Below are 72,089 nucleotides of genomic sequence, written 5' to 3'. Positions count from 1 at the left end.
TGTGTTGTTAATTAGTCGCAATAACCTTACAGCTGTATTTCTAGTAACAGAAAATTTTTGTACTACGCTATACTGCGTTAGACTGATTATTTGTGTTGTTGATTTTCCGTCGACTATGTCCATCCCTAGCATAGCATTGATTAAAAGAGAAAAAAATAAGGAAGTTAATTACCGATACTTATGGTTTACTTGTTCCTAATATAAAGCACTGCGAATTCAATCTGTTCACCTAGTATCGAAAACATAACATACATAGAGGTGGCATATTAGATTCATTTTTCAGCAAAACATTGGATTAATGGTTGAGATACATTCATCTGGTGATTTTAACTCTCGGTTTGGCCACGTCATAGGAAAACAATATTCAATATCGCATAGAAATACAGTTGGGACAAAACTAAGAGGGAAAATATGGCAACACCCGCAATAAGGACAAACGAATTATAAAAACAATCTTAATGTTTGAATATCAGTCGTATAATGACCGACACCTTTTTAAGAATGGATAAAAACTTTTGTTGTAGCAAACAAAATATCAGTATTACATCCAGAGGTGGAGACAGACGCGAGGACGAAAATGCCATCAAAAACTACGTAGTAACATAAATACGCAAATATATTTATATGAATAATGAGTGTAAATAATGCAAATTTCTGGTTTGAATAATTAACGAATGCGAAAAGCTGTGATGAGAAAAGTAGCATTATCGGTGTCAGCTAATAAATAAGTTAGCCGACAAAATACATTGAAATGCAGAGGTTGTTTGCTTTGGCGTGCGTCCACAGTTACTATGCATAAGTGATTGCGGTCTGACTGAAATCCTATAGGAAAACGTTTCGAGTAAGACGTAGAGCACTTGAAAGTATTAGTGGCAAAAGAAAAATTTATCATTGCGGGTACATATTATCTGTGAAAATTTCGCTAACGGACGTCTACGTTTCATTTGAAATAGTATGTGTATGAAATTGTATTAAATTTCAGCTTACAATGCGTGAAACAATTGCGAACCGAAACTTTTCCCTTTATCGGAATCTGATCTGGCCATACTGATTCATTTCAATAAGCAGTGTGTTGCAGCTTCAAAGCATCACTTCGAGATGTACCCTCAGTGTTCCACTATGTTATTGTTTTGCCATGACGGATCTCCCAGTGATGGTTGCCCCTCGATCTATGTATATGATCATCTGAAGAGTTAGGAACTAAAGAGTAGGAAATAATGACCCGAAAAATTAAAGCAGGCGCAGAGATATGCTAGGAAGAATATTTGAGTGAAAGTATGTATTCGGTTTTAATTTCCTTTAAGGCACTCAGTTTTGTCTTTCTGAATACTGTTGTGAATATATGCAAATTTCTCTTCTACTTCAGTTACGATTTATAATATTCCGTTTTTAGGAACTGAATGATTTACTTGGGTATCAAACATGTTTCAACTGCTAGGCTAGGGGTCTAAAATGATCTGCAATATGAAGAAAATTATTTATTTTTACACTTTTTAATAGGATACCCATAGCAACTCTTGGCAGCCCATTTCAAACAGTTTTACTTACAACTGTGTGACTGTAGTTTTTACTTACATTCACTTCATGTACTTTCCTTTAATCCATGCGGTATTCCGTAAGCACCTGATGCACAGAGCGCAAATTTCTCCCTATTTATGAGTATCACTTAAGCATTTCTCTCCATGTAACCTATATCTTAGCACCTGCACATTTCTTGCTCTCTTGCTTTAGGGCTGACTAAGGGATCCTGGGCGCTGTAAGAGAGAGTGATGTTGAAGTGGTGAATTGGGCGGGGACGGAGTTGATGGTCGAGCAAGGAGGGCGTATGTGTCATTTTTATGGTAAGCCTGTAACCTCCTCTTCACATATAGACCTTAGTGAAAAATTAAACGGCGTGTACCTAATGGAAAGTTGGGAAAATCAATCGTCACCGAAGTTAAATTGTCGCTAAAGAGGGAGGAAAGGGTTACATCTAAATGAAAGGAAAAATGCAAATGAAGTCAGTAGAAATTAATTTTGAGAAAAGGGTAAAACTAATAAAGAAAGAAAATGCGCAGTCGTTATGATAACAATTAATTGGCGTTAATTGGATATTTGAGATTTGGGAAAATTATGGTCGCCAGTCCTATGGACAATTACTTTTTTTTGGTCATCAGTCTACTGACTGGTTTGATGCGGCCCGCCACGAATTCCTTTCCTGTGCTAACCTCTTCATCTCAGAGTAGCACTTGCAACCTACGTCCTCAATTATTTGCTTGACGTATTCCAATCTCTGTCTTGCTCTACAGTTTTTGCCCTCTACAGCTCCCTCTAGTAACATGGAAGTCATTCCCTCATGTCTTAGCAGATGTCCTATCATCCTGTCGCTTCTCCTTATCAGTGTTTCCACATATTCCTTTCCTCTCCCATTCTGCGTAGAACCTCCTCATTCCTTACCTTATCAGTCCACCTAATTTTCAACATTCGTCTATAGCACCACATCTCAAATGCTTCGATTCTCTTCTGTTCCGGTTTTCCCACAGTCCATGTTTCACTACCATACAATGCTGTACTCCAGACATACATCCTCAGAAATTTCTTCCTCAAATTAAGGCCGGTATTTGATATTAGTAGACTTCTCTTGGCCAGAAATGCCTTTTTTGCCATAGCGAGTCTGCTTTTGATGTCCTCCTTGCTCCGTCCGTCATTGGTTATTTTACTGCCTAGGTAGCAGAATCCCTTAACTTCATTGACTTCGTGACCATCAATCCTGATGTTAAGTTTCTCGCTGTTCTCATTTCTACTACTTCTCATTACCTTCGTTTTTCTCCGATTTACTCTCAAACCATACTGTATACTCATTAGACTGTTCATTCCATTCAGCAGATCATTTAATTCTTCTTCACTTTCACTCAGAATAGCAATGTCATCAACGAATCGTATCATTGATATCCTCACACCTTGTATTTTAATTCCACTCCTGAACCTTTCTTTTATTTCCATCATTGCTTCCTCGATGTAGGGGCGAAAGGCTACAGCTTTGTCTTACACCCTTCTTAATGCGATCACTTTGTTCTTGATCGTCCACTCTTATTATTCCCTCTTGGTTGTTGTAAATATTGTATATGACCCGTCTCTCCCTATAGCTTACCCCTACTTTTTTCAGAATCTCGAACAGCTTGCACTATTTTATATTGTCGAACGCTTTTTCCAGGACGACAAATCCTATGAATGTGTCTTGATTTTTCTTTAGCCTTGCTTCCATTATTAGACATAACGTCAGAATTGCCTCTCTCGTCCCTTTACTTTCCCTAAAGCCAAACTGATCGTCACCTAGAGCATTCTCAATTTTCTTTTCCATTCTTCTGTATATTATTCTTGTAAGCAGCTTCGATGCATGAGCTGTTAAGCTGAATGTGCGTTAATTCTCGCACTTGACAGCTATTGCCGTCCTCGGAATTGTGTGGATGATGCTTTTCCAAAAGCCAGATTGTATGTCGCCAGACTAGTCTTTTGTGGCCACTTCCCCCAATCATTTTAGAAATTCTGATGGTATATTATCTATTCCTTCTGCCTTATTTGACTGAAAGTCCTCCAAAGCTCTTTTAAATTCCGATTCTAATACTGTATCCCCTATCTCTTCTAAATAGACTCCTGTTTCTCCTTCTATCACATCAGACAAATCTGCATCCTCATAGAGGCTTTCAATGTATTCTTTCCACCTATCTGCTCTCTTCTCTGCATTTAACAGTGGAATTCCCGTTTCACTCTTAATGTTACCACCGTTGCATTAAATGTCACCAAAGGTTGTTTTGACATTCCTGTATGCTGAGTCAGTCCTTCCGGCAATCATATCTTTTTCGATGTCTTCACATTTTTCCTGCAGACATTTCGTCTTAGCTTCCCTGCACTTCCTATTTATTTCATTCCTCAGCGACTAATATTTCTGTATTACTGATTTTCCCAGAACATGTTTGTACTTCCTCCTTTCATCAACCAACTGAAGTATTTCTTCAGTTACCCATGGTTTCTTCGCAGCTACCTTCTTTGTACCTATGTTTCAAAAATGGTTCAAATGGCTCTGAGCACTATTGGACTCAACATCTGAGGTCATCAGTCCCCTAGAACTTAGAACTACTTAAGCCTAGCTAACCTAAGGACATCACAAACATCCATGCCCAAGGCAGGATTCGAACCTGCGACCGTAGCGGTCACGCGATTCCAAACTGAAGCGCTTAGAACCGCACGGCCACAACGGCCGGCCACCTATATTTTCCTTCCCAACTTCTGTGATGGCCCTTTTTAGAGATGTCCATTCCTCTTCAACTGTACTGCCTACTGCGCTATTCCTTATTGCTGTATCTATAGCGTTAGAGAACTTCAAACGTATCTCGTCATTCCTTAGTACTTCCGTATCCCACTTCTTTGTGTATTGATTCTTCCTGAGTAATGTCTTGAACTTCAGCCTATTCTTCATCACTACTATATTGTGATCTGAGTCTATATCTGCTCCTGGGTACGCCTTACAATCCAGTATCTGATTTCGGAATCTCTGTCTGACCATGATGTAATCTAATTGAAATCTTTCCGTACCTCCCGGCCTTTTCCAAGTATACCACCTCCTCTTGTGATTCTGGAACAGGGTATTCGCTATTACTAGCTGAAACTTGTTACATAACTCAATTAAACTTTCTCCTCTTTCATTCCTCGTCCCAAGCCCATATTCTCCTGTAACCTTTTCTTCTACTCCTTCCCTTACAACTGCATTCCAGTCGCCCATGACTATTAGATTTTCGTCCCCCTTTACATACTGCATTACCCTTTCAATAACCTCATACACTTTCTCTATCTGTTCATCTTCAGCTTGCGACATCGGCATGTATACCTGAAGTATCGTTGTCGGTGTTGGTCTGCTGTCGATTCTGATTAGAACAACCCAGTCACTGAAACACACCCTCAGCCCTACCTTCCTATTCACAACGAATCGTATACCTGTTATACCATTTTCTGCTGCTGTTGATATTACCCGATACTCATCTGACCAGAAATCCTTGTCTTCCTTCCACTTCACTTCACTGACCCCTACTATATCTAGATTGAGCCTTTGCTTTTCCCTTTTCAGATTTTCTAGTTTCCCTACCGCCTTCAAGCTTCTGACATTCCACGCCCCGACTCGTAGAACGTTATCCTTTCGTTGATTATTAAATCATTTTCTCAAGGTAACCTCCCCCTTGCCAGTCCCCTCCCGGAGATCCGAATGGGGGACTATTCTGGAATCATTTGCCAATGGAGAGATCATCATGACACTTCTTCAATTACAGGCCACATGTCGTGTGGATACACGTTACGTGTCTTTAATGCAGTGGTTTCCATTGCCTTCTGCATCCTCATGTCGTTGATCATTGCTGATTCTTCGCCTTTAGGGGCAATTTCCCACCCCTAGGACAAGAGAGTGCCCTGAACCTCTATCCGCTCCTCCACCCTCTTTGAAAGGGCCGTTGGCAGAATGAGACTAACTTCTTATGCCGGAAGTCTTGGGCCGCCAATACTGATTATTTATCAAAATTTAGGAAGTGGCGGGGGATCGAACCCGGGACCGATGACGTTTAGATTATGAATCTAATACGCTTCCCCTAGACCACGGGTCTGACTGACTGAAAGTGAAAGATTCCTGCACATAAAATTAGCACTAAAAGTGTGGCAACTGAAGGTTTACACGTGTTGTGTGAAAACTGAAAGTTTGTCAGAAGTAATAAATTTCGCTACACTCTGACTTAATTTAGCGAAGGAATTAATAAAACTGGAAAATTTAAAATTAATTTAGTGACTGAAATTAATAGTGAACTTTGTTTCTGAAGCACTACGAAATTCAGTAAAATAAGGTTATTCTTGGGCTACCTCAACAATCATTTCAAAAGCTACTTGAATCTACGCAATTTAGAGATAAGAGATTTAACTTTGAACCTGAATTAAATGATTCTGAACAATTAACAATAGTAAAATTTAGTACATACGAAGGTGAGCTGCAGTCACAGGTAAGCTAAAATATCGTAAAAAAACTCTCACTTTTAATTTGTGCTTGAGTAATCTAAATATTGTTGCCAGCTATGAATACTTTAACTGAACTTTGAAATTAAAGCAGTGAAATGGGATGATATTACTTTAATGCTGGCGTTTGAATTTCAACGACACTCGGGATCATTTCGGAAAAGGAAGGGACCCTGCTTGGTAATTCAATTGGGACAATGAGCAACAAAGGTTCATACTAAGTTCCTGTAATTTTGTGATGCAACTGTTTTAAAAGCTGAGGTCTGCCATACAGTTCTAAAACTTTACGTGCTTCCAGTCTTCCTTGTTGGTTGATTGAAGGTTTGAAGTCGTCGGCCGAGGAGGTGGCGACAGTCACTCATTGTCGGCCGACGCTGTTGCAGAAGCTGGATGTTGGCGCGCCTTCTTCTCGACACTTTCACCAGGCGAAATGGGCTCGTGATGTGCACCAGATAATGCTTCCCCTGCGCGAAACCATGTCAGAAACTATCATAGCAAGTCGAGCACAATTACATGCTCCCAGAACCCTGAAAGCGCGGCAACTCACGGGAGCTTCACACAACACACCTGCTCCACTGCCCTATCCAGCCAGACTCTCTATCTGCTCTGCCTGCGCCCCACGCGGCAGAGTTAACACTACCAAAGATCTTAAACAATTTGGTTCTCCACACGACCTATCGATGTATTAGTTCGATAGCATAGTTTTCCCTAGGCAAAACCCAGCGTAAATATAGAAATAATATTTACAAAACAAACCAATTTTACATCGACATAAATGCATAAATAATTATATATATATATATATATATATATATATATATATATATATATATATATATATATATATATATATAGAGAGAGAGAGAGAGAGAGAGAGAGAGAGAGAGAGAGAGAGAAATAGTAAAACAATTACAATATATAAAGACAGAAATGTCATATCTTGAGGTAACAAAACAAGGGAAAAAAAATATAGAACAATAGATGGAAATAGGAGGATATGCTTTTCCGGCGTTACACGTGCCCCACAGTGTCTGCAAATGTTCGTGTAACCTAAACAGACTCAGAAAATGTCCCAAAAAGGTAAAAAGGCAACGGAAATGCATATGCTCAAAATATCAAGAAACTTTAGCATTAGGCTAATTAACCATAAACCAAATTTTAGACCTTAGGAATGGATTGGAGATGCTCATAACCTTATTCCACTCTGTCATCTTACACAAAAGAAAACAGGTTGACAACATAATAAAATTCACAGAAAACATAGAAAATGGTTTAGCTATTCTAAAATCATCAAAATTCCTAACAGTATCAAGAAATGGAATGCTTTTTACAAAATTAATCAGAGTGCATGATCATAAAAACAGGTAGACCAAAATACGCAAATTAATAATTAATTACATAGAATACACATTTTTATACAACCTTTTCATAATTAATACTCTCGCCAGGAGAGTCCACTTAACGCTAAACAAGAAAATAATATACAACAGATCGACAAAAACATAAATATTGACATCAGAATTCTTTCACATCAGCTGTCCTGGAAGGAAAACAACTCCGCATTCCATACCCGCAAGTACAAAGAATGCCAACAGCGGCACAAGAGTTAACAGCGGCACAAGAGCCGACAGCGGCTCCGCCTCGCCAGTGCTGTTGGTCCTGCCTGTGCGGCACTCTTGAACTCACTCACCCTTGTAACGGCAATTCCAGAAATCCGTTACACTGAATTCTTTCGGAAAAACTCACTCCCGAGTAATCCCAAAGAGTCCATTAACACTATAACAGTGGATAACTCAACACTGTCCATCATCACACACATGTACTAGCCTGAAACTTAAAACAGCTTCTAAGTACATAGGCAATGACTAGCAAATCAGGTATTAATGAAATCTTACAGCTAGTTACAAAATCATATTTACATTCCTTAATCTACTGTGACTTAGCTGAAAACTTAAACTACCAGCTTGGATTTTTCAATTGGTTACTTATCAGTTACTCTTAAATCATTTAAACAAAATTAATTACTTATTAATGATAACGTCTTTAACGACCTCTAGGTTAGGCAAAAGCATCGCAACATGGTACATCCTTAAATCTTACACTCTATATTTACATACTCCACAAATAACCCTTTCTGGGATATTAATAAATCCTTTGTTGGTACAATTTCAGGTCTACAATATTCCGTATACCTAATAGCTTTCCAGAGCTTGGATACTCTAAGCAATAAGCATTTGTGTGAGGTATACCAATGACTTTATATGGTCAATTATAAACAAACTTAAATTTAGAGATTTCATGGTCTATCTCGCTCGATTTCTCATGAGCTTTTACAAGTACTAAGTCTCCGACTGCAAACGTAGCAAAACGCGCTTTAGCGTCATGACGACGTATGCGAGCATCGGCTTTTAGCTTCATTATTTCTCGCAAACGATCTTTTTTCATACCAATACTAATGTCAAACCGTGGAGGGAATTTGATTATCTCTTCCACTAAACTTTTATTTCTGTCATCTAACAGGATTTCCTCTGGAGAAAATCCTGTAGACTCATGTCTCAAGGTGTTCATAATTCTCTCAAATTCTGCTACATATTGGCCCCATGCCCTATGGTTGTGATGGCAATAGGTACGGGGAAGTCGGCATCGTCTTTGTTCGTGTGTTACATTTGACACCTCGTCCTCAATGCTTTCCAATTCACTTTCTATACTATTGTCAATGCCGGGATTCCTCACGTCACAGTAGTTCAAATTCATACCTATGTCAATGGCATCTGGTCAGTTAACAATATGTATAGGCTGGTATTGCCTATTCACATGGTCTCCTGCCTCGTCAAAACTAACTACTATTGTTTTATGTTGTGACGTACATGTCAAAGTTTTGCTTTCGCAATTAATCACTGCACGGTACTTTAATAGCCAATCTAACCCGATTATTACTTTTGTAGTAAAGTCTGGCACGACGACAAACTCTTGTTCAAATTGTGCCCCACATTTCTCGAAGTTGGCAAAAGTCTGTTTTGTGACCGGTTTACTGGCCTTCCCAGTCGCACCGATAATTTTCACTCCTGTTACTGGCATAACTACGATACCAGGTCTGTCTTTCAGTAACTCAAATATTTTCGCAGATACAATGAAACGTCCCCTTTGAAAAATTATACACGACTGTCCTTATATTGACACACAATATTTTTATGCGCAACGCAATCTAACTTTCAATAATTCCTACAAAAGAATGGCCCTGACTAACATTAACCTATACCTTTCACAAATCACTTACCTCACAAAAATCTTCGTTACTCGAACTACTGCAATACAGCGAGCGCCACTACTGCCAGCTAAATAAAAGATTCAAACTACGGAAGGCACTCCCTACTGATAGGCATAGTTAGCAAATGAAAGATTTTAATAGAGAACAAACAATGTATTTACCTTAACAGTCATTATATATATATAGCATTTCATGACATCCGGTCTTACAAATTTCTAAAATCCGCCATCTCTCTCCCCACATCCACCACTGCTGGTGGCTCACCTCCAACTGCGCAACGCTACGCGCTGTTCACAGCCAACTGCCCAACACTACAATGGCAGACAACAATGCAAACTACCCACAGACTGCGCACAGCACAGCCAGTGATTTTCATACAGAGCGCTAAGAAAACCTAAACAGCCTACTTACATAGCCCCCATGCTCCCCACAAAATATTTTACAAATTGTTTTGGGCAGTGGCCAATAATGATTTGATAAACATTTTCATAATTACAATAACAAAGATATCAAATGCACACTGTTATTGATACAATGTTGGTCAAAAGGTAAAATTTTCTCACAATCCATAAAGACAGTCCTGATCATTCATCACAGTACAATAGCAGTGTTTTTCAAAGCCTGAGCAGTAAAAGAAAATGCACACGGAAGTAGTGGATTTCCCTGCAGTCTTGAAGAAGTAGTGTTGTCTTTCTAACGGAAAGAGAGTGCTGACTCTTGACATGCAGGCAAGTAATGGACCACAACAGAGCAAACCCACAGCAGAGTCAGTCGAAATTTTGAAGAGTAATGGTAGGTAGGTCATCACAGAGCTGACCCACTGTAGTCCTGGTAGAGATTACGGTATTGGTGGGCCACCAGAGGTGCAGACCCACTGCAGTCCTTGTAGAAATAATGGTACTGGTGAGTCAGCAAAGGTGTAGACCCACCGTAGTCCTTGTAGAAATGGCCAGCAGCCATCTGTTGTGACTGTGCAGGTGCAGAATCACCATTGAAGAGTCTTGTGGATAACATAGTAAGTCCAAAACCACCACTTGTGCTCTCACAAAGTTTTTGGAATTGTCCTTAGAACCAGCAATGCTGTTATCCAGTCCATTGCTGAATTATTAACACACATGCAAACACTAACAGTCCCTACTTCTCACATATTGTCCATATACTATGACCAACAGAAACGTGTGCAGTGAAATGTAACTTACAAGTTAATAATATGATGAACTGGTATCAGTTACAATTTTATAACATAAGAATACAATAACAACGGTACAAAATACATCATTAAAAACATAATAATACAGATAACATTTGTAGTAATAGGGGCTTTACAATAGAATAGAAATAAACATATACATCAGTGTTACAGCAATAATGACATAAGTAAATACATAAAAGATCAGAATAATTATTGAAACATCAACTTCACACATGAGCATTAAAACAGAACAGAATTAATAATTGTCTAACATCTTTACAAAGCAATTAACATATTATTAATGCAAATTATATGTGAGGATAACAGTATTCCTCGTCATAGTTCATGTAGCTGAGTATTAGAAAAATTCTACAACATAAGTTTCATCAGATAAACATATAAAGACAGGAAGAACATAAATACACAAGGGTACACAAACACATAGTGGGATAACACAAGGAAAGGACAGGGTTTGTTTTACTGCAGTTTTTTGCAAACAAAACTTTCTTTACTTCTCGGAGATCTCCCTTCGTTCTTCATTATTTCCAAAAAGTCCTATCTATACCTGCTTTCTGTACTTTTTTCGTATAGCCTCTCAGTGCATTTCTTCAAATTCATCGCAACTCAATCTCTTATAGGCTAGCCCCCTCTTAAGCTAACTTAAATCTACTGAGCTCAGATGCTAAACTAAGGGACGAGGCAGTGCAGCAGCACAAAACAATTAACACAAACAGCAATGACAAAAAAAATGAAGAATTGCAAAGCAAGCTACAGTAAATCTAAATTACCAAGCAATGCAACATTACAACTAATATGAGCCAATGTGCAGCAACAAGAAAAATAAATCAGTAGTAAAACTAGCTTAACAGAGTAATACAAAGTGAAATTTAGTGGCACTACGCTTGGCAAACAGCAGCAGGAAATGCAATAACTTATATCTGAACATGACATAGCTCAAGCAGAAAAAATATTACATTAAAGACAACAGTGTAGACGAGGGAAATGTATATTCACATCTTAATGTCTATGTAATTAATGTGGTGCAACACAAGAAGTTATTCTACCAAAAAAATTACCAAGTAGTTGAAAAGAAAATTCCGTATGCAATTCCTGTGAAGGGAAATGTCTTTTTATGCTCCTTCGTTTTTTTTGAATAGATCATAAAATTATTTACTGGATCTGTAGGCATAAAATATTTATATTAGTACATCTATTAAATTTTATTTTAACCAATCCTGCAGTGCAGCTAGAAACTAATATTTAAGAAAATGAGTAAATAAATACATAAAGCAAGCCATATGGCATTTCTCTCAACTAGCAAGACAATAGCCGTGAAATGTTTCTCATCGTTTCATTAGGCATTTTAGTAAATATCATAAATTAAGAGCTCCACAGAATAATCATATGTTTTCAAGTTTGAGCGTGTCGTATTTGCGATGCTTTCTACAAAGGAATGTCAATAGCGAGGATAGTGGCCTCTCTTTTTTTTTCTACCTGTGCCTCTGAAAAGGCACACACTAATGGCTTTTTTCCAGGTGATTGTCGTGCAGCTGGGTGCCCAAAACGCATTACTTGAAGGTGGTCACTTAACTTCTTACCGAAATATTTACGACACCAGTTTGCACTACAGTGACAGTCTCATATAAAAATTTCACAGGTCGAAAATTTACGTTACAAATGTGTAGAAACAAAATCCTATTGATATAACAGTGTCCAAAAAATTTTCGTCGGCATTGTAATACATTCACACATTTACATACATCTCATAACTCTTAAAGTACGATTCTTCATTTCCAACAACCTTTTTCACAAACCAGAGTCCCTAACCACTACTCATTATTCCTTACCTTATTACACATATCCATATTCGTCGACACTACTTCAATATTTCATCATAATAAATACGTAGCATAATCAAATTCCTCATATAACATTAGCTTATTGATCATAAACATACATCAACAGCATAATACACATCGTCGTCGTAAAAAAAAAAACATCATAACACCTCAGTCAAATCTAAAAAACTTTGTAGCTTTCTGCAATAATGACAAAACCTAAAAAAATTCTCTGCTCATTTCAATAGTGTCATCTACCTCAAACGTACTTCAAAATCATGCTCCATTACCAAATACATCATTCAAAGCTCTCATAGTATCACAATGGTTCCCAAAAAATATGAACAGTTCACAAAGTACAGACAAAATACAATTTCATAAGTGTGAAGTAATCCAACTCTGTAATTGCGTAAACATCTGTCACTGATGTAGTAAAAAAAAATGTTTGTCTCTCTCAGTTAAATGATCAGATAGGTGTGTAATTTATGTGTTAGAGAAATATGGTACCAATGTGTAAAGTTGTATAAGCAAATACCATATTAGCTAGGGCTCCTTGTGCTTGCCAAACACAAGATACACAAAGTAAGCGTGTACCCCCCTGATGATTAATGTAATTATACCCTCAGGTGTTACAGATTACAGCAATGGAATGAAATGTATCACGGAAAACCTTTGTATCATTGTACTTCAAATATCTTTAAAAATAAATGATTTAAGTACAAAATTAATCACTCAAATACGTGTCCTGTAGCGCTAAATGTGCGTCTTGCTGTAAGATAATCTCTGTGGAAGTGTCGTAGTTATTTTCCTCCGAAAGCTAAGTTTTGCAGAAGCCAATGTACTTACCTCATGATATACAAAAGTGAAATGCTTTGCGTATAGATATTGTAGTTATTACGTACAGTACCGTGATCAAGAAAGTACTACAATGTAACGTATTGTTATGCTACAAAAAAAGGCTGTCTTATTGTAGCTATACCACAAAGTTACTATTAAACATGTTTTACTTTCCAGAAGAATTCAGATAAATTGTGCAGATATAAAGCAGATACAGCACAAAAGCAACAATGTAAATTGTGTCACACATTAGTAGTGTCGTTATATAATTGTGTAGCTGTCAAAGAAACCAAGTGCTAAGTCATCTTTAATCCCACAGAAAGTACTTCAAATAAAGAATGTCTTTTCAAGTAAACCAAAATGTTGCATGAAAATATCATTAGCGGTGCCGGTATATGTTCTAAGTATGTGAGCCTTATAGTCGTTACGTGATCATGCAACTAACGACCAAGAATGTACACACACATTAACACTGTGACATCTGTTCACTATAACAATGCATTCGTAATCTCTGTTTAAATAAGTTATCTTGGTTCTTGATTGGATATTTAACTTCAAACATTGTTGCATGGTAACAGTTTCTAAGTCTTACAATGCATACTAGAAATGTGAAGTGAAAAGTTATATTGCAAAGAAAAAGTTAAAAAGCAGATTATCTTTCAATAAACGGTTTTGCATGTGAAATGTGGTGTAAACCTTTACTCTTCCTAGTACGCAGAGTTTCAACTTCCATGCAATTATCATGTGGTATACGTCGGTAAGGAATGCCAAAATGTTTCTCAAGGTTAGCGTCTGTGTTATTTCTCTTTGAGCCAGCCGGCGCACGCGGCTGCCTGCCGTGCGAGTCGTTGTGTGTCTCTTTGTTGGCGCGCGTCGTTATTGGGATTAGGAGACCTAACTTCTACAAATTCACCTTGCCCAGAGGGCCCAGCCCTGTTTAAATCCCGCCAGTTCTGATGCAATTCAGGTCTGTCGTTACGATCATATCGTCTGTCGTCATGTCGATAGATTCCACAGTTTCTTTCTTGTCGATCACGTGGTGGAGAGTTTCTCCCTGAATCGAAACTGCGCGCTGGACCGTTGCGTCTGAAGTTATTCTGTCTCCCGTGATAATAATAGTTCTGGTTGCCATATTGTCTGTTTCTATGGTTGTCTCTGTCATATTCATTACTACGGAAATGTGATCTTTCTCTGTAATTATTACTACTCTCCCAACGGTTGTCATATGGCTGGTGTCTGTTTTGTTCACGATTTGTGTTGTGAGAATAGCCTTGTCGTGTCCAGTTATTATTTCTTTCATCGCGGAATTGTGACGGACGTGACCTGTAATTGTAGTGTTCCTGTTTTCGCGTTCTGCGATTGTCAGTGTCAATTTCTAATTCTTGTAAGAGTCCCTGAAAAGCTTCAATGTCGTCTTTGCAACGTCCTGCCAAAATAAAATGTCGCTAATTTTCAGGTAATTTGATTAAGCAAATGCGGATGAGTTCTGAGGGGCTGTATGGGTTTGACAGGTACTGATTTTTGTGCAACATGTCTTCAAAATATTTTACAAGACTGGAAAATTCAGATTGTTCGAAATGTTTCATCATTATGATGCTATGTTTTACTCAGTCTTGTGTAGCTTGAGACCAATATGCTGAGAGGAAGGCATCATAAAATTCTCCTTCACTGTGGCAATCGTGAATGACCGATCGCATTCTTACAGCTGGTTTATTCTCTAAATAGCCACACATAAATTCTGATCTGTGCTCTAATGACCAGTTGGGAGGAAAACAATGAAAGAATTTATGGAGCCACGCTTGTGGACGAATGTCGTTGCGGAATTCTTAAATGTTTTGAATTTACGTTTAGTAATAAACAGCTTATAGTCAAAATCATCATGTCGGCGAGTCGCATGTCGGTCATTGTTACGTCGTTTCGGCGGTTCCATCTCAAAATTCGGTGTACCTTGCCAATTTCTTTCATAATTTCCGAAGTGCCCTGAGTTATTATTTTGTGGCTGTTCCGTATTTCTATGTCCCTCTTCCCGCATTGTAGCGGGAAATACGTAATTCTTGTATTACCTGTGTCAGCTGATCTTGTAATACTTGGATTTCTGTATGGTGTTGCGTATTAATTTGATTCTGTTTTTTTTTTTTTAATTTCCTAATTTGTTCGCACTCTTCTGTGTCATTAAAGACTACCGGTTTTGTGCCATTCAGATAATCATCTACCTTCGTAGATAAATTATTTATCTGATCCGAAAGTTCAACTACTTTCTCTGATAATGAACTAATTTCCTCCATGTGTCTTTCTACTGTGTCCTGTAAGTTTTCCTGAGTTTTTGCAAGTTGCGTAACCGAATCGGTAGATGCAACTGAGTCAATTTTAGCTTGCAAGGTCTCATGATTTTCATGAACCATAACTTGCAGTTCTTTTATGGCTTCTTTATGAGTCCGTAATGCATTTTGTTGCCGCGAAAAAATAGGTTGAAAATGCTCACAAATTTGTGTTTTTACGTCGTTACAGACATTTTGACATTTCGATTCGATTTTATGTAACTCAGTAGTTAAATCTTTACGTGTTTGTTCAAGCGTGGTGTGAAGATTTTGTTCCATTGCGTCCAACTGTTGCTGTGTTGGTCTCTGGTGTTGTTCCATTGTGTCTAACTTTTAAAGATTTTGTTCCATTGTGTCTAACTTTTGATGCTTTCGCTGTGTTTGTCTCTGGTGTTCCATTGTGTCTAACTTTTGAAGCTTTTGATGTGTTTGTCTCTGATTTTGTTCCATTTGTTGCATTAGCTGTAATAACAATGCATTAGTGTCTGGAATCTGTTCCTCTACGCTTTTCGGCAGTGCATTTGCACCGGCAACATTCACATTTTGACAAGCAGAAAATGTGTCTTGACTTATTTGAGAAAACGGTGAGGACGCAAAACCTGAATCTACAGTATTTGCAAAATTGTGTCCTGTCATTTCTGATTCCTGAGGCGAGCTGTTGCCGAGCGATCGATCGATAATGCTTCCCTGTTCACTAATTGTTTCACTGCCTACGCCATTGTTTGCCGCCCGCTCCATTTTCCTATGCACAATTACCAAATTACTATGTTGAGCGATAGTTAATTCATTACACGGTGGCGCTAACACACTGCTTTCGTCTTCACTGTCATTTCTCAGTTTACTTTGGAGCCTAGTATTACGTTTTTCACACACCATTATTGTCACAATATTTCACACGACAACACAGAAAAACACAATTTGAAGAGCAAATATAAGAGAACACATTAACATAGCACTGAAAATAATATCTAGTTAATTGCAGCTGCGAAATACTTGGTGCAAATCTACATGCATGCCACAACTGCTTTACTTTACAACAATGAAAGACTGCAACTACAAAGGAGATTTTCTCTACAATTACGCGCTAGCAATAAACAAAAGCTACACTAATCACACAAACTACAAGAAAAAATCAGAAGATTCCAGTGAGGTATCCTCGGCTAAGGGTCGACATATGAAACGTCCCCTTTTGAAAAATTATACACGACTGTCCATAAACTGACACACAATATTTTTAAGCGCAACGCAATCAAACTTTCAATAATTCCTACAAAAGAATGGCCCTGAATAACATTAACCTATACCTTTCACAAATCACTTACCTCACAAAAATCTTCGTTACTCGAACTACTGCAATACAGCGAGCGCCACTACTGCCAGCTAAATAAAAGATTCAAACTACGGAAGGCACTCCCTACTGATAGGCATAGTTAGCAAATGAAAGATTTTAATAGAGAACAAACAATGTATTTACCTTAATAGTCATAATATATATAGCATTTCATGACATCCGGTCTTACAAATTTCAAAACTCCGCCATCTCTCTCCCCACATCCACCACTGCTGGCGGCTCACCTCCAACTGCGCAACGCTACGCGCTGTTCACAGCCAACTGCCCAACACTACAATGGCAGACAACAATGCAAACTACCCACAGACTGCGCACAGCACGGCCAGTGATTTTCATACAGAGCGCTAAGAAAACCTAAACAGCCTACTTACAACAGCACTCAATTCTGCTCCGGTGTCAATCAACACGTTTAGTTGTAGGCCGTGCATATTAACAGACACTACTGTCTGTCTACACTTATCCCCCACTGTTTCTTTATTTTCGCACAATAAATCCTCGTCTATAGCCAGGTCATTCCAGAAAAAACCATCCGGCTTTGATCCTAAATCCGGCTTATCTGGCGGCTTTTTCAGCCTCTCTTCGCATGCAGTTTTGATTTCAACACGTTTGTCCTGAGGCTTAGTCTGTAGCTCCGCCTCCAATAACGAAACTTTTCCTGTAACTCGTCAACTAGTGAGTGTTGCTTTGCTATCAATTCACTAATTGTCACCATCGTTGATTCCTCTTTGCTCAGATTGATCTCATCTGCCAATCTACCGGGAAGAATGTGCCCAGTAGTATCTGCAATTACTTCCTCTGGATCTGCGCAAACCACACTGCTACCATCCGACTGTATAACGTCAGCTCTAACCTCATACACGCTGTAATCTACGTGCTTTTCTACCAATCGTGTCCGCCTATCACTAAAATTCTTGTAATCTTTCTCCTTAATACTCTCGCAATGTTTAAACTGGAGTTTTGCGTCGGATGGGTCTGCTACTTCTACCACTACAACTTTGGGTAAGGTCTGCCGGTTAGGGCCAGAACTTTCTATCACTGCATAAACACTATCTTCCTGCGGGACGAGACTCGGCAAATCCTGCATGCGTTCCCCATAAACACTTCTCCCGTACAGGCCCCTATAATCTCTTAGTTCGTCGTATAAGCGACCGAACTGCCTTAACCAGACCTCATCCCTCTCTGCATCCACTCGTTCAATGACGGACGTGTTATCCGAAATCTGATCTTCTCTCAACAATTGCGAATCATCCTTAAACTCAATCTCCAGTTCTGCTGTGGGTGTTACAGCTGCCACTCTATAATCGATTTCCGGAACACTACTTAAATTGTACTCACTAACAGTGAATGTATTTTCTACTGCCGTGTCTACAGCTGATCTACTACTCGTGGGCGCGCTCCTTTCTCCTAACACTGGCACACTCTCCCGCCGTTGATTATTCCACACGGAATTTTCATAACGACGACACCTGGGTTTCCTCCTGTTATTGGGCCGCCAAAATTTCTCCACATCCGGGCGGCCCCTCACCGGCGCAGTTAATGGTTTCCCTGTCTCGTCCCAGCAGATCCACTCCCCGGATGCTGCTGAGGCGGCTTATCGGACCCTCTGGCTTTATTACTATTCTGTGAAGCCCGTATCACGTTAGTATGATACTGGTTTCCGCCATTCCTGTTATTATTTGCATTGTACCGATTGTTATTACGGTCCGAACCATTATTGTTATTGCTGCCATGGTTGCAGTATGCATTATTCCCATGGTTATCGTTGTTGTGGTTCCCGTTGTTGTTAACACGGCCTCTACCACTGTCGCGATTATTGTGCCAATTGACCTCGTCCTCAACTGTTTCCGGGAAATCATTGATTATCCTGTAATTGCTTCCTTCGTAGCGTTTTGTATCATCTGGAAGCTTCTTGTAGAGTTCCCAGACTATTTCGGATTCCGTGCGGCGATCACACCAATATTCCAACTTGCGGATCCAGCCCTCACAAAACTGCTTCATCGAGCCGCGCTAATTCGCATCGAAAGGCCTCAATACGACAAATTCGCGCCACACACTTTGTTGTTTTTGCTCTGACCAGTATTCAGCCAGAAACAAATTTTTAAACTCGTCAAAAGTCAGGTTCGTAATGTTGAGGTTTAAGCCCCAACGCTTGGCATCACCAGCCAACACGTCAATAACTGCATTAATTTTTCTCTCATTAGTCCATGATCTGGATAAAACTCTTTCATAATTTTTAAAGAAATCCGTCGCGTGTATATCGCCTTTTTTCAAGGGGTCGAACCGCTCCTCTTTCGTCAACAATTCCGAACTATGTGCACAGATTGGCACATATCCCTGTCTTTCTTCAAGTTTCTTTTTTAATTCCGAAACTCTCGTAATTACTTGGCAAGTGGTTGTCGCAAGTGTTTCTACTTCCCTTTTTTTCTCTTCGCCGGTATTAGCCTGCTTCGTCACTTTAGTATCTACTTCGGATACTAAAGCCTTTAAAGTTTCCACCTTCTGTTGATCATCTTTTTTACTAACTGAATTTGTTCCGTCACCTTATTCTCGATGATCGGATCAACTGCTACTCTTACACTTTTCTCTATTCTGCTAATTTCGGAATCAAAACTAGTATTTATGCTCGCAATTTCCGCCTGAATTCCAATCATTTCCTGTTTAAGATTACCGATTTCGGTATTAATCATAACAATATGTTCTTTGATTTTACCAACTTTTGTGTTAACAACTCCAACATGTATGATTTACTGTATGATTAAGCGATGATGGCGTCCTCTTGGGTAAAATATTCCGGAGGTAAAATAGTCCCCCATTCGGATCTCCGGGCTGGGACTACTCAAGAGGATGTCGCTATCAGGAGAAAGAAAACTGGCGTTCTAAGGATCGGAGCGTGGAATGTCAGACCACTTAACCGGGCAGGTAGGCCAGAAAATTTAAAAAGGGAAATGGATAGATAAAAGTTAGATATAGTGGGAATTAGTGAAGATCGGTGGCAGGAGGAAAAAGACTTCTGGTCAGGTGACTACAGGGTTATAAACACAAAATCAAATAGGGGTAATGCAGGAGTAGGTTTAATAATGAATAGGAAAATAGGAATGCGGGTAAGCTACTACAAACAGCATAGTGAACGCATTATTGTGGCCAAGATAGATACGAAGCCCACACCTACTACAGTAGTACAAGTTTATATGCCAACTAGCTCTGCAGATGACGAAGACATTGAAGAAATGTATGATGAAATAAAAGAAATTATTCAGATGGTGAATGGTGACGAACATTTAGTAGTCATGGGTGACTGGAATTCGGTAGTAGGAAAAGGGAGAGAAGGAAACGTAGTAGGTGAATATGGATTGGGGCTAAGAAATGAAAGATGAAGCCGCCTGGTAGAATTTTGCACAGTGCACAACTTAGTCATAGCTAACACTTGGTTTAAGAATCATGAAAGAAGGTTGTATACATGGAAGAACCCTGGAGATACTAAAAGGTATCAGATAGATTATATAATGGTAAGACAGAGATTTAGGAACCAGGTTTTAAATTGTAAGACATTTCCAGGTGCAGATGTGGACTCTGACCACAATCTATTGGTTATGAACTGTAGATTAAAACTGAAGAAACTGCAAAAAGGTGGTAACTTATGGAGATGGGACCTGGATAAACTAAAAGAACCAGAGGTTGTACAGAGTTTCAGGGAGAGCATAAGGGAACAATTGACTGGAATGGGGGAAAGAAATACAGTAGAAGAAGAATGGGTAGCTTTGAGGGATGAAGTAGTGAAGGCAGCAGAGGATGAAGTAGGTGAAAAGACGAGGGCCAGTAGAAATCCTTGGGTAACAGAAGAAATATTGAATTTAATTGATGAAATGAGTAAATATAAAAATTCTGTAAATGAAGCAGGCAAAAATGAATACAAACGTCTCAAAAATGAGATCGACAGGAAATGCAAGATGGCTAAGCAGGGATGGCTAGAGGACAAAAGTAAAGATGTAGAGGCTTATCTCACTAGGGGGAAGGTAGACACTGCCTACAGGAAAATTAAAGAGACCTTTGGAGATAAGAGAAACACTTGTATGAACATCAAGAGCTCAGATGGAAACCCAGTTCTAAGCAAAGAAGGGAAAGCAGAAATGTGGAAGGAGTATATAGAGGGACTATACAAGGGCGATGTACTTGAGGACGATATTATGGAAATGGAAGAGGATGTAGATGAAGATGAAATGCGAGACACGATACTGCGTGAAGAGTTTGACAGAGCACTGAAAGACCTGAGTCGAAACAAGGCCCCCGGGGTAGACAACATTCCATTGGAACTACTGACGGCCTTGGGAGAGCCAGTCCTGACAAATCTCTCCAATCTGGTGAGCAAGATGTATGAAAAAGGCAAAAAACCCTCAGACTTCAAGAAGAATATAATAATTCCAATCCCAAAGAAAGCAGGTGTTGACAGATGTGAAAATTACCGAACAATCAGTTTAATAAGCCACAGCTGCAAAATACTAACACGAATTCTTTACAGACGAATGGAGAAACTGGTAGAAGCCGACCTCGGAGAAGATCAGTTTGGATTCCATAGAAATACTGGAACACATGAGACAATACTGACCTTACAACTTATCTTAGAAGAAAGATTAAGGAAAGGCAAACCTACGTTTATAGCATTTGTTGACTTAGAGAAAGCTTTTGACAATGTTGATTGGAATACTCTCTCTCAAATTCTAAAGGTGGCAGGGGTAAAATACAGGGAGCGAAAGGCTATTTACAATTTGTGCAGAAACCAGATGGCAGTTATAAGAGTCGAGGGTCATGAAAGGGAAGCAGTGGTTGGGAAGGGAGTGAGACAGGGTTGTAGCCTCTCCCTGATGTTATTCAATTTGCATATTGAGCAAGCAGTAAAGGAAACAAAAGAAAAATTCGGAGTAGGTATTAAAATCCACGGAGAAGATATAGAAACTTTGAGGTTCGCTGTTGACATTGTAATTCTGTCAGAGACAGCAAAGGACTTTCCTTGCCATTGCCAATCTACATTTTATATCCTCTCTACTTCGACCATCATCAGTTATTTTGCTCCCCAAATAGCAAAACTCCTTTACTACTTTAAGTGTCTCATGCCCTAATCTAATTCCCTCAGCATCACCTGACTTAATTGGACTACATTCCATGATCCTCGTTTTGCTTTTGTTGATGTTCATCTTATATCCTCCTTCCAAGACGCTATCCATTCCATTCAATTGCTCTTCCAATCCGTATTCAAATAAAGACATACGTAAAACAGGCAGAATACGGCGCTGCGGTCGGCAACGCCTGTGTAAGACAACATGTGTCTGATGCAGTCGTTAGATCGTTTACTGCTGCAACAATAGCAGGTTATCAAGATTTTAGTGAGTTAGAACGGGGTGTTATAGGCGGAGCATGAGCGAAGGGACACAGCATCTCCGAGGTAGCGATGAAGTAGGAATTTTCCCGTACGACCATTTCACAAGTGTAAATCATTAAATCTATGGCCGGAAAAAGTTTGTGCAAGAAAGGGACCAACGACGACTGAAGAGAATCGTTCAACGTGACATTAGTGCAACCCGTCCACAAATTGTGGCAGATATCAGTGCTGGGTCATCAGTAAGTGTCAGCATGAAAACAATTAAACAAAGCACCATCGATACCGGCTTTCGGAGCAGAAGGCCCACTCGTGAACGTTGATGACTGTGAGACGCAGAGCTTTACGCCTCGCCTGTGCCCGTCAACACCGACATTGGACTGTTGATGGTTCGAAACATGTTGCTTGGTCCGACGAGGCTCCTATCAAATTATATCGAGTGGATGGACGTGTACGGGTAGGGAGACAACATCATCAATCCATGGACCCTGTATGTCAGCAGGAGACTGTTGAAGCTGGTGGAGGCTCTGTAATGGTGTCACGCATATGCAGTTGGAGTGATATGGGGTGCTTCATATATCTAGATACGACTCCGACAGGTGACACATGCGTAAGCATCCTGTCTGATCACTTGCATCCATTCATGTCCATTGAGCATTCCGACGGACTTCGGCAATACCAGGAGGACAATCCGACATCCCACACGTCCAGAATTACTACAGAGTTGCTCCAGGAACACTCTTGTGAGCTTTAGCTCTCCCCCTGGCAACCAAAATCTCCAGACATGATCATAATTCAGCATATTTGGGATGCCTTGCAACGTGCTGTTCAGAAGAGGACTCCTTCCCCTCGTACTCTTACAGATTCATGAACAGACCTGGAGGATTCATGGTGTCAGTTCCCTCCAGCGCTACTTCAGACATTAGTCGAGTCCATGCCACGTCGTGTTCTACTGGGGCCCTACGCCATATTGGACAGGTGTACCAGTTTCTTTGGCTCTTCAGTGTGTATATAACGGCGAAATGTTGATATTAAAATGCTGGATAATATCCTGACTGGTTCTGTTACAAACTCTTGGCATACGGACAGACGCAGACAATTTCATACCTTCTCACACTCAGGCTGCCTTGGAACTCGACCAGTTAGATATCAAAATCGAAAAAAAATTCCACGCACATATGTCCATCGAGATAATTTATTACTTAAGAAACGGAATTCTGGAGAAGTGGAAACTCTTCCTGCGGAAAATAACGTAGTCCTCCTGAACAGCTGTAACGTAAAAGAGTTAAATCACTGAGTTCCATCTTCACATGCGAAAAGGCACGTTCAACCGAAATGGCAAATGGTCTCGAAAACAGCTCAAAAGCAGATGTAAGTCTCTAAATGCTTAGAAAACCATCATTATAATTCTTTCACGGTCAAAATCAATTCTTCAAACCTCGCGTTTTCTTAACGCTGGTGAGCTTACGGAAATGGATGGTATTTCTTTTCATAAGTTGTCCCTTAAACACAGCGATTTCTTTTTAAATGCATGCCTATCGAAAGAGATATAAGTTGTTTCTCACCTTCAAATCTCTTACTGTCGACCACATGCAGTGAAATCTACTTCAGAGGAGACAGGCACTAAATCGGCTCAAAAAACAGATTTTTTTTTTTGACGTTTCAAATTCTCTGCAGTTTTCTTTGCAAAATGAACTTCGCTTCACGAAATTCTGATGATTATTTCCCGGGTATTGACCATTTTACAGTGCGTTGCACATCAAATGGTACACCAATTTTCACGTTACTCTAAGTTTTCACATGTATGACATGGTGCTGCCGCCCTGTGATGTAAGCACCTTTGATTTCTATTTCAATGGATTTTCCACCCTGTAACATATGTGACAACTGATCATCTTATATCGATATGAGATGAAGATGTGTTTCTTTTCTTTATATGGAAATAATAACTTCGAGGATAGGTACCTGTCAGAAATTCTGAAATAGACACGACGCTGACTTGCTACGTGTTAGCCTTAAGAAGCAACTGCAATGATTTAGAAAGTATTGGAAGAGATGTATGGTAAATTTCTTTCGTAAGGTATCAAGTGACGAACGCCCACACCATAGGCTCTGCCCAAACCGTCCCGTAAGCTGGTGCAAATGTAAATGGACATTATGTCCTGGAGAAAGTTATGAGCATAAACACTCTTTACCACTAGCAGTTACGAGCACAGTAGAAACTGTATTCAGTCCACGACAGCGTTTATGGCTTCTGAGCCGGGAATGTGAAGTAGATTGCTTCGCAGTTAGCCCAACAGGGCTCATTCTGTTTCCACGTTACGTACCATCTAAACCGCTGCAATATTTGATCGCTCTATCGGTTTTTACGTACGCGAAACTACGATTGAGTAACTTCAGTGATATTCTGGGCATTCTGTGAGTTTTTGCATAATGGCTGAAACACTTAGAACGTGCCACGTGTATCACAAACAGGCATGGTACCGTATTGCTAAAGTGTACTCATTCTGCAAACGTGAGGAAGATTCAGGCACGCCGGCATGCGACTTTGCCAAAGTGAAGGAACGAACCGCAGTTGCAGGCTGTGTACGTTCAGTGGAGTTGACAACACAGAATTCCTTGTGAGATTTGCGCCCAGAAGTCACTATGGTCCAGGAAAATTAGGTAAAAAGTAGGAAAAAATTTATAAAGTTTTGAAACTTTGGGAAACACTCTTAGCGGATGAAGAAGAAAGAGACAGAAAAATTCCCTCTCCTGTAGGGGGAGCTTCCCCCTCCCCCGCCCCTAAATGTAATCTATTTTCCTCTTTCCGAACTTTAGGAGAAACGATTCATTTGACGAAGTTATCGGTATGACAGAAAGTATTTATGGTGAAAATCTACTCAGAGAAGATCGAATGCATGTTTAAGCAAGGTAATTAGTTTATGAGTGCTAAGTTTGTAGGTAAAAAATAGTGAAAGTTAAAACTAATTTCATTAATACAGAACAATTTTGCTTTATAGTCTCTCACTTTACCGCGGGACTGCTACGGTCGCAGGTTCGAATCCTGCCTCGGGCATGGGTGTGTGTGTGATGTCCTTAGGTTAGTTAGGTTTAAGTAGTTCTAAGTTCTAGGGGACTTATGACCTAAGATGTTGAGTCCCATAGTGCTCAGAGCCATTTTTTCTCTCACTTTAGATAAATGCAACTTAAATTATTGGAATGGAAATCATTTTTCGTGAAAACTGGGCAATACCGTACAACTAATCAACAATTACATTTGTTGTAACATATTTACAACCATATGTACAGCATGTAGACAATGAAAATACTGCAATTTCTATCAAACCAATAAATTCTTCTAAATTTTTCACACAAAACCATTATCCAAATCTTCTGTCAAATCATTGCGAGGCACATCAGTGCAACTTTGTCCATGACAGTTTTTGCACGTTGTTGTGCAATGTAGGTCAGCCTTCACACATCCGCACATTCTTCCGCAGCCTTGAGAGCAGCTGCATGAAATCATCAGCAGTATTTTCTCTGTAGCAGGTGGTCGTGTTATGTGAATCGGGGGAGAGGGATATATATGTTTGATTCCCTCCAGCCCCAGTTTCTGGGATCCAAGCACGACTTGTAGGTAAACTCGGTAGGAGTGAAGGCGTCCTGCATCAGTAATAGGTGGCAAAAGAGAGAGTATGACAGCATTGTTTGCCTGACCCAAGAGTACGTTAAACCATTTACATTTAATGGCATGTAAGTTATAATCAGGACATTCTACTGTTTTTGTACAGAGAAAGAGTATAAATTTCTCTCCTGATTTTGGAATGGTATCAGGAAAGGAAGCAGGATCGTCGAATATTTGTGGAATATTATGATGTTGGGGATATCGGTTGAATAGTTGGAAAGCTTGCAGCTTTTCTTTCCCAAACAAGGCTGAAGTGCTCTCTGAACCACTTACTGTACGAAGAAACAGTATTGAATGAGGAGTTACGTATATCTTTGGAACTGTAACACCTTGTTCTGATGCTACCTTTACCTTCCTTCATCAGGATTAGGTCTCTGTCGTCTGGAGCAAGGGCGAAAATAGCGCAAAAAAATGTACATCTTGATCCACTATAATCACTTGCTGGTAAAAGTTTGAAGCATTTATTGCTTTTACAACAATTTCAACAACTGCATTGCCATCCGCAATCCTGGTTTCAGTGCCGGCCGTGGTGGTCTTGCGGTTCTAGGCGCGCAGTCCGGAACCGCGCGACTGTTACGGTCGCAGGTTCGAGTCCAGCCTCGGGCATGGATGTGTGTGATGTCCTTAGGTTAGTTAGGTTTAACTAGTTCTAAGTTCTAGGGGACTGATGACCTAAGATGTTAAGTCCCATAGAGCTCAGAGCCATTTTTTCCTGGTTTCAGTACCAAAACTGTCTAGTTTTTGCACAAGGTGTGTAACAAACATTTACTTATTGCTGAGGTTACTAAGAAAGGCAGACTATGATTCAACGCATAACGTCTCTTCATTAAAGAAAAATTCTCGTGAGGGCTGCACCATCGTTCGCCTATGGTGTTCAACAGTTTTTATGTTCAGAGAGCTTTCTGAACATCCGTCAAATACAACAGTAACATCAGCTTTATAATGTCTCTCAATATAGGCTGTTAAGGTTTTATAAATGTCTCCAAAAGTTCCATTCTCGGACCACTTGACGTGATGGATAAGGAACCCTCAATTATAACAGATAACTTCGATTCATTAGTGTAAATATTCTTTTCTGGCACTTGACTGAAAAGATTGTACAGAGACGAAATTTTTTTCCTCATCAGTCTACTGCTGTCAAACAGGGACATTCGTACATTCGATAATTCGTACGTGAAGCAATCCTTTAGATCATCAGGTGAATGAAACGTGCAAAGAATTGTCTGAGATAACTCAGTTGTATCTACTTCAGTTATATTTTTTTTCCAAGCCTAACAGTTGACATTCACATTGTCTTAACCATGCTGTATCGCGTAAGCCTCAGAGAACTAAATTTTGGCGAGACAGTTATTATTGTTCGAAGAGCTTCTTCGCCAACAGACACAGCTTTGTAGCAGTTTACTTCCTGAGAAGCTACTCAGCCAGATCCAAATGAATATAATTGCTCCTTAAAAGCAAATTGAGTGTGATGTGGCAACCATAGCTGAAATCTGTCAATTTTCTAGTCAGTTTCTATCCTCCCACTCCTCAGTTCAACATGTTGATCACTTGGAACCCAATTTAAATTGCTGAAATGTTTCATAGCTTCACAAATGTCGTGGGCTATTGGTTTACCGCAAATCCATCGGTTCAACACACTATCGGTGAAACCTCCTCCGTGTGAAACACTTTCGACACTCCTCAGGTTCTTCATAAGTGTTTGTCCTATTCATGTCGTTCCATACTCCACACCAATGTTTATCAGATCGTCGAACAGTGAAGAAGCTGCCCTTCGTAAATTTATCGAACTTCGCGGGCTTCATGGTTTCTTCCAATTTTTCCATGTTCTGGAGGTACAAATGACACGCCTTAGCATAAGGAAAGTGTACAGCTAAATTTAATAGCTCTCACACATTCTATACAGAGCTCCCAATTCCCCATGTGCTCTGCTTGGAGCAAATGCAATGCCAAGATGACAAACTGAATGTATTGAATCAATTACTGGGAAATTTTTCCTCTTCGTTGAATATTATCCATTGTGTTGGCAAATTTATTTTTCAGCTCTTCAATCACTTGGTCTTTTTCCAAATCGCCGAAATATGCACCGTTTCCACGCACATCAGAAATGCTGTCTTTAATATGTTGCTTCTCCTCCTCCATGACTGCCATTTCCTCCAGTATTGTGATGGAAACAGCGCTCATGACTGCAGAGTGAGTCTGACTTGCCCTCGTGTACACACAACCAGCAAGTATATGGGGAACAGAAGCTGCTGCATATACAGTCTCCAAAAGTTGAGAGTGTCCACTGTCTCTCATCAAGAATCCTATTGCTCCTAGAAAAAACATTATCAAGAAAAAGCCTCCTAATCGAATAACTACATTAGTGAATAGCTCATTCCCTACATTATCCTCCACTGCAACTATAGCTTTCATGTAGAGTGGTTCATCAAACGTCACGATACATGTTTGCTGTGTGGTCTTCTTACTCTCCGTGACGGCATAAGTTAAAGTAGTTAAAATAGTGGTAAAATCTGTGAGCAGGCTGTTGATGAATGGAAGCGCTAATACATTTGATTGCGTATATAGTTCTCCGGTTGTGATTTTCTCCATAAAACCTTGCCATACAGGAACAGAAAGCTGTAAAAACTTTCCCATCATCGTAGTAAAATCGTGATTGGTAGCCACTGTTGCTTTAGTGAACGATTGTTCTGAGAAGACACTTTGCACAACAATTTCTTCAATTCCAACTATATTCTGCCTTCCGAAAATTAGCAGACAAATTTTTTCGGCACTTGCTGTTTCAGTAGAGCTTGGCATGACAGAGAGTTTCATTACTTTCTGATGTTCTATCGCTCTCCCTGGAGTCACAGACCTGATTCCAACCAGAGCCCGTCATTGTTACAATACTGAAGTCAGCATTATCGAGAACGAACTCTGAGAACGAATCATTTGATATATTTGGTTTCCAGCACTGAACGGCAGAAGCATCAAATAAAGCCATAGACAGTGCTCTATGAAGAGCAGAAAGCCAAATTCGAGAAAATTTCTACAATGTATTTTGATCCCACTTTACGGAACAAGTACACTGTAAGACCAAGTTGCAGTGGTGGGGTAATTTAACGAGGCCTGGTAGTTGATACAATCGCATGGGATATTGCTGTAAATTTTTTTTAAAGGGACTGTTCACTACCTTTCTTTTTTGACAAAACCACACCCTTCACAAATTCGTGTAAGGTGTCAGGATCCATAAATTCAGCATTCTATGTCAAGTCATTGATATCTGGATAATCGGCAATACTGTAAGGAGCTGTTCTTGTATCTTCATTGATGATAGCTGCTGGGGCTTCTACCATTCTCTTTCTCTCATCTTTTCCATTAACAGCTTGTTCATTGCATCATTGATTCAAAAGTTGGTGGCCACTTCCACGAAAACATACAACTGAGGGATTTTTTTGGCACTGTGGCAAACTAAATACCATCACTTAAGTGTTCAGTCAGTTTATTTTTCAGTGTTTTTAAAGTCATTGTCTCTCCCACTGGGAGACTTTCATTAACTTTCCCAACAAATCTTTCAATCAAAATTGACATTTCTCTGAACTATCTATAAATTGTCATAAATCTTGAAAAGTGGTATAAAAGTTGGTGTTTTGAGGGCGGCCTCATTTTCGAACAGAGGGGGGGGGGGGGGGGGGGGGGTTCGACAGTAATTTAGCATAGCAATCTTGATGATAATGGGCTTCTGCAGATACTAAACACAAAACACTGTTAACATGTTTGGCAGCCTTTCTACCGAAATCATCATCGAGCTTCTCTGCTTTCTGAAGCAGCGTATGTTCCGTAGTTAAAGAGCGAACTTCAAACGATCCAAGGCGTTTGTGGAGTAGTTTTTTTTTTTTTTGTTTTTTTTTTGTTTCCGCCTCAGTGTCACACTTTTCTGCACATATGAAACAGGCTTTTTCGAAACTGAATGGATAAGAGGAGGAGTATCTCAAAGTTTTATCATCTGATTATCCAACATTCTGATTCAACAGTTTCCTTACATTACGTTCCTTAATATATTCACGTCGACATACATTATGCGCTTCAGTCAATCCAGCGGTCTGCAGAAGGCTATGAGCCAAATCATTCCGTTCCTTGCTGATGTGTATCAGAGTTTCCAAGCCCTTCGTCGTTATTGATATCTCTCCTTCCAAAACTGATATGCCACAAATAAAACAGGTAGTAGGTTCAACCGTTATTGTTTTCTCAGTCCAGACAAAATAAATAACACTAAGTATAATAACTTCATAACACCACAAACCGATGAATACTGTCACAAAAAACAATACTCTAGCACTACTTTGACAGTTCACAACATTAACCCAGCTGAACTGGACACTGGGTAGGAAGAAACGGCAGCGACAACAGTGGTACGGGAGCACTAAGTGAATGGGAGGGGGAACTTGACGTTTTTATTGTTGGCACGTACTCCTGATTAAAAAGAATAGTGATCGCAAAAGAAATATAAAGAAGTAGAATATATGTTGTTGTTGTTGTTGTTGTGCTCTTCGGTCCTGAGACTGGTTTGATGCAGCTCTCTATGCTACTCTATCCTGTAAAAGCTTCTTCATCTCCCAGTACCTAATGCAGCCTACATCCTTCTGAATCTGCTTACTGTATTCATCTCTGGGTTTCCCTCTACAATTTTTATCCTCCACGCTGCCCTCCAATACTAAATTGGTGATCCCATATGCCTCAGAACATGTCCTACCAAGCGATCCCTTCTTCAAGTCAAGTTGTGCCACAAACTCATCTTCTCCCCACTTCTATTCAATACCTCCTCATTAGTTATGTGATCTACCCATCTAATCTTCAGCATTCTTCTGTAGCATCACATTTCGAAAGCTTCTATTCTCTTCTTGTCTAAACTATTTAACGCCCATGTTTCGCTTCCATACATGGCTACACTACATAAAATACATTCAGAAACGACGTCCTGACACTTAAATCAATACTCGATGTTAACAAATTTCTCTTCTTCAGAAACGTTTTCCTAGCCAGTGCCATTCTACATTTTATATCCTCTCTACTTCGACCATCATCAGTTATTTTGCTCCCCATATAGCAAAATTCCTTTATTACTTTAAGTGTCTCATTTCCAAATCTAATTCCCTCAGCATCACCCGACTTAATTCGATTACATTCCATTATCCTCGTTTTGCTTTTGTTGATGCTCATTTTATACCCTCCTTTCAAGACAATGTCCATTCCGTTCAACTGCTCTTCCAAGTCCTTTGCTGTCTCTGACAGAATTACAATGTCATCGGCGAACCTCAAAGTTTATATTTCTTCTCCATGGATTTTAATTCCTAATTTTTCTTTAGTTTCCTTTACTGCTGCTCAGTATATAGCTTGAGTAACTTCTTGGATAGGCTACAATCCTTTCTCACTCCCTTCCCAAAAACTGCTTTCCTTTAATGTCCCTCGACTCTTATAACTGCCATCTGATTTCTGTACAAGTTGTAAATAGCCTTTCGCTCCCTGTACTTTACCACTGCCACCTTCAGAATTTGAAAGAGAGTATTCCAGTCAACATTGTCAAAAGCTTTCTCTAAGTCTACAAATGCTAGAAACGTAGGTTTGCCTTTGATTAATCTATCTTCTAAGATAAGTCGTATTGTAAGTATTGCCTCACGTGTTCCTACATTTCTACGGAATCCAAACTGATCTTCCCCGATGTCGGCTTCTACCAGTTTCTCCATTCGTCTGTAAAGAATTCGCATTAGTCATTTGCAGCTGTGACTTATGAAACTGATAGTTCGGTAATTTTCACATCTGTCAACACTTGCTTTCTTTGGGATTAGAATTATTTTATTCTTCTTGAAGTCTGAGGGAATTATGCCTGTCTCATACATCTTGCTCACCAGATGGTAGAGTTTTGTCATGACTGGCTCTCCGAAGGCTGTTAGTAGTTCTAATGGAATGTTGTCTACTCCTGGGGCCTTGTTTCGACTTAGGTCTATCAGTGCTCTATCAAACTCTTCACACAGTACCATATCTCCCATTTCATCTTCATCTACCTCCTTTTTCATTCCCTTAATATTGTCCTCAAGAACATCGCCCCTGTATAGGCCCTCTATATACTACTTCCACCTTTCTGCTTTCCCTTCTTTGCTTAGAACTGGGTTTCCATCTGAGCTCCTGATATTCATGCAAGTGGTTCTCTTTTCTCCAATGGTCTCTTTAATTTTCCTGTAGGCAGTGTCTATCCTACCCCTCGTGAGATAAGCCTCTACATACTTACATTTGTCTTCTAGCCATCCCTGCTTAGCCATTTTGCATTTCCTGTAGATGTCTTTTTTGAGACGTTTGTATTCCTTTTTGCCTGCTTCACTTACTGCATTTTTGTATTTTCTCGTTTCATCAATTAAATTCAGTATATCTTCTGTTACCCAAGGATTTCTACTAGCCCTCGTCTTTTTACCTACTTGATCCTATGCTGGCTTCACTATTTCATTCCTCAAAGCTATCCATTCTTTTTCTACTGTATTTCTTTTCCCCATTCCTGTCAATTGTTCCGTTATGCTCTCCCTGAAACTCTGTACAACCTCTGGTTTAGTCAGTCTAGCCAGGTCCCATCTCCTTAAATTCCCACATTTTTGCAATTTCTTCAGTTTTAGTCTACAGTTCATAACAAATAGATTGTGGTCAGAGTCCACATCTGCTCTTGGAAATGTCTTACAGTTTAAAACCTGGTTCCTAAATCTCTGTCTTACCATTATATAATCTTTCTGAAAGCTTCTAGTATCTCCAGGGTTCTTCCTTGTATACAACCTTCTTTCATTATTCTTGAAACAAGTGTTAGCTATGATTAAATTCTGCTTTGTGCAAAATTCTACCAGGCGGCTTCCTCTTTCATTTCATAGCCCCAATCCATATTCACCTACTACGTTTCCTTCTCTTCCTTTTCCTACTGTCGAATTCCAGTCACCCATGAATATTAAATTTTCTTCTTCCTTCACTACCTGAATAATTTCTTTTGTCTCATCATACATATCATCAATTTCTTCATCATCTGCAGAGCTAGTTGGCATATAAACTTGTATTATTGTAGTAGGCGTGGGCTTCGTGTCTAACTTGGCCACAATAATGCGTTCACTATGCTGTTTGTAGTAGCTTACCCGCACTCCTATTACTTTATTCATCATTAAACCTACTCCTGCATTACCCCTATTTGATTTTGTATTTATAAATCTGTATTCACCTTACCAAAAGTCTTGTTCCTCCTGCCACCGAACTTCACTAATTCCCACTATATCTAACTGTAACATATCCATTTACCTTTTTAAATTTTCTAACCTACCTGCCCGATTAAGGGACTGACATTCCACTCTCCGATCCGTAGAAAGCCAGTTTTCTTTCTCCTGATAACGACGTCCTCCTGAGTGGTTCCAAACCCGGAGATCAGAATGGGGGACTATTTTACCTCCGGAATATTTTACCCAAGAGGACGCCATCATCATTTAATCATACAGTAAAGATGCATGCCTTCGGGAAAAATTACGGCTGTAGTCTCCCCTTGCTTTCAGCCGTTCGCAGTACCACAACAGCAAGGCCGATTTGATTAGTGTTACAGGGCAAGATCAGTCAATAATGAAGACTGTTGCCCGTCTTCAGGAACCACACGTTTGTCTGGCCTCTCAACAGATACCCCTCCGTTGTGGTGGCACCTACGGGACGGCTATCTGTATCGTTGAGGCACGCAAGCCTACTCACCAACGGCAAGGTCCATGGTTCATGGAGATGGGGGGGGGGGGGGGGGTGGTCGGAATATATAGGCAACGAATTACACTTTTCATTTAAATACATTCCTAAATAACAAAAACTGCAAACTATTACGTTAACATAATTTTATTACAATTCTTATACCTCAAATAACATTTGTATAAATGAAAATATGCACAATATCTTTTTCGTGTACAGGAATATATTTGGTGTACAGGAATATAATTACTAATAAGAGCTCTGTTCAAAAATGAGCCTTTTTGCGTATAAATTTAAAAAAATGGTACAAATTGACTTTCGAAAAGGATGAAAGGGGCACGCACCCCGCCACCCCCCCTCCCCTCCCTACGAAGGGGTACCTTTCTTTTTCTTATTACTATACCCGATATTAGTATTTTCCCAAAGTCTCAAAACTTTATACTTTTTTGCCCCCTTTGCTGATTTTCTTATTAATTTGCCTGGGGTATTAATGCTCTCGACAAGTACAATAATGGGGTGTCCAAGAAGTGCTTACATGGTAAACGCTAAATCTCAATCAAAGATTTAGTTCATTAATTTTTAATCATCTAGCAAAAACGGTGTATGTACACATAGACGTTTAAACTCTTAAACTCTGGTGTATCAGATGCTGTTGTATGTTATGATGATGGCATTTTTTTTTTTTTTTTTTTTTTTTTTGGTCATCAGTCTCCTGACTGGTTTGATGTGGCCCGCCACGAATTCCTTTCCTGTGCTAACCTCTTCATCTCAGAGTAACACTTGCAACCTACGTCCTCAATTGTGTGCTTCACGTATTCCAATCTCTGTCTTCCTCTACAGTTTTTGCCCTCTACAGCTCCCTCTAATACCATAGAAGTCATTCCCTCATGTCTTAGCAGATGTCCTATCATCCTGTCCCTTCTCTTTATCAGTGTTTTCCACATATTCCTTTCCTCTCCGATTCTGCGTAGAACCTCCTCATTCTTTACCTTATCGGTCCACCTAATTTTCAACATTCGTCTATAGCACCACATCTCAAATGCTTCGATTCTCTTCTCTTCCGGTTTTCCCACAGTCCATGTTTCACTACCATACAATGCTGTACTCCAGACGTACATCCTCAGAAATTTCTTCCTCAAATTAAGGCCGGTATTTGATATTAGTAGACTTCTCTGGGCCAGAAATGCCTTTTTAGCCATAGCGAGTCTGCTTTTGATGTCCTCCTTGCTCCGTCAGTCATTGGTTATTTTACTGCCTAGGTAGCAGAATTCCTTAACTTCATTGACTTCGTGACCATCAATCCTGATGTTAAGTTTCTCGCTGTTCTCATTTCTACTACTTCTCATTACCTTCGTCTTTCTCCAATTTACTGTCAAACCATACTGTGTACTCATTCGCCTGTTCATTCCGTTCGGCAGACCATTTAACTCTTCTTCACTTTCACTCAGGATAGCAATGTCATCAGCGAATCGTATCATTGATATCCTTTCACCTTGTATTTTAATTCCACTCCTGAACCTTTCTTTTATTTCCATCATTGCTTCCTCGATGTACAGATTGAAGAGTAGGGGCGAAAGGCTAAAGCCTTGTCTTACACCCTTCTTAATACGAGCACATCGTTGTTGATCGTCCACTCTTATTATTCCCTCTTGGTTGTTGTACGTATTGTATATGACCCAGGTCGACAAATCCTATGAAAGTGTCTTGATTTTTCTTTAGCCTTGCTTCCATTATTAGCCGTAACGTCAGAATTGCCTCTCTCGTCCCTTTACTTTTCCTAAAGCCAAACTGATCGTCACCTAGCGCATTCTCAATTTTCTTTTCCATTCTTCTGTATATTATTCTTGTAAGCAGCTTCGATGCATGAGCTGTTAAGCTGAATGTGCGATAATTCTCGCACTTGTCAGCTCTTGCCGTCTTCGTAATTGTGTGGATGATGCTTTTCCGAAAGTCAGATGGTATGTCGCCAGACTCATATATTCTACACACCAACGTGAATAGTCGTTTTGTAGCCACTTCCCATAATGATTTTAGAAATTCTGTTGGAATGTTATCTATTCCAGCCCGCATCTCGTGGTCGTGCGGTAGCGTTCTCGCTTCCCACGCCCGGGTTCCCGGGTTCGATTCCCGGCGGGGTCAGGGATTTTCTCTGCCTCGTGATGGCTGGGTGTTGTGTGCTGTCCTTAGGTTAGTTAGGTTTAAGTAGTTCTAAGTTCTAGGGGACTTATGACCACAGCAGTTGAGTCCCATAGTGCTCAGACCCATTTGAACCATTTATCTATTCCATCTGCCTTATTTGACCGTAAGTCCTCCAAAGCTCTTTTAAATTACGATTCGAATACTGGATCCCCTATCTCTTCTAATTCGACTCCTGTTTCTTCTTGTTTCACATCAGACAAATCTTCACCCTCATAGAGGCTTTCAATGTATTCTTTCCACCTATCTGCTCTCTACTCTGCATTTAACAGTGGAATTCCCGTTGCACTCTTAATGTTACCACCGTTGCTTTTAATGTCACCAGAGGTTGTTTTGACTTTCCTGTATGCTGAGTCGGTCCTTCCGACAATCATATCTTTTTCGATGTCTTCACATTTTTCCTGCAGCCATTTCGTCTTAGCTCCCCTGCACTTCCTATTTATTTCATTCCTCAGCGACTTGTATTACTGTATTCCTGATTTTCCCGGAACATGTTTGTACTTCCTCCTTTCATCAATCAACTGAAGTATTTCTTCTGTTACCCATGGTTTCTTCGCAGCTACCTTCTTTGTACCTATGTTTTCCTTCCCAACTTCTGTGATGGCCCTTTTTAGAGATGTCCATTCCTCTTCAACTGTACTGCCTATTGCGCTATTCCTTATTGCTGTATCTATAGCGTTAGAGAACTTTAAACGTATCTCGTCATTCCTTAGTACTTCCGTATCCCACTCCTTTGAGTATTGATTCTTCCTGACTAAAGTCTTGAACTTCAGCCTACTCTTCATCACTACTATATTGTGATCTGAGTCTATATCTGCTCCTGGGTACGCCTTACAATCCAATATCTGATTTCGGAATCTCTGTCTGACCATGATGTAATCTAATTGAAATCTTCCCGTATCTCCCGGCCTTTTCCAAGTATACCTCCTCCTCTTGTGATTCTGGAACAGGGTATTCGCTATTACTAGCTGAAACTTGTTACATAACTCAATTAAACTTTCTCCTCTTTCATTCCTCGTCCCAAGCCCATATTCTCCTGTAACCTTTTCTTCTACTCCTTCCCCTACAACTGCATTCCAGTCGCCCATGACTATTAGATTTTCGTCCCCCTTTACATACTGCATTACCCTTTCAATATCCTCATACACTTTCTCTATCTGTTCATCTTCAGCTTGCGACATCGGCATGTATACCTGAAGTATCGTTGTCGGTGTTGGTCTGCTGTCGATTCTGATTAGAACAACCCGGTCACTGAACTGTTCACAGTAACACACCCTCTGCCCTACCTTCCTATTCATTACGAATCGTACACCTGTCATACTATTTTCTGCTGCTGTTGATATTACCCGATACTCATCTGACCAGAAATCCTTGTCTTCCTACCACTTCACTTCACTGACCCCTACTATATCTAGATTGAGCCTTTGCATTTCCCTTTTCAGATTTTCTAGTTTCCCTACCACGTTCAAGCTTCTGACATTCCACGCCGCGACTCGTAGAACGTTATCCTTTCGTTGATTATTCAATCTTTATCTCATGGCATATCAGAAGGTATTGAAGTAATAGATAAAACAGGCGTTAATCGAGGTACAGACACAAGGCCGACGTTACGAAATATCGATTTTAGAGATGAGAAGACATCTACGATTCAGATGATGCTGAATATGTTACCGGAAAATGTTACCTGGAAAACTATTATAAACAATGTAAACAATATGCTCATAAAATTATAACCAATTTATCTCAAACCCAGAATTGGTCCCATATGTACCATTATTTTCAGAACCTTCCGTCATAGAATTTTGCAATTTTCAGCTTTTGTTCCAAGACAACAAACAGACTCACTTTTGCCTTTGTAAGAGTATTTCTTTTGATTAAGGTTAAAAAAAAGTTACTTTTTTTAAATTACAACCCAATTCTCTGAACAACTGTTAACAGAACTCTATAAATTCAGTGTACCTGAATCCGCACTAGACGAAAGCGATAGTTACTGAAAATCTCCGTTCCTAGTTTCATGGTCCTATCCTTAACAGTTTGTTCAGAATTGGTTGCTATATAACCGGAAAATTTACATCGCCTGAATAGGGGAATGGCACGGGTCTGCAGTCCATTCCAGAGGTTCTAATTTCCCTTGCTCTGCTTTTCCTTGGGAATTTGAACAATGGTGAATATGAAATAGGAAAATTGATTCAGGCGTACCGTTGTCCTCAAGAGTCTACTCACAGTAATACATAAAGCTCAATACTCATCGTGAAGTTCCGTCGAATACATTCGCAACTGACAATATAGTAATGTGTGCGACTTCAGAGAATTTACCACTCGAACAACAAATTTCATCACGTGATCCGTATCTGCAAAATAATACGAGGTGCTTCTTGATGAACAGAGCGATGAATCCCGTCCGTCGTTCTTTGTAAAATTAGCTGTTTCGTCAACTAATTTTAAATTCGTCTTGCACGTACGATAATGTCATTCAATAGCAACATTACAGCACCCGTCGATTCGTGACAGCATGCCGAATAATAGATCCTGAGAATTCTTCTGTTCGGTCATCCCCATTCACTTTTAAAGTCTTGTGACGATGGACTACTAGGATAGCTTTTTTGTGCAGCCAGCCAATGGACTTGGAGAACTTCTTTTATATCACGAACAAATAGCCAAGGGTAAACAACGTTGACACTGCAGAAGTGAAGAAAGTCGTGAGGATCTAAAACTTCCTCACCGCAATGCTGAATGAAATGTGCTGCCCCATTACTTCCGGGAGGTACCAAGTAACGCCGAGACAGGCCCTGCATCGGACATGACGCGGCCTGCGCATCTTGCCTGCGTGCAATCTTACGCACCGTGGCTCTGACTCTGGGTCAGACAAATTTGTTTCGCCACATATATTCAGACTACTCACGTATTTCTTCTAAATAAGAAATTTATGTACAACGAGGCCTCTTTTTCCTTCCTCGCCGTCGGTTTTCTAACAGGAATCAGGAAAGTATTATCGGTGGCTTATTGGCTTATGATTCAATCGTCTGAAAATTTGTAATCATAATAACTCGCAGATTAAAATTATGCGAAATACGGCAAATGAATTTTCTATCCTCACCAATCCAGCAGCTGGAGAGGTCTCTCTCATGTCGTGTGTAGCAATGATCCCAATCGATCTTCCCTTTCGTTTTCAACAACTTCAGTTCGCATTCAGGCTTCGTTGGCAACACCAGTAAACAAGGCCCAAGGTCAGACAGATGAAGAATGATGTAGCAGACAAAGAAGGGGGAGGAAATGGACATAGAATTGCGGAATGCAGAGATGGACAGAGAGAGGGGGAGGAGGAGATCCTGAGAGAGGGGGAAGAGCAGAGTGACAGAGACAGGGAATAGGGGAAGGTGGTCTGAGAAAAGGAGGAGGGGTGGAGAAGTTTAGAAGGTGAACAAAGAGAGTGTAGCGGAAGAAGGAGAAGGAGATTAGTATGTACATCCAGTTCCCATACTCACATAGCAATCGCAAGGCACTGCTGGGTTCCCTAGTCATTGTCATCTTACATTGATTGTCTCTCTGAGATATTCTACATTGTCTCCTGAGGTAGTCCACAGGTCGTTACAGATTCAAGAATACTTCTGTAGAGCTTCTTCGTTACCTTCCAAGACGATAACATAGCATTAAGCTTATGGGCTGCTCATTTCTGTATTTCTGAAACACTTATTTCGTCCTTCAATATGTTCCTATCCAAAAAATTGTATTTTCCATGCCTTGATGTGCGGGCCCTCAGATACTTTTCAGTACTCAATTTTAGTATTCGTGTATTCTTGTAATAATTTTTTTACCAGAAAGCTGAAATCATCATCTTCACTGGTCAGAGTGACCGAATCTACTCCGAAGGACATTGAGTACAAACATTAATCCTTTATGTTCTGAATGCTGATTCCTGCATATTTTCTACTCCACAAGTCTAAGGCTATCTGTAAATATATTTCAAACAAAATAGGAGGCACGCAAAAACCCTGCTTCAAATCTCTAGTAATTTTGAAAGACTGAGACGAAGTTTCATTCCAAAATTTGATAACATTGGGCAAACTCGTATAGGTGGCATTTACTTTTAACACTAGTCTTTCCAAGCTCTCTGCCACCTGGCATACTATCTTGACCAGCAATGTGACATACACCTTCTTGAGATATGTGAACAATAAAGGCAACTCACATTCCTTTCCAGTCTCTCTGCTATCAGTTGTAAGAAAAATTTAAAAAATATATAATTTTTTCTTGTAAAGAAATGAACATAGAAAGGAAATTCCATTTCATAATTCTCTAACTCTGTGGCAGGTGACACAGGGTTTATGAACAATCTGTAAAGACTTGTCCAGGGAAGATAGGCAATAGTATCGACAGAGATCTCAGGGTACAACATATTGTGTGATACAACATATGGCGTGTCCTTGAAAAGTTTTCATCAGTTGTGACATATCAGTGTTAGTTTTTATGTCTTCTGTGACGCCATAACGGACTGTCAGGAGAGTTAATTTAGAGTCAGAACAGGTGCTTATGTTGGGTGTAGTATCACATACTGGCGTCGATCCTGTTGCCCCTTTCAGCAGGAGGTATTATACTCGAGATGGTCTGCATCTCAGCGGGAAAGGGAAGGGTAAACTGGCTGGGTTAATAATAGAAAACACAAGAGGGGTTCACTGTCATTGTAAATATCACTCGTTACAGATGTCAGATTAATACCTGTTGAAGATAGGAAGGACAGAAATAAAGTTTTAAAAATAGTCAGGACAGAAGCAAATCTTCAGTTCTAGAATGGAACCAAACAACATAATTCTGACATTGAATGACCAGAAATAGCTGATGGCAAAAAATTTCCACCAAGCACAATAAATTTTATTTCTGCCCAATTTTATCTCACGGAAAGTGAAATAATCGCTATCTCTATAGCATAGAAATATTCGAGGACAGTGAAGAAAATTAATTGACTACTTAACTGTATTGAGGAATTACAGTCATCAAACCCTGTTGACATAATCTGGCTCTCTGTTAGTCATGTGACCACTGTTGACATAATTTGGCTCTCTGTAAGATATGTGACCACTGCTACAGGTATGTTAAGAGATTTAGGTTAGCATCTCATGTTTCTAGAGCAGAAATGGAGAAAAGATTTGCCACATTCATCACGAATTGTCATAAAATGAAAAATTCTGACACACATAATTTTTACCTAGAGTGGCATACAGAAGCAAGTGTGACAGTAACAGACTGTCGTAACACCAAGCACTTTCAGGTAATTTTAATCTGTTCATAACTCACATAAAAAATTTACTGACCTGTTTAACAACAGAAACAAGGGAATAGTGCTTGCTGGGGATTCGTAAGTAATTTTTTTTAAGTTCTTCCTGTGAAAGTTTATTACAGTCAGTATCAGTATCACTGAACCTAAGATGTACTGTAAACTTGCCATTTCGGGTGGCTCATAACACAAAACCAGCTACTGACATCGTCTGAACAGAGCAGTATAATGGACAATCGCAAAACTAATAATCAATAGCTTCTCAGACCGTGACATACAGTTCGTTTTGTAAAATGTTGACTCTGAACATTAAGTAAAAAAATGGTTCAAATGGCTCTGAGCACTATGGGACTTAACTTCTGAGGTCATCAGTCCCCTAGAACTTAGATCTACTTAAACCTAACCTAATGACATCACACACATCCATGCCTGAGGCAGGATTCGAACCTGTGACCGTAGCGGTCGCGCAGTTTCAGACTGTAGCCCCCAGAACCGCTCGGCCACCCCGGCCGGCGAACATTAAGTAAAATCTGCTGAATCAGAATTCAAGAGCGTAGTCAGTAACAAAAAAATTTCTTTTTTTAGGAAACTACTTGAAGCTAAGGGGTGATGTGTGGAGTGCTCATTGCATGAATGAGAAGTTTTTATTAATAATGTGCTTATTTGAAAACTATTTTGCCACACAATATAAGAAAACAGAGTGATTACTTAAGGTATAACACTATCTTGCAAGACAAAAATGAAATCACATCTATTAGAAACAGCTGTGAAATTTATGTTATAGCTCATTAAAATAAATATTTCAAAATGTTAAGTATAGTAATAAGGACATAAAAGCAAATCATCATGAGAAAAAGATAATGCCTCCAGACAACAAAATGAAGACAATAGCGAATATAGTGAGGGTGACTATCGGTAGATTCAGCGATAAAGAAGACTAGATTGCATTAAGAGTAAATAATACATTGTGCAGTGTCGAAAACATTCAGTGACTTACTGAAAGGATGCGGTTGTCAGATTCATACGATAATTCCATGGAATATCATAGACCATTCTTTACAAATAATTTCAGTAAAATTAATATGATCCTCACTATACTATTAAAAGTAGTGTCGACTACAAAATCTATAACATCAAAAAATTCTAGTGGTCTCGATAGAACACAAACAAAGTTAAATAAAGAATGTGTTACTGAGGGTCGTACAGTTATCTGAGTAACCGATCATTTACCAGCAGAACACTTTTTGCATTGTTGAAATATGCTGAAGATAAACCTTCGTTTCAGAAAGGAGGTGATTAAATGCGTTCAAATTTCCGTGCAATTCCACTTTTGTCAGAATTCTCGAAAATTTTTTCAAATGCATTAAACCGCTTAGTTATATTTAAAGTGCGGCTAATCATAAAGTCCATTGTGGGTTGTAACTATGGAATGGCAGCGAAACATGGTAGATATCCTGATGCATTAATGCAGAACCGAGTTTCGCTGGAAAAGAAATAGTTCAAATTTAGGCAACCAGGAGCCAATCTGTCACTGTGCTGCATCTTACGGACGTCTTCAGTGCTCATCTTCAACAAACTGTGTAAGCTGCAGTTAACAATAAAATCACTGTTTCTCATTTGTTTGATTTTTTCCACCCACATCCCATTCCTAATCCATTACATATAAAGACCTTTCTATATCTCTTTCTTCTATTTTCATGGCCATATTGGCAATTGGTGACCACAATTGAAACTATTTCTCTGGTACCGTGCGCCGCGGAATTCGAATCCCCGCCAGACGTCAGGGACGTCGACGACCCATAGAGGTCTCTGTACCATCGCGCCGTATGCTGTGGCGGCGAGCGCCCCCTGGCCTGCATTTAGAGTGCGGGCACCTAAGTGGAACACGTGGTTTCAGCGGCCAATAGCGGCGACCCGATCGAGTACTTAAGCGCCTGCCTGTCTCTCAGCCTGCCAGCCTAACCTTGCAAACGTCTCAGGACAAATCGCCTCGCATTAGACAGCGTATTGACATTCGTGTTTTCTTCACGAGTGGACGTGATGTCTTGTTTGGCTTTCGTAACTCGGTTCTCCTTTCTTGATGTGTCGTAAGGTCCTTCGTTGGTCGTGTCCGTCCTCTCCCGTTGTGTTGTTCGCAGGCCCCTCCGAGGGTCCCGCCGCGTTTCCGTCACTGCAAACCCCCGACTGTTCCGGTCGCCGGCCGATGTGGCCGTGCGGTTAAAGGCGCTGCAGTCTGGAACCGCAAGACCGCTACGGTCGCAGGTTCGAGTCCTGCCTCGGGCATGGATGTTTGTGATGTCCTTAGGTTAGTTAGGTTTAACTAGTTCTAAGTTCTAGGGGACTAATGACCTCAGCAGTTGAGTCCCATAGTGCTCAGAGCCATTTGAACCATTTTTTGTTCCCGTCGCCGTTACAACATTTTGACGACGAGGTAAACGGTGGTCGTTGTTGGTATGGAGGCGAAGTTGGTCTGTCTGCTGGAGCAACAGCAGCAACTCATGCAGCAGCAGGAGCTCCAGTGATATATCTTACAAAAGTCGCAGCAGTTGCTAACAGGCAAAGTCGATGCCTGGGACACGATACCACAACAGCTGAAGAGTCCTCTGGTGTCGATGCTTTCCCACGCCCGCCGTCGTTTCCACCCTTTAATGACGCTAACGCAGAATGGGAAACCTACTTACATCGGCTGAAACAACATTTTACGGCTTTTCAAGTCACGGACGACTCCTTGCAGCGGTCGTTGTTTTTGTCTTGGGTCTCCCCGGACACGTTTTTTCTTGTCCGCAAGTGTGCACCCTTATCCGATCCTGTGGCTCTCTCTTTCCAGGAGATCTGCGTTTTGCTGAAAAACTATTATTTGCAACGGTACCATGTGGTCGCCTCTCGGCTGGAGTTCCACCAGTACCATAAACAGACTGGTCAATCGTATTGTTTCTGGGTCACGGACTTACAGGGTCTTAGCCATCGATGCGATTTTACGTGCACCAATCAGCAGTGTAAGGCTTCGTATGCAGACTCCCTGATCTGGGATGAGGTGGTTCAGCTGGCTCCCGATCCTGAGGTCTGTACTGCGGCATTGAAACTCTACAACCAGTCCTTAGAAGAGATTCTCCGTATTGCTCAAGCGGCTAACGAGCGTCTTATGGCGCGACCGCAGGTGGCGGCGATCGCGGCGTCACGGCGGGTTCCGCCCTTGCGACGTCAACGTGTCCCAGCCGACAGAGGCCGGCGCCGTCGGGACTCCTCGTTGTCCGACGTCTCTATGGCATCGGCGCCTTCGGTCGCCCCTCGTCGCCCGTCGCGCGGCCCACTTCCACCTTGCCCACAGTGCTTCACTGCATATTCGCGGGCTGATTGTCCCCACCGCTGGAAAACGTGCACACTGTGTAACAAGAAGGGCAACATCCGATCGGTTTGTCGTTGTCGCTCTACTCGCTCCAGTCCTGCCCCTCCTGGGCCTCAATATACCGTCCATGATCTGCAATAGCTCGTCCCACAGGATGACCCATCAGCGCGGAAGCTTTTCCTCACGCTCCGCATTTTCACTGAGGATAACAGTTTTCATGTCGACACTGGGGCTACCGTCTCCCTGATTAACATGGCGACGTATACCCAGCTGGGCTCTCCTGCGTTGTCGCCTCCCTCTCGCCGTTTGGTCACCTACAGAGACGATTCCATTGCCTTTCGTGGGCAGTTTGTCACTCAGGCGACGTAGAAGCGTGTTGCCCGGCTCCTTAACCTGGTCGACCATCCGTCGGCTTCCTATATATTTGGCCTGGATGTGTTTCCACTGTTTGGCTTTTCAATTTCCAACGAAGTGAAGGTCGTTTCCACGGCTGTTCCCTTTCAAGACTTGGACGATCTGTGCTCCGCTCTTGCGTCGTTGTTTTCACCTGATCTCGGATGTGCTTCCGGCTTTCAGGCGCGCATCACCCTACGGGCAGATGCCCAGCCTCGCTTTTTCCGCGCCCGGCCACTTCCGGTGGCCTTACGTCCAGCGGTGAAGCAGGAACTTGATCGGCTCCAGGCCACTGGCGTGCCTGACCCTGTCACTTACAGTGCATGGGCGACACCACTGGTGGTCATACGGAACCCCAATGGGTCCCTTCGGCTGTGTGTGACTTCAGGGCTACAGTCAATGCTCAGTCCCTCGTTGACACTTACCCCATTCCCTGACAGGAAGACCTTCTTGCCAAGCTTGCCGGGGGATAGTATTTTTCCAAGATCGACCTGGCTGAGGCGTACCACCAGTTGCCCCTGGATGCCGAATCTCAGAACATCGTGGTTGTCAACACACCTTTCGGATTGTATAAGTACAAGCGCCTTCCCTTTGGTGTCTCTTCGGCGCCGGCCATTTTCCAGCGATTCCTGGAGCAGCTTACGCAGCCTATCCCTGCCTGTTTGAATTATCTGGATAACACCTTGGTCACTGGGCGTTCCCGCCAGGAACATTTGCAAAACCTCAGCGCCTTATTTCACGCTCTGCAGACTGTTGGTTTACGCTGTCGGCTGGACAAGTGTCGGTTTCCTCAACCAGAAGTGGAATACTTAGGCCACTGGGTTAGCAAAGATGGCATTCACCCTTTGGGTCGTAATGTTGCGGCCATTGAGGCCCTTCCTCGTCCCAAAGACTTATCTGAACTCCAGGTGTTTTTGGGCAACGTTACTTGTTACTTAAATTTCTTTCCCTGGGCTGCCTCCATTGCTCAACCCCTCAAACACTTGCGTCGCAAAGAGGTATCTTTTGAGTGGACCCCTGCCTGTGACCAGGCTTTTCTCCATTTAAAGGCGATGCTGAAGTCCGCCCCTTCTCTTACTCCCTTTTCTCTGGACCGCCCCTTGGTTGTGGCGAGTAATGCGCCTGGGTACAGCATTGGGGCCCTCCTTGCGCACTGGGATGCCGACGGCTCCGAACAGCCCATCGCTTATGCCTCTAAGACGTTGACCCCAGCACAATGGAGCTACTCCCAGATTGAAAAGGAGGCTCTGGAGATCATGTTCGCTCTCAAAAAATTTCACACCAATCTCTTTGGGGCAACGTTCACCCTCCTGATGGACCATAAACCCTTGGTTACACTTTTCGGACCCCGCTCTCACCTTCCAGAGCGGACGGTTCAACGTCTCCAGCGCTAGGCATTGTTTCTTCGTAATTACGCTTACGCCATCCGGTATAAGCCTACCGCCCACCACGCTAACGCGGACGCTTGGTTACGTCTGCCAGCGGGCCCCGATCCTGCCTTTGACCAACAGGAAGTCCTCTGCTTTCACATTGATTCCACACGCTGGGATGCGCTGGACGGTCTGCCTCTTATGGCTGCACACATTGTTGCGGCTAACCACAGTGACCCTGTCTTGCAGCGGGTTCTCAACAATATGGTCCATGTGTGGCCATCCTATGTTACTCGCCGGATGCAGTCCGATTTCAGCCCCTGCCGCCACCTTTCCCACGAGATCTCCGTGGTCGATGATGTCATTCTGTTGGCCACAGAGTCAGATGCCCATTGGGTGGTCATCCCTCCATCACTGCAGGTTCAGATGCTCAGTTTGTTACACCGCGGGCACTGGGGTATGTCCTGTGTGAAAGTTTTTGCTCGCCGGTATATGTATTGGCCCGGCATCGATGGCGATATTCAGCGCCTGGTCCGTGGGTGCACTGTCTGTGCGCGTCACCAGGCGAGTTCCATTTAGTCATTTGCACCCTGGCTTGTGTCTCGCCGGCCCTGGGATCGCATCCATATCGATTTTGCGGGCCCGTTTTTGGGGTCCATGTGGTTACTCATCGTTGATGCCTACTCCAAATACCAATATGTTGTCCGAATGGCATCCACCATCATGGAGGCTACACTCATGGCCCTGGCCCAGGTTCTCGCCATTTAGGGTCTGTCACACACTTTGGTCTCCGATAATGGTCCCCAATTCATGGCGTCCTCATACGATTTCTGTCAGGCCAATGGTATGAAACATATCTGTAGCCCACCTTTCCACCCTTCGTCCAATGGCGCTGCGGAGAGGCTTGTCCGCACTTTAAAACAGTTGACTAAGGCGGTTGACACATCTCCAACCACGTTGGCCCTCACCCTGTTTTTGAGCACCTATCGCACTACGCTCATTGACGGTCGCAGTCTGGCAGAGCTCCTTCATGGGCGACAGCTGCGGACCCGGCTCCATTTGCTGATGCCCTCCTCCTCCCACCCCTACTCCCGGCCGTCGCAGTGGTACACCCCTGGCACGGCCGTGTGGGCCCGCGAGTACGTGCGCAAGGTGGGTTGGACTCCCGCCACGGTTGTCGCGGCCCGTGCGCGACGTGTGACGTCGGTGCAGACATTTAAATGCTTGGAGCGCCGCCATCATAATCAGCTCCTACGCGCAAGTTTCAGGGGGCAGGGGCCTGGTACCGCGCGCAGCGGAATTCGAATCCCCGCCAGGCGTCTTGGACGTCGACGACCGATAGAGGTCTCTGCACCATCGCGCCTTAAGCGGTGGCGGCGCGTGCCTCCTGGCGCGCATTTAGAGTGAGGGCGCCACAGTGGAACACGTGGATGCAGCGGCCCACAACGGTGTCCCCGATCGAGTACTTAAGCGCCTGCCTGTCTTTCAGCCTGCCAGTCTTACCTTGCGTACGTCTCAGGGCATATCGCCTCTCATTAGACAGCGTATTGACTTTCTTGTCTTCTTCACGAGTGGGTGTGGTTGTCTTTTTTGGCTTTCGTAACTCGGTTGCCCTGTCTTGTTGTGTCGGAAGGTCATTCGTTGGACGTGTCTGTCCTCTTCTGTTGTGTTGTTGTTAGGGGGGCGGTCCGTGGGTCCCGACGCGTTTCTGTCACTACAACCCCGCGACTGTTCCGGTTGCTGTTATAACAATTTCTTCCAGCACAAATTGGTTCTGTGTTAACACATTATGGTATCCACTAAATTTCGGTTCTGTACCATGATTACAGTTCACATTGGACCTGTATGAGTTGGTGAATTTTAATAATAACCACCTGGTACAGTGTGCTTCTTACCCATATCGAAAAGAATATAATATATTCTCAAAGTCACAGTTCAGTGTTCTGAATGGCTGCAGTATTTAGAAAGCTATCTATACATGCAACTTGATTGTACTTATTAGTCAATAAATTGCAGGCTACTGGTGTATCTTGTGGTCTGTCAAAGTTACTGGCTGTGTAAATCTCAATATGTTTTAACTAAACTAAAATATTGTGGTGTGAGAAGAATTGCAACAAAATAATAGGAAGTAGATGTGTATTAAGCTATCAGGCATTTTCAAACAGGGAACTAATTACATGTGGTGTCCCACAAGGCTCTATCTTCGGACCCTAAGTGTTTTTTGTTTGTATTAATGACCTTACGTCAGTAACGAAACAATGTGACGAGTTTGTTTTGTTGGTAACTCATACAAAGATTGCAGTAAATAGCAAACTTAGAATACTCTTAGAAAGGTCGGTTAAAAACTGTTCATGAACATTAACAAACTGTTCCTAGCCAGTTTTTTGTAACTGTAGTATTATATTACAGGCTGACTGGAACTTGTAATAGGTTTTGCAGCAGTGTATGCCAAAAATATTACTGCGAGCAGAAAGAAGTAGTTGATAAAGTTAAATTACCACAAGTACTGCTTGGTGATAACACAATTTGGACGAAAAATCGGAAAACTGGTGAGTCAACAAAACAAATCTCGATCTATAGTGCAAATGTTTTCATACATAGGCAATATAAAAACTAAACAGGTTAGTGTACTTACTTTCATTCTGTAATGTCCGACAGGTTTATTTTCTGGAGTGACTCATCAGTCAAAATTAACGATTTCTGAGCCTAAAAACGTTTAATAGAAATTGTTTGTGCCATTAATCCAAGAACGTCCTGCAGAGGAATGTTTAGTATGGGTACTGTTTACTGTTCCCCAATTTAACTGTAGCTGAATAATTTTTGTAATTGAAAGTATGTTCCTTTTTCAAACCAACATCTCATTTCATGGAATAAGTATTGGAAATATTAATATTTTTCACAAAAATACAAAATTACTTAATTTGGTACAGAAAGCTGTCCATTGTTTGTAAACAAACGTTTTCAGTAATTTGCCAACAGCTATAAAGGGTTTAAGTACTAAAAAATTTCTGTTTTAGAGGAGCCTAAAGGATTTATTGGAGGCGAACTCCTTTCATTCCATTGATGAATTTCTCAGCATGATTTAGTAATAATTCCAAATAATGTGAGTGTTTCAAATCATCTGACTTAAATACAAATTCAGTGCAATAGTGTGATCATTGTATATTAGTGTTCTAAAATGATTTATCTACACTCCTGGAAATGGAAAAAAGAACACATTGACACCGGTGTGTCAGACCCACCATACTTGCTCCGGACACTGCGAGAGGGCTGTACAAGCAATGATCACACGCACGGCACAGCGGACACACCAGGAACCGCGGTGTTGGCCGTCGAATGGCGCTAGCTGCGCAGCATTTGTGCACCACCGCCGTCAGTGTCAGCCAGTTTGCCGTGGCATACGGAGCTCCATCGCAGTCTTTAACACTGGTAGCATGCCGCGACAGCGTGGACGTGAACCGTATGTGCAGTTGACGGACTTTGAGCGAGGGCGTATAGTGGGCATGCGGGAGGCCGGGTGGACGTACCGCCGAATTGCTCAACACGTGGGGCGTGAGGTCTCCACAGTACATCGGTGTTGTCGCCAGTGGTCGGCGGAAGGTGCACGTGCCCGTCGACCTGGGACCGGACCGCAGCGACGCACGGATGCACGCCAAGACCGTAGGATCCTACGCAGTGCCGTAGGGGACCGCACCGCCACTTCCCAGCAAATTAGGGACACTGTTGCTCCTGGGGTATCGGCGAGGACCATTCGCAACCGTCTCCATGAAGCTGGGCTACGGTCCCGCACACCGTTAGGCCGTCTTCCGGTCACGCCCCAACATCGTGCAGCCCGCCTCCAGTGGTGTCGCGACAGGCGTGAATGGAGGGACGAATGGAGACGTGTCGTCTTCAGCGATGAGAGTCGCTTCTGCCTTGGTGCCAATGATGGTCGTATGCGTGTTTGGCGCCGTGAAGGTGAGCGCCACAATGAGGACTGCATACGACCGAGGCACACAGGGCCAACACCCGGCATCATGGTGTGGGGAGCGATCTCCTACACTGGCCGTACACCACTGGTGATCGTCGAGGGGACACTGAATAGTGCACGGTACATCCAAACCGTCATCGAACCCATCGTTCTACCATTCCTAGACCGGCAAGGGAACTTGCTGTTCCAACACGACAATGCACGTCCGCATGTATCCCGTGCCACCCAACGTGCTCTAGAAGGTGTAAGTCAACTACCCTGGCCAGCAAGATCTCCGGATCTGTCCCCCATTGAGCATGTTTGGGACTGGATGAAGCGTCGTCTCACGCGGTCTGCACGTCCAGCACGAACGCTGGTCCAACAGAGGCGCCAGGTGGAAATGGCATGGCAAGCCGTTCCACAGGACTACATCCAGCATCTCTAAGATCGTCTCCATGGGAGAATAGCAGCCTGCATTGCTGCGAAAGGTGGATATACACTGTACTAGTGCCGACATTGTGCATGCTCTGTTGCCTGTGTCTATGTGCCTGTGGTTGTGTCAGTGTGATCATGTGATGTATCTGACCCCAGGAATGTGTCAATAAAGTTTCCCCTTCCTGGGACAATGAATTCACAGTGTTCTTATTTCAATTTCCAGGAGTGTATTACATGATGTGTGGTTAAAACAGTTTAAGAAATATCATATGTATATCAGTTTATTGCATTATATGTGTTTTGTGAAACATTTGTATTATTTTTTAAATGGAAATATGTTTAAGATTTATTGATTTGTTCCGAATCCATGAGGATCATTTCACTCAGGATGAGAGAAAAGAACATGTCTGCATCTCTTTGTAAATATTTATTGCGTATTCTTGATATTTGAATTAATTCTACATACTTGAGAAACTCTTCACTGTGAATGTAATCTTTCTATCTGCGTAAGCATTTTACGCACCAGAGTGAGTCATTTAGGCCACAGTAACTCAGCACTCATATGCAAATTTTCTTTGTATTACAATTAAAGAACTGTGTCATGAAACCACAAATATGTGCTATACTATAGCTCCTTGTGGATTCATGTTGCTTTCTTTAAATAGACTGCAACTGGACTGTACTTTTTACATATATTATTACAGTTGAAAATGTTATAAATCGGCTTATCACATAAATAAAACATGGATATCTTTGAGCTTACTGCTTTATTTGTTTCTGTCAAAAATGTGCCAACTGTTCTTGCTAAGCATAATCAACGTTATTCTATTTTATGTACTTTTATGTATGTACTATTCTTTGGATGCTAGGTGGAACAGAAGCGAAGTATTTAAACATTACGTTGTGCACAAATAATCTGTACCAGACTGCACATCATCATGCTCACATACCATGGAGCTGACTCCCTACCACATCACATGCATGATGTAATGAGGGTGGTAGATGTGATGCGAGAAAGGCGGCATGGATAGCATGTGACACACGTGTCTTTTTTCTCATCTTTGAGATATACAGGCGGCACATTTATTCGATTGCTGAGTCTAGTGGGCTACCAAGAACAATAATTTGAGATGCGATTGCCTATAATGTTGAAGGAGGAAATATGTGAAGCATCAGCAGTTTTCTAAGTGTTAAATTCTCCAAGTTCATGTGTGTAGGACACTGTTAGTCAGAGGTCTACTGGAAAAAATTGGCAAGGACGAGATGTAATGCCAGGAATAAACAAATAATATATAAACATCTCATTAACGCCTCTAAGAGAAACGGTTACGACTTTTTTAGCTGCACAACTTAGTTATACACTACTGGCCATTAAAATTGCTACATCAAGAAGATCTGTAGATGATAAACGGGTATTCATTGGACAAATATATTATACTAGAAATGACCTGTCATTACATTTTCACGCAATTTGGGTGCATAGATGTTGAGAAATCAGTATCCAGAACAACCACCTCTGGCCGTAATAACGGCCTTGATACGCCTGGGCATTGAGTCAAACAGAGCTTGGATGGCGTGTATAGGTACAGCTGGCCATGCAGCTTCAACACGATACCACAGTTCACCAACAGTAGTGACTGACGTATTGTGACGAGCCAGTTTCTCGGTCACCATTGACCAGACGTTTTCAATAGGTGAGAGATCTGGAGAATGTGCTGGCCAGGGCAGCAGTGGTGCCTTTTCTGTATCTAGAAAGGCCTCTACAGGACTTGCAACATGCTGTCGTGCACTATCCTGCTCAAATGTAGTGTTTCGTGGGGATCGAATGAAGGGTGGAGCCACGGGTCGTAACACGTCTGAAACGTAACGTCCACTGTTCAAAGTGCCGTCAGTGCGAACAAGAGGTGACCCAGACGTGTAACCAATGGCACTCCATACCATCACGCCGGGTGATACGCCAGTATGGCGATGACGAATACACGTTTCCAATGTGCGTTCACCGCGATGTCGCCAAACACGGATGCGACCATCATGATGCTGTAAACCGAACCTAGATTCATCAGAAAAAATGGTGTTTTGCCATTCGTGCACCCAGGTTCGTCGTTGAGTACACCATCTCAGGCGCTCCTGTCTGTGATGCAGCGTCAAGGGTAACCGCAGCCATGGTCTCCGAGTTGATAGTCCATGCTGCTGCAAACGTCGTCGAACTGCTCGTGCAGATGGTTGTTGTCTTGGAAACGTCCCCATCTGTTGACTCAGGAATCGAGACGTGGCTGCACTATCCGCTACAGCCATGCAGATAAAATGCCTGTCATTTCGACTGCTAGTCATATGAGGCCGTTGGGATCCAGCACGGCGTTCCGTATTACCCTCCTGAACCCACCGATTCCATATTCTGCTACCAGTCATTGGATGTCGACCAACGCGATCAGCAGTGTCGCGATACGATAAAACGCAATCGTGATAGGCTACAATCCGACCTTTATCAAAGTCGGAAACGTGATGGTATGAATTTCTGCTCCTTACACGAGGCATCACAGCAACGTTTCACCAGCCAACGCCGGTCAACTGATGTTTGTGTATGAGAAATCGGTTGGAAACTTTCCTCATGTCAGCACGTTGTAGGTGTTGCCACCGGCGCCAACCTTGTGTAAATGCTCTGAAAAGCTAATCATTTGCATATCACAGCATCTCCTTTCTGTCGGTTAAATTTCGCGTCTGTAGCACGTCATCTTCGTGATGTGGCAATTTTAATGGCCAGTAGTGCAGAAGATCGGAACCTACAGTTATAACCACAGAATGGATGCTTGTATCGTATCTAACATAGTTCTACGATCTGAGTACTTGGTCAATACGAATACATGAAAGTTGATATGTGTACAAATAATCCTCCAGACAATCAAGACCGAGGAAAGATTTTAGCGTTTTGTCTGAATGAAGTATTTGTTAACAGAGGCTCCAACAACAACACAAGTTTGATGTAGAAAACAGCCAAAGCTGCAAGTGTCAGGTTTTTATTTATTTGATGACAAGTTTAATTAATTACTTGTATATTTGTCCTGCATCTCCTTCCAGATCTAATCGGCAGTTGAAATTTGGATGTTGACTGCATGAAATGTGAAAGTATGGACTGGCATTTGGGGTGCGCGCCTATAGCTTCAATGGCTAAGACAATCCAAATGACAAGGGAGAAATCCGGGTTCGAGTCTCACTCTAATCCAAATTTTCATTTATCAGCAACATAATGATGAAGCGAATACATTTCCACAATATGTGAATCCATTTTATATGTGAAATTTTGATTACTTTTCTTTTAGCTTCTTATGAATTTTTTGAGTATTTCCTTTCATTTACAAGTTTCAGCTTACACACCAGAACTCAATGTAGTCCATCAAAGTAAACTAATATTCACACTTACGAATTTTTTGAAAAATAGTAATTAGAGTTAGTATTGAAATTGTAGGCTTGACTTCCAGTAATGAAAAAGCTAACAATAGACACCTGATGTCATTCAGTGGTTGGGTCGCCTGACAAAACGCCTCCAACTTCGTTAAAATATCCAAGACACTATTTTCGTGACTCAATTAACGTAAAGATAATAATAGATTAACTAGTTGGCTGATATAATACAGTTCTGAATTAAACACAACGATATTATTCATGGAGATTGGTGTGGAGAAAGGCAAGAATAAGTAACAAAATACAATCCAACAACGTTAATTCTTCTTTTACACACAAAATTATTACGTGAAAAGACGGCTGACATGACTACATTGTATTTTCGATATGTTGCTTTCTTACTACTGGTTAAAGTAAGTAATTTTACAATGATTTAAATAAAAATGACATCATGTTCAGAATACATTTTAATAATCAGTACAAGCAGCTCATAAACAGCAATTTGCGAAATGATGCTATTCATTAAAGTATCTACACCTGACATGGGGGAGGGGGGGGGGGGGAGGGGAGATTTTGATAAAACATACGATTCAACGTGCAGAAAGTGGTGGATCATTTGACATTTGCTACATCAGACGATACTCGAAAAATATATTTATACGCATGGATTTCCATAAAAAGTGTGTGGTGGACTCAACATTGAGCATCTAATAACTGGTAAACCTTTTTGAATATTTAGAACTGATATGTTAACTACATATAACAGGCATTTGGTAGAATAATTAAAATTCTATATGCTACAATATGGGAAAGAGTCTGCAGCGTTTATGAGTTCACATAACAAAATAGTGATGTTTTCGTGACATCACTGCTATCTCTCTGTGACACTGGTTGACAGAAAGAAATCGAGCAGCTGCCATTTTGATGTGTCTTTAGAAGCAAATGTGTCATATTGGGTGCTATTATTTGTTATACTTGTGTATTACTGAAATACGGAGTTCAGTTGATGGAATGCGTTAAAGATCTCAGAAAAACACGTCATTTTCGATATTGTGGGGGCAGAGACTCCGACCATTATGGTTTGTTGTGATAAAGTACTGGGAAATATGATGCTGGCATTTCATATTGCAAATTAGGTCCCGTACTATTTAGCAGTCATTTCTGAAAAGGAGAGGAGATATATTGTGTAATCGTTGTAGAAAACCCTGGCACCACTGTTGAAAACGGTACTTGGCGCAGCCTACCTCAGTATGGCAACCACGAATTGCAGCTGTTCAGACATAATAGTGTGACAGAACTTTCTCGAGTTCCAGGATGTATGGAACTTTTATTAATGCCAGATATATTTTTTTAGTGTAGAACACAATCTGATATGTTGTTTTGTGGGGGTATAGTTACTGAATAAACCTTAAAAAAACCTTAAGTGAATTGTACACACAGTTCCTTGAATATTAATGGAAGAACACATGCAGTCCCCACATCACAGAGATTACTGTCATCAATAGTCACTGTCTCTTCGTTATAGCAGTGCTAAACTACAGTATGTAGTAAGTAAACTAAGCGATCTCAAATACTTTGAGATATAGCAATGCAAATAGTATTTACTGATTTCAAAGTTGAGATTGTTTTAACTTCAAATATATTTTATCTCGGAATTTCAAAACACGAAGTAACGCTACTATCAGTTTGCGACACCCACAAGCTCAACAGATACATGCTTAGGTGCATACTGCACGTAATTGCTAACAGAGGATATAAGAAAAAGCCAAAAGAAGTCGATAACAATCGTTGCGTCACGTGTACTTTAGCCTAATTATGCAATTCTTTTGATAACGGAGCGTACAACGTATTATTTGATCAAAGATACATACCGTTTACAATGCAGTGGAAATTAGTATTGTCGGTAAAGGATGATAAACACTTCATACTCAATGATAAAGTGAGCAAAGCAGCTTGGGGATAGGAGTTTTGCGTGAGCCTCCAAATCTAGACGGCCGCCATTCATCAACTTTTACAGCGTAAATTTACTTGGTACATAGAACGAAGTATGAGAACAAAATGGCAGGGCAGGGAGTCACAGACCGAACTACCATGGTAGTATACTCGGGCGTCTGAGATCGTCTATGATAAAGGTGGTAGAGCAGATGATAGGAGACAGAACTGTCAAAACAGAGATGGTGTGCGTGGGGTGAGAGATTGGATTATCAGAGCAAGATGGTGACTTGGAAGTACACTATAAACTACGAAAATAAAGGTAGTGTAACATGGGTCAGAGATCGAAGTTCTGCGATTTTGGTGGTAGGTGGTGTATATAGAACGAACTACGAGAAAAAAGATGGTGGAGCACATGTAAGAGACCGAAATAACAGAGCAAGAAGGTGACAATGGGACAGATACAGACTGGCTTGCAGTAGAACTTTATCTTGTAACGTTGGGTGGGGAAGTGCAGAATGTTGGTGCAAGCGTGTGTGTGTGTGTATGTGTGTGTGTGTGTGTGTGTGTGTGTGTTAGGGCCAACTACCATCCCACTGCTCTACATGCCACCTCCTGCGATAGACTAAGGAACAACAGAAGCGCATTCTTCGTCTTCCACTGTTGGATATATTCTTAACATTTGAAATTGTATTAGGTAACTGAAGGTAAACAAGAAAACTTCTTTTAACGAACAAAGGTAATTTATAAAAACTGTGATATACTCCATCTCTATTGCCTCCATAGAAGACGGGATGTCAAATAGTAGTCATCCTTCTTGAAAGAAGATACTTACTGTTAATAAGGGCTAATACTCATTACCTTTTTTAATTGTGTAGGAGATCCATGTAGTTGTCTTCCAACTTTTGGTGGAAAATCACGGTGTATGTTACTTTAAAATGGGAGGCCATGATGTTGGGATCACGTATTTACTTCACACTTTGTACAGCTTTAGTAGGCGATTTAAACTACTTAATGTGCAAGTAGGAAAGTGCACTACTCTGGCAATTCAGAGGCAAATGCAACGGAAGTTTTACGTGGATATTACGCAAAAAAAAGTCTGTGTGAAGGGAAGCATAATAAGAATGTATTGTAGTCACGTGGAAAGCGTTCGCTCGTGATAAGGAATAATAGAATAATAGATGAAGCTAAGGTTCGAACCCCGCGAACACTAAATTTTCATCACTGGTAATATTATTTAATTTATATGGCATAAAAACCACGTCTATTTGCATGATGTTTCAGTTAATGGTTTCCATGTCTGTATGACAAATAACATACTGCAACGCGTATGTCGAGAGCACATGCGACGAGTAATTGTACATTACTCTTGTAGTCTTGGCTTGCTATACTACTGTTTGTGAATAACGTCATTCGTATCACTATTTTACAAAGTTTCACTTGGTCTTTCCAAGCCCGTCCATCATCCTTGAAAATTTACGAATAGTAAATAGTCAAATAACATGTGAAATTCACTGATACTATTTATGAAAACGCGAAAGGGTATTTTTCATTATATCACCTCTCAAGTGTCATATAAATTAAATAACGTGGCCAGTGGCGAAAAAATATAGATAAAAAAAAGGAAGCGTTAGAGGGTTTCAAACCGTCGTGTTGCCTACGAACTTCTGGCCCAGAGCGAAAGTTAACCACATGACTACAATAACTTCTTGGCACTAGCGCCTTCGCACAGTATATCCTGCACATAACAGACACGTAAAACTTCTCTTGCGATTTCCTTGTAATTGCCAGAGTAGTGCATCTTACTACTTTCACATTTCGTATTTTAATGGTCTACTGGAGGTGTACAAACTTTGAAGTAAATCTGTGATCACAATGGCGAGTCCTCCCCTTGTTAGTACAAGAATTTAAAGTTCATACTAATTAGTACCATATTTCATAGCTTCAGGTTATCATTTGTGGAACATCGAGAGCTACAATGTTTTTTTAAGGTAAATAATAAAGGTCTATCACACCATGAATGTTTTGAAAAGTTAGTCTTTGGGGCAATTAGGGTGCAACCCAATTATTGTTATTGTGACTTCCTGTTTCACACAATAAATAAAACTTCATGAACCGTCTTCTTCTTACAGTGCTGGAGGCAATATCTCACCTCGCTGATGCTGACGCTGAGACTCTACAAACAGGCCTTGCCCTTGGCCCGAGGTGCAGGATTTTTGGCTTATGGTAGCCTTTCCTCCTATTCCTGGCGATGTGTTGATGTGGCCTGGCTTTTTGATGTGTCTTCTCGTGCTCCGGTCGTTAGTCCTGGCTACTACCATGCAGGCATGCTAGTGGTGGACTTTGTGGTTTTGTGTCTTCTTTGCCTCGCGCAATACGTTGTGCAGTGCTGTCTGTAGATCTGCTGACAGCTTCCTCTCGCCGTCGCGAACCTCCTTCCTCAGCCGCACGACTGCGTCTTCCAGGATGTAGTCCCAGTCGCACGGCGTGAAGACGGGGTTCGCGCTGATGATGTGGAGATCCTTCTTCGTAACGAACTCGAGCATAATCGCCCCATGTCCGCCACGTAGCTCGTACGACCTATGCGGGAGCAATGGCTTCTGTTCCCCTTCCACCTGTGCGAAGAGGTAGGGGTTCATGTGGGCGTTGTAGCGCCCATCCCGCAGCATCATTGCTATCTCTTCTTTAGCACCGCCGGCGTGCTGGTGCTGTCCGGGAATGGGATTGCCTCAGTACGTAGTTTCCCAGCCTCTTCTAGTTTCCCCTGCTGTTTTACCTCCCCGTCGGGAGTTGGGGAATGGGAGGACGGTGCCACGTCCAAGGGCGTCTCACCCGTTTCCTGTATTGCTACAGGTTCCGGGGCGGCGTCTGTTTGAGTGGCCACGTCCGTTTGTGACGGTAAGTCCGTCTGCGTGGTGGTGTCCACCCCCACCGGGCGCTCCGCTGGGGTGGCCGCCGCGGGAGCGGGCACTTTCTTCTTGTTGAATACTCGCAGCTCCTCACGCAGCTGCTGGAGCTGACGATGGATTGCGACGAGCCAAGGCGGCTTGGAAGCCCGCCATGGCGTCGTCAGTGGCGGCTTCGGGTCGGTGCGGCTCGCACCCGACGCCAGTGGGAGGGGGGGAGGGCGGCCGTCGTGGCACCGGACACCGCTGCAGGGCGTGTTGCGGCGGGCTGGCGGTGAAACTCCTTCAGATAGCCGCAGCTACACGGATTGGCGGAGTGTGAGCCGCCGCAGTTCGCGCATCTGCTGGCCACTCCTCGTGGCTTGGTGCAACTGCGAGTGTCGTTTGCCGCTGCGCACTTCAAACGCGCCACGGCGTTCTTGCAAACACTCGCAGTGTGCTCCAGTTGCTGGCACCTGCAGCATTGCATGACCTTGCGTTGCCGCTGAGTGCGCTTCGGCTGTCGTCGGCGGCCGCTGTCGCTCCCCATCGCGTTGATGAGAAGCTCCAGTGCGGCTGCGAGCTGCTCTCCCTTGCGTCCAGCCATGGCGTTGGGCTACTGGCGTTGGCGTGCGCGAGCGACGGTAACGAAGTGAGCTGCAGCGAGTCGAGCAGTGGAGTGCGTGGGTGCGAGTCGAAACGGTTCTGGCCCAAATTCAGTAATAGACCGTCTGCGTCATCAAAACCAAAGATTATTGACGTGTAAATGCATGTTCTACATAGGCAGCTGACAGTGCCTCGTCCCGTTACGCCCACGAGCGTAAACACCCGTACCAAATAAATGTGCCTCTGTGCCTGGAATAAGGCTGTGTTGCAACAGCTATTACTTTCACCTATCTGCAGTCCATCTCTACTTCACCCATGGCTGTAGCATGCAAAACGAACGCATTGCAAAGTATCCTCAATACATTAACACTACTTTTCCCGATTAAACTTTCCATTGAATACCACATTTTCTACCACACTGGAAGTTTATTCTCGATTTCATAATCGGCTGGTAACATCTATATAAGAGATATAAATGGCCATATGTATTCCAGTGATTTTTAATGTAATTATGGTAAGCCTGGTAAGTAATTGCAACGAGCGTCGAGCAAAAGGTTTCCATCACTATCTCTGAATATATTCGAGTAAATTCTAAGAATTTCTGGAGAACGGTAACAGAAAGGCTTTGAGAAGTGAGTGAGCTCAAAACTTCTACGGAAACTGACTTGAACTATAAGCTGCTATAGCATCAGTCACTTTTACAAAAGTCAGTAGGTTGTTTCATTCCTTAAGAATAGCTGAGAAGTGACAGTAGGACTTGCGCTCCGAGGGTTCTATAAAAACTTACTTTTGTATGTGAGTGTTTATACATCCCAGGAACCGAGAATGTGGACGATTTTTACCTGTTAACGATAAAGATACTAGCAAGATATCAGTCCAGGAAATTTCAAGGCTTTCGGGAAGTTTTAGTTTTAAGTTGTAAGTATTCATTCGTTTAGATAAGTTGGGACTTATATTAACTGTCAAATGTAGATGTGTGTTGACTTTGTCTGTTCTCATCTTTGTTCCAACTACTGGCTAGATTTGATGGAAGTTCCAGAGAATGAAACCGCACGGCCTCCGATAGGACTATTGTCGGCAGACAAATGTGGAATTGTTCTGGAAAATGCTTCAGTGGATGGTTTGTGGGTTTCCGTATTTGTAGTCTTGCATCAGTTACCAGTATAACTTTGCTTTGAAACATAACGGATGGTATATGCGTCGTAGACGTAGAGTGTCAGGGAATATTTGTATTTACGATGAGCATTTCGTAAAGAAACTGCGTTCTAGCACCGGTAGGGTTCCGAAGTTGGCCGGCCTTACGTCTATCACCACTAGATGGCAAAGGAATCGTATTCACAATGACAGTTGACCTCACTATACCTTAGGCATATAATACGAAATATTTTTTTTAAGTTAAGCACATTTACTTTCTCCGCGCATCTGTCTACCTATTTGCGAAAATCATAAGAAAATATCTACAGTGTTTCCTGAGTTTTTAACGAATTTCGAAAATTTCTAATGAGAAAATACGATTTTTTTATGTGGTGTAGTTGCAAGTTAAGAATTTTCGGACTTTCTGGTTTATTTCTACTGTGAAACATTGCTTCTTGCCAAATGTCAAGCTTCTAGAGCCAAGAGAGCTACCCAGCAGCTTTTGAACAGTGAGTTTGCTACCATCAGAAAATGGCCCTATCATTTCATTGCACTGACTTAGGTACCTAAACTTTTTACACCAACAAGGCACCGTAGCTCTTAGGAGTCTTAAGAATCGAACAGATAGACAGAGAGACAGATAAACAACGAAGTTATCCTATAATGGTTTAGTTTTTAACAGCTGATGTCTGGAATCCTAAAAATCACTTCACTGTCAATATATTTTATCATAAATGGGATAAATGTGTAACATAATACGAAAAGGTCCCCCAAACTGAAGCTGTCTCACGGAGTTTCAGCCAAAGACAGGGTTCCTATTCAATAGTTGTCTCGCCCAACTATCCCTTTCTACGTGTTGTTGAAAAGATTTGAGGGCGGCAATTTATTTATAGTTCTACAGAACTGTGCAACATCTCTGAATAAAATTTTACGACTGGCAGCATAATCGTTTCATTGTCGTACCAGGGAATAAATTTTTCGACAGGTTTGATAATATGATAGCCTCTGTAAAATGTGCTGCACGAAATCGGATGCTCTAAAATGCATTTCTTAAGAACTATGAGCATTTGTTCATCTTTGTGACTTTGAAACACAACTCTTCATATAATCAAGTGCTCGTCCTTTTAAGGTATGCGTTATAGAGCACATGTTTACTGGAAGTTTTTTCTTATTTTGGTCCATACTACCGTACTTCATGATTGGACAAATTTTGAGATATCAGAAACTGAACTGCAATCAGTACCGTGACATAGTGATTTGAAATACTAAAAATTGAAAACCATGTACTGCGAAGTTCGGAGCAATGACTGGTTTGAAAATGGGATATGAAACCAGAGTGACATATATAATCGATATTAATAAGAACTGCTACGAGAATATATCAATATTACTGACACATAGTAATAAAATGAGACAGATGATTGTAAGAAGAATATATTCCTCCTATACATAAATTAAACCTAAAAGTAAATGTGCTATCCACCTAGACGAGTAATGAAAAAAAGTTTTTGAATTATGAGATCGTGCGATTTTTAAATATATAGGTCAAATGCACAAAGTCAAACCACTAACCTGCCACACCTACATTAAAAATTTGGAGTAATGAAATCAAAATATGAGATAGAGAAATCTGTTTCAATAAGAGCGTTCTGAAGGGTTGCATGACACTGCCTCCGTAAATATAATTACAGTGGATAGCCGTTTGCACTTACTTAGCTAAGAAAGTGTCACTGCTTGAAGTCAAAGAGGTGAAGATTAGGCTATCGTAACTCCAGTGAGAATCTTAATGCAATGCGGTTTATTTGCTGCATAGAAATTATTTTGCTGTATACTTGCATCGTTAATACCTCTATCGCTGAATGCCGGGATGCCTAAATACAGCATAAAACAAGAGTTCTTACATCAATGCTGTGCACTCTATATTCTTCGCCAGTTCGAATGTACGCTGCTTTTACGGGATTAGGAAGTACTATTTCTCTAACACCAAATTTACAGACGTAATAATGATGAACGTTTTGGATGTCCCCCTTTTCGTTGGACGGCTTAGTGTGTGATTTAACTATGATTAAATCTTCGAGTGCATACATACTATGCCACACTAATTTATCGTTTGCAGGTCCGCGTTCAGCTCCTTTCTGGAAAAGGTTTCCGTTTTCTCCGCGCTCTGTTCGAGAGTGGAGTAGTAGTGAATTATTGTGAAGGTGGTTCGATGAACCCTCTGCCCTGCACTTAAGAGATTTGCAGAGTATCCATGTAGCTGTAGATACAGATAGTATCCAGTGTCATTTTGTGACATTGCTTGAGTTCTGTTACATGTGGAAGCTGTAGGTGCTCTATAAAAGTACAGCGTGGATTTCTCCAATCAACACAGTGCAAGTTGGGAAACAAGTGCTGGAACGGCATTTTCGACATCGAGTAATTTTAAGTGCAATTTTTTTGGCTCTTATCGAAATATGCCAAAAAATATCGTTTCACTTGATATATTGCGCTCAACGGTATGTTGGATCCAGAGAGACAATCTGAATTCAAAATACGTTTAACATTACTTTCCTCTAATAACGTTTTCAATTCAAGGGATGGGAAGTGTGAGACAATGTGTGTCAAGATATCGTCCGCCTTAACAGAAAGCACCCAAAAATTCTCTAGTAACTTTTTTATAATTCTCCTATTGGGGACATTTCCATAACAGTTAGAACGCGATATACTGTATTTTGAGCAAACCTCTCAAACTACCACCAACTACGAAAAGTTTCCTTTAGTCCTTGGCGGCTATTAACTATCTTGTAGAAATATGTACTGTGAGCCGTCATTTTTGAAAAGTTTATTTGGGCTACCAGGGTCAACGTCTCAGTAGCGCTTTCTTCATGCTTCTCTCCAAGTTTACAAATAATAATTAAATTAATAAAATGTGAAATAAGTTCAGTAATAAATTGAACCTGTTACATGAGATAGATACACGTAAATAATGATGAGCCAGAAATAATATGAATAACAGTACTCCTCAGACGTAATATATGAGTCCATGCGGTATATTAAGACAACAACGTAACTTAATAATGTTCTTGTGGTCATTAGTGCCCGGAACAGTAACTAAACGGTTTATTACATACTGTATTTTGTCTTCTTATTACATAGGAAGTACACCCGTGTTCACAGTGATGCGATGGTACCTTACATTATGCTAACTTTCACTTGCTTTTTCAGCTTATGTTTACTACTTTCATTTCCGTTTATTACACGGCACCTCTCATACTTTTACCACCTTAATAATACTCGTATTTTCATGTATTGTTGCTGGTGACGTAAACACGATACATTGATTCATCTTAGCAAATCACCACTTTATTGCAACCCACGACGTATACCATCTACTTTGACTGCCCACGCTCCTTACTCTTTTTGACAGTGGCTGCTATCGGCAAGGAGAGCACACACTGCTCGAAAGGTAGATGTTTAGCAGGCCTATTGTGAGCTATGATTATTTACTCGCTGCCTATTTCGGACATTATATCCATACAGACATCTGCTGAATCCAATCACTGCAGTGGTTCCTGTAGTATGTACAGGTACTACTGGATTTATCCATATGCTCGACAGAGTGGCGAGTACATTGAAAGCTTTTGTTTCGGGTTGGCGGTTTGGCAATATTCTTGTGAAATCGGTGTCTTTCTACCGCTCTCTGAAGATAGCATTCTATTTAGTTCCCAAGCGATGTGTTGTTTATTAATTATTGCCGAAGACACCTCTTACGTTATTCCACGTCATTAAGCGTTTTCTACGATATTTGTAATTTCATAGTGTAACCATATATGTGATTTATAGATATGTAAGGTCGTTATTATTGCGCTATGAACGGTTTCCTTTTGACATGATAATCACATACATTTCCGGATTTATTGTGCTTCAACTACCTAGTACTTGTGTGCAGCTAGTTTCGTAGGTATCGGGACCCATACTACTTTCCTTTAAAGACTCTGGTTAAGCTACTTTACGAAGAATGTACTCTACGTGATGGATGTAGATTTTATTTTTGTTTATGCCATACGGTGTTGTGGTATTCAGACATGTTCTCTTAACGTGGTACTGTTTGGTCTCTTTTTAATGATGAGTTTCCGACAACGTATGAACCTTGAAGTGGCAGACTGCTATAGTTCTTTTCATCGATGTGCATATCAAATATACAAGTACATTTATATCTTTCCAGAAAATTACGTAGGAATTGTGGCTACAAGCTGTTTAATGCTAGTCAGTATTCACTGTACCTTTGTTCGTCCGTGTGACTATAATTTATTTGGAAGTCTTAACAGATGCGTTCCTCCAATCTTAATTACATTTACGTGATGATGTAACCCATAATATTTCTCTAGTGTCAGCTTTTCTTAACTTCATGTGGAAATTTTTTTCTGTATCTTTTTTAGGTCTTAAGGTTCCGTTTCAAATTCATCGTTTCTACATAGATATAGAGTGACTCAATATTATCGTACTGCTGATCTAGTGTTTCATCACTATATGTGACAGGACAGAACAACTCTAACATCTCTGATATGTTTCTTGAATCTATATCGGCAGATGGTTCATCCATACTGTACTTCTGTCTCTCAAATAACGCATTATCAACCATATTTGTTTATAACAGTCCGTTTAGCCACTGATGTTATATTTATTCTCCTAACACCTTTTTCTTGCTTTGAATTTGCATAGCCTCTTCCTTTTCTACGATAAACATACGAAGAATACTTGGTAAGCACTGACGAAAAATAATCACAACACCAAGAAGGGAATGTGTGAAACAAACCAAAGCTGGTAAACATGTTTCTACATATAAAAATGCCGTCTATCAAAATTGCGCGCCAGTCGCACAAGACTGTCGCTACTAGCGACACTATTAGAATACATATAAGGTTTGCATTAACTGCTTATAAGGTTTGCTTTAAATACACACTGAAAGACTCGTGAGCATTACTTACCTATGAGCTTGGACGTGGAGGCTTGTATTAGTGATGAACGCCTGTAAGGCGATAAAGACGCCATTATCAACGCCTCTCTGACTTTGAACGAGGTTGTATGAAGGGCTACGAGTAGCTGGATGCTCCTTCTGTGATATTGCAGAAAAACGTTGCAGAAATGTAGCCGCTTACATGACTGCTGGCAGCAGCGGTCACGTGAATGCGCAGTGGCAAGAAGACCGCACACCGGACGCCTACGTGCCACTACCGAGAGCGAAGACATCGGTTCGGCGTATGGCTCTGGCGAAGCAGTTGGCATCACAGAGACACATCGAACTGTTACAAACCGGTAACTTTAAGGACAGCTCCGAGCCAGGTGTTCCGCAGTGTGCATTCCACTATCCCCAAGCCACCGACATCTACGACTTCAGTGGTTTTTTTGTCATCAGTCTACTGACTCGTTCGATGCGGCCCGCCACGAATTCCTTTCCTGTGCTAACCTCTTCATCTCAGAGTAGCACTTGCAACCTACGTCCTCAATTATTTGCTTGACGTATTCCAATCTCTGTCTTCTTCTATAGTTTTTGCCCTCTACAGCTCCCTCTAGTACCATGGAAGTCATTTCCTCATGTCTTAGCAGATGTCCTATCATCCTGTCCCTTCTCCTTATCAGTGTTTCCACATATTCCTTTCCTCTCCGATTCTGCGTAGAACCTCCTCATTCCTTACCTTATCAGTCCACCTAATTTTCTACATTCGTCTATAGCACCACATCTCAAATGCTTCGATTCTCTTCTCTTCCGGTCTTCCCACAGTCCATGTTTCACTACCATACAATGCTCAACTCAAGACGTACATCCTCAGAAATTTCTTCCTCAAATGAAGGCCGGTATTTGATATTAGTAGACTTCCCTTGGCCAGAAATGCCTTTTTTGCCATAGCGAGTCTGCTTTTGATGTCCTCCTTGCTCCATCCGTCATTCGTTATTTTACTGCCTAGGTAGCAGAATTCCTTAACTTCATTGACTTCGTGACCATCAATCCTGATGTTAAGTTTCTCGCTGTTCTCATTTCTACTACTTCTCATTACCCTCGTCTTTCTCAGATTTACTCTCAAGCCATACTGTGTGCTCATTAGATTGTTCATTCCGTTCAGCAGATCATTTAATTCTTCTTCACTTTCACTCAAGATAGCAATGTCATCAGCGAATCGTATCACTAATATCCTTTCACCTTGTATTTTAATTCCACTCCTGAACCTTTCTTTTATTTCCATCATTGCTTCCTCGATGTACAGATTGAAGAGTAGGGGCGAAAGGCTACAGCCTTGTCTTACACCCTTCTTAATACGAGCACTTCGTTCTTGATCGTCCACTCTTATTATTCCCTGTCGGTTGTTGTACATATTGTATATGACCCGTCTCTCCCTATAGCTTACCCCTGCTTTTTTCAGGATCTCGAACACCTGGCACCATCTTATATTGTCGAACGCTTTTTCCAGGTCGACAAATCCTATGAAGGTGTCTTCATTTTTCTTTATCGTTGCTTCCATTATTAGCCGTAATGTCAGAATTGCCTCTCTCGTCCCTTTACTTTTCCTAAAGCCAAACTGATCGTCACCTAGCGCATTCTCAATTTTCTTTTCCATTCTTCTGTACATTATTCTTGTAAGCAGCTTCGATGCATGAGCTGTTAAGCTGATAGTGCGATAATTCTCGCATTTGTCAGCTCTTGCCGTCTTCGTAATTGTGTGGATGATGCTTTTCCGAAAGTCAGATGGTATGTCGCCAGACTCATATATTCTACACACCAACTTGAATAGTCGTTTTGTAGCCACTTCCCATAATGATTTTAGAAATTCTGATGGAATGTTATCTATTCCTTCTGCCTTATTTGACCGTAAGTCCTCCAAAGCTCTTTTAAATTCCGATTATAATACTGAATCCGCTTTCTCTTCTAATTCGACTCCTGTTTAGAGATGTCCATTCCTCTTCAACTGTACTGCCTACTGCGCTATTCCTTATTGCTGTATCTATAGCGTTAGAGAACTTCAAACGTTTCTCGTCATTCCTTAGTACTTCCGTATCCCACTTCTTTGCGTATTGATTCTTCCTGAGTAATGTCTTGAACTTCAGCCTATTCTTCATCACTACTATATTGTGATCTGTGTCTATATCTGCTCCTGGGTACGCCTTACAATCCAGTATCTGATTTAGGAATCTCTGTCTGACCATGATGTAATCTAATTGAAATCCTCCCGTATCTCCCGGCCTTTTCCAAGTATACTTCCTCCTCTTGTGATTCTTGGAACAGAGTATTCGCTATTACTAGCTGAAACTTGTTACAAAACTCAATTAGTCTTTCTCCTCTTTCATTCCTCGTCCCAAACCCATATTCTCCTGTAACCTTTTCTTCTACTCCTTCCCCTTCAACTGCATTCCAGTCGCCCATGACTATTAGATTTTCGTCCGCCTTTACATACTGCATTACCCTTTCAATATCCTCATACACTTTCTCTATCTGTTCATCTTCAGCTTGCGACATCGGCATGTATACCTGAACTATCGTTGCCGGTGTTGGTCTGCTGTCGATTCTGATTAGAACAACCCGTCCACTGAACTGTTCACAGTAACACATTCTCTGTCCTACCTTCCTATTCATAACGAATCGTACACCTGTTATACCATTTTCTGCTGCTGTTGATATTACCCGATACTCATCTGACCAGAAATCCTTGTCTTCCTACCACTTCACATCACTGACCCCTACTACATCTAGATTGAGCCTTTGCCTTTCCCTTTTCAGATTTTCTGGTTTCCCTACCACGTTCAAGCTTCTGACATTCCACGCCCCGACTCGTAGAACGTTATCCTTTCTTTGATTATTCATTCCTTTTCTCGTGGTTACCTCCCCCTTGCCAGTCCCCTCCCGGAGATTATAATGGGGGACTATTTGGGAATCTTTTGCCAATGGAGAGATCATGACGACACTTCTTCATTTACAGGCCACATGTCCTGCGGATACACGTTACGTGTCTTTAATGCAGTGGTTTCCATTGCCTTCTGCATCCTCATGTCGTTCATCAGTGCTGATTCTTCCGCCTTTAGGGGCAATTTCCCACCCCTAGGACAAGAGAGTGCCCTGAACCTCTATCCGCTCCTCCGCCCTCTTTGACAAGGCCGTTAGCAGAAGGAGGCTGACTTCCTATGCCGGAAGTCTTGGGCCGCCAATGCTGATTATTTACCAAAATTTAGGCAGTGGCGGAGATCGAACCCCGGGCCGAAGAAGTTTTGATTATGAATGAAAGACGCTATCCCTAGACCACGGGTGCTACTTCAGTGGTATCAAGCGAGATCTCATAGAGGGCAAGGTGAAGGTGTGTTGTGTTTTATGAAAGTTGATTCTGCCATGGTGCGAGTGCTGGCCGTGTGTTGGTTAGACAGACGCCAGTTGAGGGCCTACAACAAACCTACCTGTGTGATAAGCACACTGGACCTACATCTGGATTTCTGGGGTGCGACTTCGTACGACATCAGGAGCACCCTGACTAGGAATTTGTACGCCTGACTGGTGATTCGACCTATTGTACTGCCATTCGTGAAGATGACCGGCATTCCCGTGGGTGTTTTCCAACAGGGTAATGATCACTCATATACCGCTGTTGTAACCCGAACATGCTCTGGAGGGTCGACGTGTAGCCTTGGCTACTCGTTCACCTGATCGGTCACCAATCGATCACTTATGGGAAGTCAATAGACTACAACTCCAACATCATCCACAATCAACATTAAAAGTCCCTATATTGACCGACTAAGTGCAACATGAATGGAACACCATCCCATACTGAAGTCTGGTACCTGCACAGCACAAGGCATGCATGTTTGGTTATAATGTAATATTTGGGTCAACATTTGTAAAACTCTAATTCCTCTCTCGCAAACCCCACCCTATGGGAAGAGATGGAGAGTTTTAGTTTTAGCTAATCAAAATCTAGGGAGTAAATAATTATTTTTTATTTATCCATAACCATTTTCCGAGCAAAAATGAGATGATGGATTTTCTTGAATTACAGCGCCAACCCCCTCGAATGTAATCAACTTTTGATTCTATACATTTCTTTGTGTGATGATTATTTTTCGAGTTAATCTGGTTTTTCAGCTTAAAATTTACACCCTGTATTGTAATTTTTACTCAATTATGACTGTAATTTTACTGTTATTTTAACTACCATTTATGTTCAGAGAGCCCGCCGATGTGGCCAAGCGGTTGTAGGCTCTTCTGTCTGGAACCGCGCGACCGCTACGATCGCAGCTTCGAGTCCTGCCTCGGGCATCGATGTGTGTGATGTCCTTCGGTTAGTTCGGTTTACGTAGTTCTAGGTTCTAAGAGACTGATGACTTCAGATGTTAAGTGCCATAGTGCACAGAGCCATTTTGTCCAGAGAGGATTGTTTTGATTTAAATCCTACATATATTCTTTACATAATGTTTCTTAATTCTGAGTTCGCTCTCTCGCCATATACCATCATGTTCGTTATCAAGTTCACGTAAGTTCATTCTGACAATCGCATATTTTAACCCATTGCATCGTTCTTGCTGTTTCACAATGGGCCCGGTATTTTAATCCAGCTCCCACTTCATTTTCATCGTTATTCTAAAGGTTAATGAGCTCCTGGCCTGTCATTTTTCCATCCCTTAATTGTTTCCTGGTGTAACTTGCAAGTAAACAGTACCTTCTCCCTGACGCGATGTTTTTCAACTGAGTGGCCGCTGTTTCTTACTGCCTGTTTACATGTTTGCACACTACTGCGCGTGTGCGCCAACTTGTGTGGTTTTCACACTATTGATGGCAGATTTTTATGTATGAAACGATCTTATCCTATTTCTTTCCAGCGGATGAAGTAATTCGTTCGCTACACAGATGATACACAGTCCTATCATATACAATTTTTCATTTCAGTTAACCAATATCATTTTCTACTACTACTGCTTTGTAAGTTTTTTATACACTATGATCATATCTTCTTTCATTTATGATATTTCTTATTTTTATCTTTTTACTTAATGTTTTTCTTTTGTTGGTCCTTGAATAATGTAGGTTTACTGCATCTCATTACAGTGACATCATTGTGTACCATAGTTGCCTTAACAGACGTGATGTTCATTTAAACACATTTTGTAACCATATACAGGCCTGAAGCAGGATATACCAAGGCTTTGAAATTTTTAGCCGAAATAACGTTTTCAGAAATAACGGTTGATAGTATACAGGGTGGTCCATCTGAAGTTTCGGATGAGATTATCTCGAAAACTGTATATCATCTAAAAATAATGGATAAGACAAGTTCGTAAGCTCAAAGGGGCACATAAAATTATACTACACGTCACCCCCAGCCCCCGCCCACTTGGGTGGGGCAAGGGGCAACTTTTAATTCTTAAATAGAAGCCCCCATTCTATATTGCAGATTCGGATTATCCATAAAAAAGTACTCAAGTTTTGCTGAAACATTTTTTTAAACCATTGACAGATGGTGCTGTAATCGAGAAAAATTAAAGTTGGGGAAGAGCTGCGATTTATTTAGAATGATCCGAGAACGCAGCATCAAATCGATACAAAATCTGCACCAATTCTTTCGTTACGCCAAATTAAGAAGCTCTTTTTTTACAAAATGTGTGGTGTCATAGCCAGACACCACACTTGCTAGGTGGTAGCCTTTAAATCGGCCGCGGTCCGTTAGTATACGTCGGCCCCGCGTGTCGCCACTGTCAGTGATTGCAGACCGAGCGCCGCCGCACGGCAGGTCTAGAGAGACTTCCTAGCACTCTTCCCAGTTGTACAGCCGACTTTGCTAGCAATAGTTCACCGACAAATACGCTCTCAATTGCCGAGACGATAGTTAACATAGCCTTCAGCTACGTCATTTGCTACGACCTTGCAAGGCGCCATTATCATTTGCTATTTATCTGGTGATGCATGTACCGTCAGACAGATGTTCACCAATTATGGATTAAAGTTAAGTATTCCAGCAGCTACGTACTTTTCTTGATAGTATAATTACTTTACCTGTTCCAGACCTCACGCCACTCTGCGTGAGCTTAAACGCGTGCCTTTGGGTCTCCCGTCCATTGTGGATTGGCTGTCTTGCCAGTCCACAACAAAATGTATACTACCCGCCAGAGTTTATGGTGGAGGGAGGCGGAATGGTATTAAAACCTCGTTGGAGAACTCTTCACAATTGCATTACTCACCCGACTGTGGCACTAACGTGGCTAAACTGCGAAGTATGGGTCAGTATAAAGGTCGGTCCAATGCGATCAGACGTCACTTCACTTGCAGATTGTGAATCGTAAACATCAACTGACGGAAGTATATGAATCTTTATCGAATCAGCGAAACATGGCTCACTATCCTTCTGCAGAGTTTATTGATACGATGTTAATTTTAGGTGAATGCCATAATAATTACGCTGCAGCTGCTCAACGGTATGCGGATAGTTTCCCAAACAGACAACATTAAAGCGTAAACATTCTTTGAAATAGCACTCAACGAGCTGGAAATGGATACATACACCGTCCACCTCATTGAATACAATGAAATGATTCTCGTACCGTTACCGTTTTCGCCTGTCTTCAGCTG

The sequence above is a fragment of the Schistocerca nitens genome, chromosome 4, assembly GCF_023898315.1.
Source record: "Schistocerca nitens isolate TAMUIC-IGC-003100 chromosome 4, iqSchNite1.1, whole genome shotgun sequence".
Lineage (NCBI taxonomy): Eukaryota > Metazoa > Arthropoda > Insecta > Orthoptera > Acrididae > Schistocerca > Schistocerca nitens.
Note: the sequence above shows the minus strand (reverse complement) of the source record.